At 45.1% G+C, this 71,105-nt stretch overlaps 2 protein-coding genes and 2 non-coding genes across 5 annotated transcripts; 3 read left to right on the forward strand and 1 right to left on the reverse strand.

Annotated features, from left to right (window-relative positions):
- Nucleotides 1-17,382: 17,382 nt before the first annotated feature.
- On the reverse strand, nucleotides 17,383-20,548 carry FIG4 (FIG4 phosphoinositide 5-phosphatase). Its single transcript, XM_078675332.1, has one exon. It carries the CDS (start codon nucleotides 20,429-20,431, stop codon nucleotides 17,711-17,713), a length of 2,721 nt encoding a protein of 906 aa, XP_078531458.1. The 5' UTR covers nucleotides 20,432-20,548; the 3' UTR covers nucleotides 17,383-17,710.
- A 606-nt stretch (nucleotides 20,549-21,154) lies between these two features.
- Nucleotides 21,155-33,650, forward strand: COX7C (cytochrome c oxidase subunit 7C). Of its 2 annotated transcripts, none has more exons than XM_078677338.1 (3): nucleotides 21,155-21,341; nucleotides 32,191-32,315; nucleotides 33,551-33,650. In XM_078677338.1, exons 1-2 carry the CDS (start codon nucleotides 21,267-21,269, stop codon nucleotides 32,305-32,307), a joined length of 192 nt encoding a protein of 63 aa, XP_078533464.1. In that variant the 5' UTR covers nucleotides 21,155-21,266; the 3' UTR covers nucleotides 32,308-32,315; nucleotides 33,551-33,650. The 2 variants fall into 2 exon arrangements, with proteins under 2 accessions (XP_078533464.1, XP_078533463.1); XM_078677337.1 differs by having other exon boundaries at nucleotides 21,162-21,341; nucleotides 32,191-32,311.
- LOC144820589 (small nucleolar RNA Z39) lies at nucleotides 21,596-21,661 on the forward strand. The gene has a single exon (XR_013607871.1). It is a non-coding gene; the product is annotated as a small nucleolar RNA Z39 (small nucleolar RNA).
- On the forward strand, nucleotides 33,075-33,136 carry LOC144820588 (small nucleolar RNA Z39). The gene has a single exon (XR_013607870.1). It is a non-coding gene; the product is annotated as a small nucleolar RNA Z39 (small nucleolar RNA).
- Nucleotides 33,651-71,105: the final 37,455 nt, after the last annotated feature.

Consider the following 71,105-nt stretch of genomic DNA (forward strand, 5'->3'; position numbering starts at 1 on the left):
GACTAAGCTCTGGAAACTAATTATGAGTTGAGCCAGGGATATATGAGAATTCTTGAAGTATCTATTGGAGTGTAACTTTGATGTTAGGGAATGCAAATCTAAACTCTGGGTGCATGTTTACCCCTAGAGTGGTACCTTGCTGTACTTTGTATGCTTGAGTAGTGCAAAACTGTACTTCAGTGCAGATTTCTCTTTTAATATGTAATATAGTGTAATCAAAAAGACCATCAGTAAGCACTACAGACCGATACAATGTATGCCCACTCACATTATAAGGCTTACCACAGGTCAGTATAAATCACTAAAGAGTCCCTTCTGCAAAAGGCTATTTGTGTGCAGATACCAGATGCTAAATACACACGAGCGCATCTGAAACATGCATGTCCTCAGGTTTAACCAGTCCAGAAATGTTTACCCTAGCTGTGTAGGAGCAGCCTTACCTTAAAAGGCTAACACTGGTAGTTAGCACTCTTAGTCAAATTACCATGAATTTACTGTGAGTAAGACTCAGGTAGTGGGAGACAATCATAAAACAAAGTCCAAAAAACAGGTAGGCACATGTGAAAAATCCTGGAAGACTAAATGGGCAGGACCCATTTGCTACAGCTGGCATTTGCACTCGGCCCACTGTGCCTTAACCTGATAGTCCATACATATGTTTGAAACTATGAAGTGTTAAGAAAAGAGACTTTTCCATTAGCCAATACTGTTGTTACCCTTACTGTTGTAGTGTGTGTTGTTGCTCATGTTGTATCATTGTCACTCATGGTGTACTATTATTGTATTATTGAAATGAAGTTCTCTTCAACAGCAGTAGTCGAGCTATTGAATATAGTTGCATGATAGCATTATCTGTAACCATGCAATGTGACAACTTTAATGGAAATGGAATTATGCTGTTGTTTATTGAAAAGTTGGCATATGCTTAGGATACAAGCGGAAACACTTGCCCGGTATTCAGGTTATGTCTAGTTGGCCTGACTAGAACTGCTTATCAAAGCAGCCACCACTGCAGTCTTGCAGGAGTAGTGGCACTTTTACATTGACTGGTTTTGAAGGGCTAATGGGGAAGGGCAATGTGGGTGGGAGGAGCGTTTAGTTCAGGTGTAATCTTTCATAATGGCAAGTGACATGGTGATGCAGGGGCAAGCTTTCTTAGACTGCCTGGAATATACACCATCACGCACACACTGACCTCAGAAGACTCACCCTGAAGGTGAGAGACTTGAATGATGCCAGTCAAACTGAACCCAATTGTGGCATATCTGCAAAGACAAGCCCAACTCTGCATATTTAGAAGAAACCCATCTGACTTCATATAACAAGAAGATTAAGATGGCGATTGGGTGTGCGCTGCTTCTTTGCTTAATTTAGCAATCACATTGGAACAGTATTTCCCAAACTGGGTCACAAGACAATTTTTGGTGGGTCATGAAAGACCAAGCAGTACATAGACTTTAAATTCTATATTTATTGGCCACATTTGTTGTGTTTTAAAGACAGAGCTCAAATATGAGTCAGTGGGGCATATGTACAAGCCCCTATTGCCACCACAACATCACTTATAGTGAGGTTGTGGTGGCGATAGGGGCTGCGCCTTATGTACAAGGCAGTGTTAAGCTACTTAACGCTGCCTTGTACATAAGGTCCCCATTCACGCTATGGTTAGCATGAAAGGGGTGGCCAGTGGGTGTTGCAGTGGGCGTTCCACCACAACACCCGTTCATTTTGACACTGCCCCCTACGTACAAGGATGGCGTACATAGGAGGCAGCGCCAAAATTAAAACCAGGTAAAAACTAGTCTTAAGATGGCGAAACGAGGAGAAATGCATTATTTCTCCTCATTTGTGCTTTTTCCATGTGTGCAGCCTTGTATAGTACACATGGAAAAAGCTAAATTCCATGGTATGTTTATGTACAGAAAGGTGTTCCTTCCTGTACATAAACAAACTTTTAAAGAAAATGCCATTTTGTCACTTTCATGTGTTCTTCATGAAGCAGCACACATCAAAGCAGCAGAATGGCATTTTTTAGGATTGTTTATGTTTCGGAAGGGACACCTTCCTACACATAAACAATTCTCCCCTGCACACAGACACCCTTGCACTCTGGTGCCATAGCAGGAGGAAATTCAAGGCTGCACCACATTCTTGTAAATATGGTGCAGCCTTGCGTTTCAGAAGTGGAGGAGAAAGGCCTTAAGTCAGGAAGGCAAATGCCTCTCTCCTCCACTTCCTTGTACATTTGACCCTATGTTTTCTGACAAATTGCTGCTTTTTAATGTAGAGATTGGTCTTTTCAAACTCCTCTCACTTTGCTGTAAGAGAAAGAAAAGAGAAAGAAAGGTAATGTGAATTATGGGTCAGTCTTGAGGAAGTACAGAAAGGGTGAAAGGAAAGGGTGTAGAATGTCATGTTGTAATAAACAACATAATTCAGCAGTTAGGACAGTAAAAATAAATAACTTTCTTGTAATTCTGTATTCTGGTCGAAGCAGATTTTAATAGGATCAAAATAAAGACACTTACTTGATAATACACAAATGATACATATTCACCGAAACCCGATTTCCACACATCATCATGTGTATGTAATATAGTTTTATCAGTAAAACAGTACCTCTGTGCTAATTTAGTGGCCATTTCAAAGGAAAATGTATTGTGTGCAAATGACAGTATGCTGCCACAAGACACTTTAGTTACATTAAGAAATAGCCTGCCTAATGCCCATTAAAGCTCAGTGGGTCGCATAAGTTCGTCTTTTTAACCCCTTGGCCGTGGCGGTAACTCCGCTGCAGCGCTGGGGGGAGGGAGGGCCGCGCGGCGCCGCCATGCTCGTGACGGAACCACTCCGTCACGAGCCACGGGCGCGCTGTGCTTGTGATGGAGTGGTTCCGCCACAGCCCCGCCCGCTCAATAAAATCGCCACTCAGACGCGGAATCACGGCAGCTTGGGCGGGCGCGCAGTGATGGAACCACTCCTTCACCAGCATAGTGCGTCTGTGGCTGGTGACGGAGTGGTTCCGTCACCAGCACAGAAAGGGTTAAAAAGTGAGTTGTGGTTCTAAAAGGTTTGGGAAGCACTGCTCTACAGGAATGAACATACTGGTGAGGGTGGAGCCACATTACAGGGAAGGTAGCTATCAGTACAGGGAACAATAAATTAAATACATATTACACGTGTAAACATGTATGGCCCAAGTATTAAGTGCCCTCAGTTTTACACAGACCTCCATCTAGTATGCAGTAAGTTGGCTTGATTCATGATATGAAAGGGAGATTTCAATACAACTCTTAATGTGGACCTAGATAGGTCCAGTAATAAATCACCAGGAGCTTGTGAGCTTCGCCCAAGGCCATTTCACAAATTTGGGAGAAGAACGGGCTCATCGATGTATGGGGAAACAGAAACTATTAATAACCAAGTGAACAGTTAACTTCTCTATGTACGGGGTGTATTCATGCATACACCATTGGATTGCCTCATGAGATGTGTGTCCTTGGGGGAACGGCTGTAGGCGTCTACTGCTCAGCTCTATGATCATCCTCTGAATATGGTACAACAGGAAATACAGACATTCGGGGTCATGTATATCAAAACAGTGAGAAATCCTCAAATCGATCAGAAGTAGGCTCAGTAGAATGGAGAGGGAACCGCTCATGAGTCAACCACAGATATCACTGCTCTTTCAATGGTACAAGCCAAGGAAAGAGGTGAAGAGGACAGAAATTAAATACATTGTAGCTATGAACTATGGAGAGGGAGAACAGCCTTGAAGGGCATTGGCCAGTAGGCTGCCCCCGGCATAGGGCACGGAGGACATGACTGTAATTAAAACCACAGATAATCACTAGTTATGTGACTCTCCTGGCATATTAGCCCAATTCAGAAAATATTACAAATAACTGTAAACGTCCCAACTGACCTACTATGAAACAGGAGGGAGGTATGCTCTATGTATGCTCACCTTGGCATGGCTTGAGAATTGTAATAGAGAGATAGCACTGACACCTATTATCATGGAAAAGGTGGCAAAGGTGATCAGGGACATGACAATGGAAAGGTACCATGGGCAAAAGATCTCACAGCATCCTTTTTTAAGACCTAGTTTGAAATCCTGCACTTCACACACTGTCAGTGTTAGCGGATGCACACACGCTCAGAGACAGCTTTCAAGGACCTTGTATGAAACAGTAACAGTTGCAATCTGAAAACAAGCAAAAAAGGAATCCCAATGCACCTCATATTGGACGTTGTCACTGCTCAACACTGACAGTAAAATTCTGGTCAAAATCATTACCAATCAACTCCTTCCATATATTCTGGGTTTGATTTTAAGTGACGAAGCAGGATTTCCCCCAGGCTGATCAACTCTGCCAAATGTGTTTAAGTTTTTTGTGCAGGTTCATGCATTTTACCTTTAGGTACCTACTGCTGCTACTACTGCTGCAGTCGTTTTCGAGGGGGAAACCCTGTTCCCATCATGCACTGGGACAGGAACAGACTAATTTGCATATAGCCAAGTTCTGAGCTGGGATGGTGCAGTGAGCTAAAAAAACGGTGATGGATCAAGCCCTGATCTTTGGACTGGGTAAGAGTGGTCTGCTTAATTCAGGCACTCTGTTCATCACCACCCCCTTTTCTGAATCATTTTGTCCACCATAAGCGTGGAAGGGTATACTCAGATGTGAGTCCCTTGCTCATTGCACCATCAGGATTCAAGCAAGCCGGGCCGACGACGCCTGAAATGGCAGAAACCGGTCCCCGGAAGCTTGTTTCCTTCCCAGTATAAGAATTGGCTTGGTAGTTTGGTTTGCCCTGTTCCCATCATGCACTGGGACAGGAACAGACTAATTTGCATATAGCCAAGTTCTGAGCTGGGATGGTGCAGTGAGCTAAAAAACGGTGATGGATCAAGCCCTGATCTTTGGACTGGGTAAGAGTGGTCTGCTTAATTCAGGCACTCTGTTCATCACCACCCCCTTTTCTGAATCAATTTGTCCACCATAAGCGTGGAAGGGTATACTCAGATGTGAGTCCCTTGCTCATTGCACCATCAGGATTCAAGCAAGCCGGGCAGACGACGCCTGAAATTGCAGAAACCGGTCCCCGGAAGCTTGTTTCCTTCCCAGTATAAGAATTGGCTTGGTAGTTTAGTTTGCCCTGTTCCCATCATGCACTGGGACAGGAACAGACTAATTTGCATATAGCCAAGTTCTGAGCTGGGATGGTGCAGTGAGCTAAAAAACGGTGATGGATCAAGCCCTGATCTTTGGACTGGGTAAGAGTGGTCTGCTTAATTCAGGCACTCTGTTCATCACCACCCCCTTTTCTGAATCATTTTGTCCACCATAAGCGTGGAAGGGTATACTCAGATGTGAGTCCCTTGCTCATTGCACCATCAGGATTCAAGCAAGCCGGGCCGACGACGCCTGAAATGGCAGAAACCGGTCCCCGGAAGCTTGTTTCCTTCCCAGTATAAGAATTGGCTTGGTAGTTTGGTTTGCCCTGTTCCCATCATGCACTGGGACAGGAACAGACTAATTTGCATATAGCCAAGTTCTGAGCTGGGATGGTGCAGTGAGCTAAAAAACGGTGATGGATCAAGCCCTGATCTTTGGACTGGGTAAGAGTGGTCTGCTTAATTCAGGCACTCTGTTCATCACCACCCCCTTTTCTGAATCATTTTGTCCACCATAAGCGTGGAAGGGTATACTCAGATGTGAGTCCCTTGCTCATTGCACCATCAGGATTCAAGCAAGCCGGGCCGACGACGCCTGAAATGGCAGAAACCGGTTTCCTTCCCAGTATAAGAATTGGCTTGGTAGTTTGGTTTGCCCTGTTCCCATCATGCACTGGGACAGGAACAGACTAATTTGCATATAGCCAAGTTCTGAGCTGGGATGGTGCAGTGAGCTAAAAAACGGTGATGGATCAAGCCCTGATCTTTGGACTGGGTAAGAGTGGTCTGCTTAATTCAGGCACTCTATTCATCACCACCCCCTTTTCTGAATCGAATCCCCGGATAAGGCACTGCGTCCGCCGCCCATTGAAGGGGAAAGATGGTCTGCAAGTGTGTTTTGGTAGGGGGTCTCAGGGATAGGTCAAGGGCCATCGATTTGTCAGCATTAATTTTGAATCCGGCCACCGCTGCAAAGGTATCGATTTCCGCCATGAGAGAGATCTCTGTCTTCTAGGTACACCAGTAGGCCTACTTGAACGGGGATGAAGGAAGGCCCACTACGGCCATCTCCATCTCCAGGTAGTCCTGTGTCTCCCAGGTTGGGTTCATCAACTACTTCCTGGACTGCACCCTCTTCATCCTCAGAGTCCTGGTGGGATGCCCCACTAGGATCTTCCTCAGATGAGGGGTGGTCCCCTCCCTACTACCTAGGGTATCTGTAGCTGGATCTAATGCTTTTGCTAAGTCATTTGCCACCAGGATATCTATTAAGTGTTGGGTGGTTGGACTCTTTCCTTGCTTTAATTTTCTTATGGCACACAATCCTCTCAATTCTTGGAAAGTGAATGTGTCATATTTAGATGTCTGCTCCTTGCTGACATCTCTCTAGAAGTTGTAGTCAGGGTGTGCTAAACCCTTACCACCTACAACTGCAAAGTTCAGTAGAACTTACGTATTATAAGTCTTGATTCATATGTACCTACAGGTAGCTTGATATGATTTTTCATATGATATTTTCAAGATTATTTGGTAAAACAAGTGCAAGCTCGTATCCCATCCGCTGCACACCAATGTGAGAAGTTGGCCTGGTATATGATGTCCACTATTCTAGTGGGCACCTTGCATCAGTCCAATCGACCCTTATTGATGGTAGGTTATAAAGTCAACCTTATAGAAAGCTATCCTAGTGGTAGCTGTGGGGAGCAGCCTTCAGGCTAAGACTTGGAGACGAGTTAAGCAAGTTGTTTTACCATTTATAATCTGTTGAGTACCAAATGAAAGCACACCACACAAGGTATGTATCAGAAATATGTATGTATTTATTATAAACACAATCCCTCTGCACTCTTTATGAGGTCAGAGGTAAAAGTACAATACAAGGAACTTAATTAGCATACGATAAGTTGCACAGTATACGTTTTGCCCTAGGGGCCTCACAAACCATATACTAAAATAGTGGTATAAGAACCACATGAGAGTTAGAAAGGAGGTGTGGGGCCTGTGGAATCGCTGGGGCTTCTAGGAACAACCAAAAGTTAGGATGTAGGAGGCTCACGGGAGACGCGTGCAGTGTCTAAACACAGCCACGGGTTTACCATTGACTTTCTATGGGAAACAAACAAGTTACAATTTTAAAGATTAAGGGCCAGATGTAGGTAGCCTAATACCGGTCGGTAACTGCCGAAAATCGGTAATTTCAGCCGTTACCGACCGGTATTTGGACATTGAGATGTAGGTCGCCCAAAATTTACAGAATCGGTAAAAATTCCGAATCGGTAGATTACCGGCTCGGAAATATTTCCGAATCGGTAATAGTACCGAATCGGAAAAGTTACCGATTCGGAAAATATACCGAGTCGGTAAATGTTCCGAATCGGTAAAATTACAGAATCGGAAATTATTCCGAGTCGGTAAATGTACCGAATCGGTAAAATTACCGAATCGGAAATTAAGAAATGGAAAAAACAACACCATTGAGATGTAGGTGACCCATAAATTACCGTATTTCACGAAAATTCGGTATTTATGAATCGGTATTTAACATGGATTGAAAGCAGGTGGTAATCAGGTGCAGCCTATAAAAAAGGGCCCCAAAATGCAACACTGGAACCAGAATGGCGGCTTTCTACATCATAGCAAGACGGCTAAGGCTACAGGCAGCAGGTGAGAGGGAATGGAGAAGGGAGGAGCAGGTCTACAGGCAGAGGATTACACTCTTCCAATTGACAGAGCCAGAGATACTGCAAAGATACAGACTGCACCCCCAAACCATCATGGACCTGATCAGGGACCTGCAACCCTTTCAGATGACAGAGCGCTTTACAGGAATTGTACAAAATGTGGAATTTAGCAGAAGAATTTATAGATACAATATATAAAAATACACTATTTACAAATATAGATTAATATCTATAGGACAGAGATATAATTGCACATATGCTAAACAGAGAGAAAGGAGCATATAGTCTAGCATAAGTCCCAGCCCAAGCATATTCCGGCATGGTAAAAGGCAGCAAATGAATAGGCGGAGGAATCAATAACAGGGGAGCCGGAGTTAAGTCCTCAATGTAAGAGGAATTTATTGGATAGTACAACAGGGGAGAGGAGTTGGTCTAACGGCTAGGGTGGTCGACCTCGAATCTGGGGAACTGAGTTTGAGTCTCAGCAATGACGTTGAACATCCTGTGATTCTGGGCAAATCACTTAGGGCCATATGTATCAAGCCTTTTTCCCATTTGCAAACGGGTAGATTCTCAGAATCGTCCCGTTTGCGAATTGGAAAAAGACTTTTGGGATGTATTATCCCAAAAGGCCATCTCAAAATAGAGAATTGTAAAATTTGTGATTCTCTATTTTGCAAATGCAATTAAGGAATTGCAAATTGTGATTCCTTAAATGCAATTCTGGAAGCACCAGAAATTTGCTATTTGGCCTTAAGGAATTGCAAATTACCAACAACTTCAAGTTGGTGGTAATTTGCGACTTTCTTTAAAAAAAACACTTTTTAGATTTTTTTTTTAAGTGCCATATGCCATATGTCGAACATACATGCACTATGTGAGCAAAATGTGCACAAGCATATTTCAGGGGTGCCCTTTAGGCACCCTTGCAATCTTGAAATTGCTTTCTCCATTTGCAATTCTCTAATCGGTAATCGCAATTTGAGAATGTCTTCCTATTCATTCCTATGGGCCTTCTAGCCCATAGGAATGAATGGGAAGGTAATCCTTATTTGCGAATCTCAAATTGCGATTCACAAATAAGGAATATGAAAAACTCGCAAATTTTTTTGCAAATCCTACATCCATTGCATTTTGCGATTCTCTAATTCCGATTTGCTAAAAATCGCAATTTAAGAACCGCAAAACTCTTTTCTGATACATGTGGTCCAAAATATCGGCAGTGCCTAACAATTAGCACTATATAAAACTCTGTAAACAGAAAATAAAATAAATGTGTACATCCTTCCTGAAGATGAATGTGGATGGGTTGCATCTGATCTTAGTAGGGAGGGAGTTCCAATTTTTTGGGGCCATGCCGGAAAAAGGCTCGGTTGTATGTTTTTTCTTCAGGTTTTGTGGTTTAAGAAGTACGGGGCAGGTGCTTCCCAAAGATTTGTGTCCAACCGACAGGGTCAGTTTCGGGGGCAGGTAGGAAGGCATATTATGATGCAGCGCTTTGTGGATCGTACAAGCAATTTTGAGATGAATCCTTGACTCATGGGTTAGGCATATGAATAACTGAAGGTCGGTGATATGATCACTTATTTTTTTATCCAGTGATGAGCCTAGCTGCTGCATTCAGTATAGCCTTCAGTGGTACGTACAAGTGAGGGTTTTGGGAGGCCAGCCAGGATAGTACTAGATAGTACTAATAGTACTACTGTAGTCTAATTTTGATAACACAAGTGCATGAACTATAGTTAGTAGGTTTTCGCAGAGAGAAAACGCTTTAGTTTCCTGAGAATATGCAGCATTATACCAAGGGATTTAGCAGAGCCAAAAATGTGTGGGGCACAGTTCAGGGCGGTGAGAAGAGGGAGCCAGTCTTTGACGTTAGGGGTGCTGCGATCAGTAAGAATTCAGTCTTAAGGGCACGGAGTTTGAGGTCGTTGTAGGTCAGTCAATGTTGCGCTTTTGTCAAGGTGTTTTTGAGGATATAGAAGTCCTTGGGGGAGGTGATTTTCATGTAGAGTTGGGTGTAGTCAGCCTGCATGTGGTAGGAGATGTGGGAGAGTTTGAGAAGTTCAGTGAGGAGCACTATATAAAGTTAAAACAATGTTGGGTGGCAAATAGAGCCTTGGGGGACACTCAGCATAAATGGAGACTGATTGAAAAGAGTGTGATTGATTAGGGAGCACTAGTTGAATGAGGTTAAATCTTTGTGGGGTGCCCACAGAATCCCCTGGCTCAGGGAAGTCAAACATGTTTTGTATGCAATGGGCCTTCCTGAGCTGTGGCTAAATCCCGGGTGTTCCAGATTCCCCTCAAAACAAGACTTCAAAGATCTATTCTGGGCCTTGATAAAATCTACTGTGGTTATCCATTCTTCAGACATGAACCTAACGGGGCTTTTTTTAATACACAAATTGACACCCTCCCTTGAGCCCTATTGGGACCTGATATGCAAAACCCAGGATCGGAAACTGTATCATCAGTTTCGTGTAGGCACATTCCCCATTAATTCTTTTACTACAAAGTGGGCAAAGAATGTAAGTAACAAATGTCCCTGGTGTCCGGATCATGTAGAAAGTATTGGCCATTTGTTTTTCGCCTGCCCAGCTTATCGAGCCCCACGACTCAAATGGTTGAAACCTTTATGTAGAAGCTTGGATTGTGGGGGATATCTTGAAGCTCTGCTGAAGTTTCGTAATATTAGATCCGAACTTTTTGTGATCTGTGTGGCTAAATTCCTGGGTTGGGCGTGGTTGATCCGTATTAAGAAACTGAATTCCTATCAATCAACTGTACAACATGAAGCCTAATTAACTGTTATGACATGAAGCACATATTGTATGGTTACAACTTTTTATATATCATATGAGATGTCTGTAGTTTTTTTAACATATTTTTATGTATTGTATGCTGTCTTTTATGAATTTTACTTCGAAATAAAGACATAATGAACTGATTAGGGAGCACTGAGATCTGCTGTGTAGAAAAGAGGAGAACCCTTTAAGCACGGTGCTAGAGAGGACCATCCTGTGTTCAAGAAGGATTAGAAGGGCAGCATAGTTGATAGCGCTAAAGGCTGCTGACAGGTCTAGTAGGATTAGGTGCAAGATTTGTTCTGGTCGAGAGTGCATAGGGCATTGTCGACAATGTGAACTATGGCAGCTTTGGTGCTATGACCCAATCGGAAGCTAGATTGGCCAAGGTCGAGGAGTTGGAATTGCCCGATGCGATTGTGTAGCTGTAGGTGCACACATTTTTCTAAGAGTCTGGCTAAAGTAGGGATGTTTGAGATAGGGTGGTAGTTGTTTGAGTCAGATTGGTTGCAATTGGGCTTTTTTAGGGTAAGGGTAACCTGGCCACATTTGAGGCCTTTGGGCAAGGAGGCTGGGGTGAGTGAGGCATTAATTACATAGTAGGAGTAGGAGGTGAAGGGGGCTCATTTAGGAATTAGGAAGGTAGGGGATCGTTGAAGTGGATAGAGAATTTCAGGTAAGATAATAGATTTAGGGTGCCATTGTCATTGAGGGTTTTGAAGCTAGGACAGCAGGTGAAATTTTTGAGCGACATGGGGGAGTTATCTTGGGCATGCTTTATGATCAGGTGGGGGAAGGGAGCGGGGGGCTTCACATGGAAGAAGTTTGATAGCGTTCTCGATATCGTTGGTGATTTGCATGCTTTTCTCAACAAAAATGAGAAAGGTTTCACAGTTAGGTAATGTTGTGTTGGTAGAGGAAGTGGGATTGCTTTTGAAGGTCAATTGTTTTTGATAATTTTGATCCGTTTTTTAGGTTGATCAGTTGCAGTGCCCAGTTGATTTTGGATGAAGGTCGCTTTGGAGTTCCTGATAGGTCTATTGTAGGTGTTGCGTTTTTGGCCTAGGATTTTGAGGTTGGCCTAGGAGGGTGTATGTCTCCAAGCTTTTTATGCAAGTCTTCGGTGTTGGCGTTCTCAATTAAGGTTAGAGTTAAACCAGGGGGTTAGACCTTTTAGATGGAATTCATTTTAGTTGGTAGGGGGCAAAGGCGTTCATAATTTGACACAGAGTTGAAGTAGTTATCAGTGAGGTCACGGACATCGTTCATGGAGGAGGCTGGTAGCAGGATGTTACTACCACGATTCATAATTGTGTGCGCGAGTTAAGGCTGCAAGTGTCTGAGACCCAGTGTGTGGTTTTTGATGGTTGAACTTTAGAAGTGGTTGACTTTTGTTTGAGGAAGAATGTGATGCAATGGTCTGTCCAATCACAAGAGAGAATTGATTCAAGATGAATGGTGTTCTCTTTTGCAATGATTAGTTCTAGGGAGGCTCCTTTGGTGTAGGTCTGGCTGTCGCAGGCTTGGATAAAGTTAAGGTCCTGGAGGAAAGAATTTAAACTGTTCACAAGAGGGTCATTGGAATTATTGGAGTGAATATAGAAATCACCAAGGAAAATCTGGATATTATGCTCTTCATTGTTAGCAAAAGTAATTTTCATGCTCTATGTGCTGAACGTGTGGTTATCTCCAGGTGGGTGATAAAGCATGTGGAGGGCACAATTTGAGTTGTTAATGGTGATGTCGATCCTGAGGTATTCACAGGAGGGCAGGGACACCATGTGTGATTGTTTTTTAGAGAATGAGGACCTGTATATGCAGGCTAGGCCACCTCCTGAACGTTCTGAGCAGTCTAGTCTAATGATGTCATGCTTGAGGGGGAACTAGAGTGTCCAGAATAGGAATGGAGTATTCATCCAGCCAGGTTTCAGTAAGCATGAAGATGTCTAGGTCCTAGTTAAGTATAAGAGCACCTATGTCAGTCACGTGTTTCCTGGCTAAGCAGCAGTTTAGAAACGCATTTCAGGGTCGGTTTGTAGGTAGTCAAGAAAGTATGAGAGATGGAAATGTGTGTTAGGTTAATTATATTAATAAACCTTGTAATAGAGTGGGATGTCCTGATAGGGTGATAATAGTCTCGATGTTTGTAGCCGGTAAATTGTGAATGGCTGGAGCAAGGTTAAAGATGTCAAGGAGAGAGAGTATATCATCGCTTGATAGCTGTCTAACTCATTTGGTTGGAATCAGTGGTTGAAGTGGGTTGTGGATCTTCCATGAGGGTGTGATATCTCTGGGTAAGCAGGAATAGGGTCAAAGTGGTGGTTGGAGATTGGGGAGTTGTTAGACTGGGGTTAAGTGTGAGGACCACTTGTGCACAAGATTGGAGGTGATAAGAACTAGTTTGAGAATGTCAGCTTCAATTGCAGTTTAGATTGTATAGTGTTGAGCTTTGAATCAGCAAGAAGGTTTCTAAGAGGTTTGGCTAGGGATTGGTATGAGGAGGAATAGCGCGCAATTGGAAATGCTGGCACTGGTGAGGATCATCGTCAGAGCCTTGTAAGTGGTAGGTAGAGAGAGGGTGGTGGATGAGTGGGACCTATTGACAGGTGTGCAGGGGTAGAGTGCTCTAGAAGGATGGGCAGTGACGCTGTTGGATTGGTGTCGATGAGACGGAGCATTGGTGTTGTTGTAGGGGGAAGGGGTGTGTTGGACATCAGAAGTGCATGCCGAAGGGTGGGAGTTCACCTGGGGAGAGAGGTGTGGATTGAGAGAGGGGGGTGGGAGAATGGAGGCGATCATAAGGAGAGGAGTCGGAAGGGAGTAATGGGGGAGAACCTGGGGGAGTGGCCAAGCATAGTTTGTTCTTGAGGTAGGGGAAAGTTCGCTGAAGAGTTCAAGATTGTGATTTGAAGATGGAATGAGTATGGTGCCTTTCTTATAGATGGAAATGATGGGATTATTGTGGTATAGTGAGGAGGGTGCAGTAATACGTTTGTGGCTGTGTGGGATTTTCTTGGTGATGGCGCGGAGAGAGGATGAGAGTACTTTCCTCCATTTGGCACACTGATTGGTTGAGAAGACGGAGCCATTCAGTAGGGTACCCTTGTTATAGCAAAAATAAAGGTCGGTGATAAGAGTTTCTTTCTTAAGATTGAGGATTTTCTGTTTGAGATTTCTCATGGTGCTTTTGGATAGATTTGAGGGTAGTTTATTAAGAAGGAGTTGTTTCCAGTAGGGGATAAAATGGTGTTCAGTTTTCCGACCCCGTTAGGATCCATGCTGGGTGGTGGAAACAGGAGAGATATAGGGAGAGAAGATATGGGCCTCTAAGGGAGGTATGTCCTTAGGGAGCAAGAGTGTACGCAGTTGTTAAGATGGGAGGGGAGATATATACTGTGACTGATTCCTAGACTGATCAGAATAGTCTGAGATGCCCAGAGCGAGAATTAGAGACCAGTGGAATAGAAGGGACAAAGTCATGTTTTAGTGGCCAGTTACATGCGTGGATAAACTGTAAGTTAGGAAAATAAACAGTAAGAGTGGATCTTGCAGAACAGTGAAAAGTAGGTGAAATAATCCTCATCGGAGGGATACAAACAAATACTGGGGGTGGAAATACAGAGGATGGGGGTGTAAAGCGGGTCATGCATTAGCACAAATGTGGCATCATTTCATATTATAAGTTCCTAGAACACATCAGAGATTGTATTAAGTTAAATTCAAGGAGTAAATAGGGGCACCCTTTTAAGATGGCCGCCTCCTTAGGAGTTTCCAGACAAAGAATCTCAGGCAGAGGAGAGTCCTCTTTCTGGTTCTTGTAGGGAAAAGTCCCAAGTCTCTTTTTCTGGGCATCATCATATTGGGGAGTGGTGGACCACCTTCCAATGTAGGTAGGCCAGTAAATAAGTGTATTTTTTCAGTTTCTGCAGTCACAGCCCACAAACAAATGAGTGCCAAGCAGGGAAGACCTCCTTATTGTGGATGGTAGTGGGTAATGATCTGGACAAAATGGAGGGGGGAATTGAAAAACGCTGGCCAAGCAGCCACACCCCCCCCCCACTTCAGGAGCAGAACAGAAGTACAAAGTCAAAGTATAATATCCCCGGAACTCAATTGGATGAACACCACTCAGAGGTCCGAGTGTTCATGGCCCACCAGGCAAAACCGGAGATCCAACATCAGTGGGAGGGTGGATCATGTTTCCATCTAAGTAGGTGAGGCGGTTTGCGAGTAATTGTAAGGTCATGGGGCAGCCAGCCCACACTCCCTTCCACAGGGATAGCATGGGCCGCTGCTCTGAGCCGCAGAAAGGAAGTTCAAGGAGTCCCCATAGTCAGGTTTCGCTAGGTGAGGGCTAGCGTAAATCTTCAGGGAGGGGGAGAACAGAGAGCAGCTATAGCAGCCACAATTATCTCACACTGTGCAATGGTAGTGGAAGAAGCAGCGTGTGCCGGAATTAAAGCTGTAACGTACCACGCAGATGAGATTCGAAGGATACCATCGCCATGGGATCTACCTTGTTCTGATTATCAGCACTGAGGAATGTATGCGTCTCACCAGTCAGGTATTGCTCTGGGGATATTGGTTTTTCAGTTACTATAGTGACACTTGCACCTGTATCCCTCAGTGCTTCAACTCTAACCCCATTGATCTGTGGCTGTTGTCTGTACTTCTCCACATTACTTGGCCAGATAGCCAGGGCACCTATCTACTCCACCCTGTGAGACTAGAGTTGCCTTAGTGAGCGGACAGGGCTCACTAGTGATCCCATCTGGAGACTTACCACTGCATTTACTGCAGGTGTATTTTACGGGCCCTCTCAAATGCTGTAAATCATTTGTTGATATCATCACCCTCCAAGTATTTTGGGACAATCCCTTTGGGGATTTTAAGGTTGAAAGCTTCATCCTTCTCCCTATTTAATATTTTGCTACCACCAGAGATGGGTCATAGGCCCATCTCAGCTCTTTCCTTTTCTATAGCCAGGAGTTTACCCTCTAATGCTATTCTCTTGGCTGGTTTCTGAAGATCTGCATCTTCAGTATCTGTCTCTTCTGGGACACTACTACTTGGAGTGCTCCCAGTTTAGTTGCTTGCTGAAAGGGTAGTGGTGGACTCAGTATCAACCTCATCCACCCCAGGGTCCTTTTTGTCGTTCCCAGAGGGGGCACCTTTACTTGCCAAGGCCTTGTCATTTTCTGCTAGCAACTACTGAAGATGAGCTTTTGTGGGTCTAGGCTCCATGTCAAGTTTCCATGCTTCACAGAGCTCCTTAAGTTGGGGCAACGAAGATGCTGATAGGGTACCAGGTTGAGCTCCTAGGAAGGACATGGTTTTTAAAGTGGTTGAGAACTTTTTAAGAACTTACCAAAAAAGACCTAACTGGCTTTAATATTCTTTCAATGTTAAATTGTTTTACTGTGAGACTTAACACAAGGCCCGAACAGCTAGTTTAAAACAATTTTAAAAAACTCAAAATCGACCCAAAAATATTTTTTGACAATGACAAATTTGGATTCCTAAATGGAATTACTTATTAACCAAGTGGTACAGCAAATGCCAAGTCTTTTGTCCCACCGCTGCACCACCAATGTAGGGAGCTGGCACTTTATATATCAAATAGAGATATATTGTGTAAGGTGTCCAGAGGATTCCTTATGAGTCTTTTCTTATTTATCCTTTCTCTCACCAATTCTTTTTTCAAAGCAGATTCTCAGTCTGACTTTTCACGGTCCCCACAGTTACCCTCACTTTAAATTATGTCCCCTACTCGCCTCATTCACTTTCCTTCTGAATTATTTCCCTCTCACGATTGTGCACTCACTACTCATGCCCTTACTCTTTTTTGTCCTTCCGCTACCATCAACCTGCCCAATGAATTGTAGGGTAGATAGATCGATAGATAGATAGATGACTAACTTCACATTTAGTTATATTTTCCATGCAGTGTAGTGGTTAGATCGACATAGTGGAGGCAACTTTACTATCAAGACATATTATGCAGGCAGTATGTATAGGACATGACCACCATGTAACATGTTCCATTCTCTATACACTCTCATTCCTCACCCATTCACAAAATCATAACAAAAAATCGAAATTCATACTATAAACACTAAGTCATAGTCAAGGCACACTGGCTGTGCAATAATTCTTATAACTATATTAGGAGTGGGGGATCCGTACCCTCACTCTGAAAACCACAGTAATTGTAAGATTTTGGAATGAGTTTTGCACAAAGTACATTTGAATTAATATGTTGTGTCGGAGTAAAATATGGATGTCACTAAACCTGTAAAGAAAAGCAAGTTGATAGAGATTAAGTGTTCCTGCTCCAATACGGGTAGATTTTTTTAAACCATATTTAACATTTCTAAGACCCACTAGAAGTAGAACTTAATGTTGCAGAAACATCCACCATTAGTGTCTATGTAGTCCAATACAGACAGAAAGAGTGTTAGCCCAGAAGTAAACTTTCATTACTGATCCAAATTGGTTAAGACAGTGTCTAGTGCAAAGGCCTTATTGTTTACTTACTAAATAGATCAAGTGATGAATTACATCAACCTACTAAATGACCAACAAAACCGCAATACATTTAGTCGTGTTCATAATATTGTCTCAATGCTGGTGTGTATCACAAGACTACACACTGAATAAGTGACTTCATTTACCTTATTTCCTTGGTGACTTTTAATAAGGAAGTCATTAATAAAGTAAATAAGCAATTACAATTTTTAGTTTGGTGGGTTTCTGGAAAATAACAGTGAGGATTACACTTCAACATTTAGTTTAAGGCTTAACTTATTTAATTCATTGACACAATTACTGCAGCACGATAAGTGCTAATACTGCGCCTCATTCTTTCATAGTTAAAGACCATCTAGAGTTGAGATGCTGAAATAAAGAAGAATTAGTAACACAGAGAACCATTCATCTAACATTGTGCATCGTCACAAGCTGGACTGACTTTACAGTGACAAATACGTTTTCTCAATAATTGGTGTGCATTTTCAGGTGAAAGTTTTACAGGTAGTTTTTCACATATATCGGTTTCTAATATACTCGCGATACATTAGGACATCCTCTTTTGCCATTGGCTGCATATGTCCATTGCCAGCCTGGATATGTGCAGTGAAAATCTCAATTGACTTTTTATCAACTTTAGGAGGCTGGACCTCATATATGCTGTCCTGAGAGAATGACGAGATATGCATTACATTTATCACATTCTCCAAGTTCACTGATCGTAGTTGCTGAATATTCTTCTCTTGTTTCTGTTGACTATGTCCAAGCTGAACAAACCTTGTATACACTTGAAGGTCATCTTCTGAAGGAGGGTCTGAGAGGTTAATGCCATAGATGTCCTTAATCGGCTGGAAAGAGTTTTCATTAGTTTTTGTACCATCACCAGTCTCAGTCATTTTTACTGGCGTTGAACGCTGTGAAACTGCCCCTTCATCTTCTTTATCTGTTCCAGAGTCATCCTCAGAACTGCTGGAAACAGCTTCCTCACTTGGTGGTGGAGGGGCACTGGCAGCTGTTTTACGTTGTAGCACGGTTTCATCCTTGTTAGTTTTGTTCCCCGGCACAGATTTTTCAGTCTCATCTGGCTTACGCACAGTAAAAGGACTTGGATCAATGCCAACATTTTTTGGTGTGAAGTCTCTTGCAGAATTTGTCATTGCTAAGCAAAAAGTGTCATCCAAGCTGCTAAGTTCATAAGGCCGGAAGAACTCATAATGGATATCTGTCTCTTCATCATACTTGTTAAACTTCTTTATTGTTAGCTTTCTTCTGTTTTCAGCACAAGGTACTTCATCGTATGGCAATGGCAAATGATCTAGTACCTCTGGTGTCCACCAAAACGTATAGCTTCTCTTTGTTTGTAAAAGCTTCATAGTATTTGTGTGGTGCAAATAAAAATCAGTAGGAAGTTCCCAGAGGTGAGGCTTTCCTTCAGCAGGCTGAAACACCTTTAGGAACAAATTTATTGAGTCTTGCCTGTCAGCATCCGAGAAGGCATTGCTGTAGTATCTAGAAAGAGTCTGCATAATATCCTTGGAATGCTGGGTCCATGGTGCAATCTTCCGGTATGTTTTTACTCGATGGACCAACTGGGAACCACCATACTGGAGGGAAAGAGTGTCGCCATGGTCTTCATACAGCTCTTCAAACAGCCTAACAGCATCCGTGTCAAACTGAAGATTTGGCTTATCAATTAGCCCCAATGAATACAGCTGATAGGCCAGTGCACATTTCCCTACCATAAACTGGGCAGTGTTTGTACGATCCAGACAGTCAACACAATTGGTTCGAAGAACACCTGTCTGTAAGTGACCAGTTGATAGAACTACTCCACCAAGTTGATTCCATTTCTCATCTGGTCGCAGTGTGCTACAGTAGAAATCTGGTCGGTTGACAAAAAAACCTGTTTTCTTGACAACACTATCAGCAATCACATTAAGTCGATCAAGAACATTACATAGTTTGCTTTTTGTAAATTTAGCCATGTCCCATGCAATATACTCAATGCAGTGCTCTGGGGGCAGAAATTGATTAAGATAAGTCACAGCGGAAACAAGTTCTTCACTAAGAATTCTTTCATGCTTTCTTTTCTCTCTCTCCTTGACGAGATTCAAAATAATAATAGGTGAACCAAACCTCTGTAACATTTGATCGAAATGTAATGCAGCTACATGTGCAAATGGATCAGCTTGATCCAATGTTATTGGTGGCTTTGGAATCATAGTTGAAATATCCTGAGACCAGTATAATGGCACTGACCCTCGAACTTGCACATAGGACGAATAGCTTCCAGCAGTAAAAGACATGACTGAGGCATCATAGACAATCTGTTCAGTCTCAACTTCATTGGCAACATCACCCTCACAATTGGCTCCTCTCTTAAGGAAACGTGTTCCAGCAAATCTACTGGATCTTCTAGCCATCAGAGTCACGTATACTGGATGACCATAGATTAACAGCTTTGACTGTCCGCAGAAGCCGTGAATGATGTACAATAACCAGTCGTAATGCACTGCATTTTTCACAATCTCCAGCAGCTCACCATTCCATACGTATTTCATATATGGCTCACTACGGATTCCGAACACCCCACTGCCACCCTGGCTAAGCCCTTCATCTTCAAATATATCAAAACTTTCCTGCCGACTTTGTGGAGTAGTTTCTTTTTTCAGTAGATCAATGGGCATCCTTAAGATAGATAGGTTGTACTGTAGAGAGTGGGTCAAATCATAGCTATAGCTAAAATAAAAGTTACTTGAGAGATCCACATTTTGAAACATTCTAACGTACCTAGCTTCATCAGGATGAGTAACTCTAACAGAATCGTTTGGAATGTAAATCATGGTTGTATCTTCGATTTTGTATACTGCATGTCCACCAATATCGGCCATTTTCCTTCTTTTCGTTATTAGGACTATATAATAACCTTCTAAAAAGTGAACAAATCCCACGACTCCAAAAGCGGAGACAGCTCGTGACAATCCGGAGGTCCCCTTTTGGCCCATTTTTGTTCTGTTGCCTAGGTCCAAACGTCCAAGAAGCTCCTTAACTTCTTGCTGTGTGTATACATGCTTATCATCAATGACAACCAAATCCTTGGGCTCGGTGCGATCAATTTTCAAAACACGGTACTTGGTCTCTGCATGATTGCTTCCAACCAGGAAATACCGAGCTCTGGTCTCATAGAGAACAAGTTTCTGTACCGAGCTGATAATGGGGGCAGCGGTCGGCATGTTACTCCTGTTTCATGGAATGCGGTCCTCACCTGTTGGTCAGACACCGCACGTCTCCTATGCTGCAAAGCACAGACCAGCTGCTTCGCTGCTTTGCTTCAATGCCAGTCAGGTGCTTGACATGATGGACACGGAAAACGGACTAAGTGGTTGAGCCTTTATTCGCACGTCTTAATTTAGTAGCCATCTTTTGGAAGTAAAGTAACAGTTGTAGACAACTGTCGTCAGCATAATCAGTGAGAATTGTGTATTCAATTCATTAACGACCGCATAATTTCTTCATAAGTATGCAGCATAGGTATAATAAAAAAGTTACAATTATTTTATTTCGAGACAGTAACTTTATCAGAATTTTGAAATTATTACATAACAATACCATGATATTATCACGAACAAAGAAAATTAGAATTTTGTTTCATAAAGGTCATAAAAACTAAAATGAAAAATACCCGGAGGCTGTCGTCAGGAAGAAGCACAGCTCACTTCCGCCTTTTCGTGAAAGAATAGACGTGTCATAGCCCACGCTATTAAGACGTTGTCAGCGTGAGGTCGTAAAAAAATACAGTTTGCGTTGTAAGGCTTTGTCTTGTCTGGGCGCTGTAGTGCTTTCATGTTACGACACCCTCGCACTCGCCGTAGCCAGGTCATTGATGGACTATATTTCCCAACGTTCCTCGCGCTTCAACCATTAATGCACCGCCCCTTCTGTCCCATAATCCTCCTCTCCTTCACCTCTTCACGCTTCCGCCAGTTCATTCGGAAGGTCGAGCCCGAGAGAAAGAGATAGTTTAACACCGGGCCTCAAAGATTATCACCGTTTGTTCCCGGCGTTATCATGTTGGGACAGAGCGTCCGCAGGTTTGCCACCTCTGTCATTCGCAGGTCCCACTATGAAGAGGGGCCCGGGAAGGTAACTAAATAGCGCGCGGACGTGGAATGGGGGTGAGGGTAGAAAGGCCGGCTTTTTTTTTTCTTTTTCTCCGCGTCGCCTCTGAACTTCCACGCGCGCTTAAATGTTCCCAAGGATATTTTCTCTTGAGCTGTATTAGGCGTGCCTGTCGTTGTTCGACACATTTACTATCTTTATTTTGTCTGCTTTTTATTTGTTATAAATAAAACGCTACGCCGTCTTGTTGCTTAGGCCCAGCGACTGCTGCCGAGCACGTGCACTTGATGAGAGCATATATAAGTATGAGGTCCTCTATGATCCTGTAAACGCTTTCTGATGCACCAGCTTCGCAGCTTCCCTGCTGTTGGCCTTAGTTGGTTTGCGTAACTTTCCTCGTATTATGGATAGGAATGTAGAACATTGGGGCGGTGGTGTACGTCTTTCATCCCATTTGTAATTAGTTTAACGCAATAAATGTTTGCATTCTTGGAAGTCTGCAATTGATAACTGCAGCGGGTTTCTAGATTTGTGGAGCACTGCCTGGAGAGTTGGGGGCAGTATTTTGAGTTTGACTCCAACCCAGACTAGGCTCAGAGCGAAACATTACTTGCACACAATCTATCTCTTCTATTTTTTACTCCTATATCGTTCTATCCTTAGTCCCCCCTCGACGGTCAATACAGAGGGCTTCAGATGGTTGAGCTTAAAAGAGCAGTTTGTAACATCAATTAAGCTTTTGTGTAATTATTGGCTTTTTTCTGCAACGACTTGTAACGATCACCTGGAACTCTTAATTGCAAAACGATTGTACCTATTTTGTAAAAAAATAATAAATACCTCAAAATTTAAAAAAAAAGAAATTTGTCAGGCAAGTTTAAGTGAGTGGTCTACCTGTGGGCAGAAGTGTTTTGAATTCAGGCTCAGACTTAACAAACATTTGCGATGTCCTTGTGTCGGGAGAGGATAACACACAAAGATTGAGTAATCTACCAAGCCTTGAAAGGGGCAATTTTTGCCACATTGGGCTTCTAATGAAATGTTGCACAAGTGCTTGTGTTGCATTTCATTTCGAGCTGGGAGGTGTTTCATGGGTAGAGCATGTGCGTTCCAGTGCATCCACCCATGCATTTTAACACAATTCCAGCTTTACAAAAGTTGGTAAACCTGAGATTGCATCAGATCGGTATGCCTCCCAGATGGTTGCGTATTTTCTTTGTGTGTGGTGCATTCTGCATCATGCATAGAAAGACAAAATGCCTCATTAGATCCGTTTTTGTGCAGGATTGTAAGCCTTCCGGCACAAAAACAATCATGTTTATAACTCTGGCACCCTTAAGCAAAGGTGCCTGCGTTGGTACTAGGTTGGTACTAGGGCAGCACAGTGCAGCAATGTATGGAGATAGCAACATGCTTCATATTTTTGTAAATATTAAGTGCTTTTGCTTCCCCCCCCCCCTTCCACGCAACGCAGCAAGTTCTCTCGCTGTGCTACATATAGTGGAATAGTATATGTGCCCCACAATCTAAATCTGTTTTTGTACTTAAGTATTTTACCCACTTATGGCTGAGGGTGCTGTGATGTGTTCCCACTTGTGATACATGAAATCCTATGTTTGGGTGACACGATTTTGAAAAGTAAAAACCATGACCTGCCATACATAAATAGAGCTAAAGAAAGAAAATTGGAAGAATATATGTAGATATTTTTGTAGGAATGGGGGTCACTAGTTGGCCATGCGTGGGTCAATGTCGGGGGTTAAGGCCACTTCCCCTCCAGAGAAGGGCGAGGTGACACTGCACGTACGCAATTCCGAGCCTCTTGCTCAAGAGGTCTATGTATGCGGCTTGCAACATAAGCGACCTTATCGACCCGTGCCCAGTCAGATGACAGGGGATGGATGTTATCCTCTAGGTCCAAGATGTCCGATAAATCAGTGACTGAGGTGGACGGACGTGAGGAGCCATCGGGACCCGACGTTCCCGGAAACCACATCTGAATCTCCTGAACCTTTAGGGGTAGCAGGAAGGATGGCAGGGGGCAAACCCCCATTCCCTGGTGGTAAAGCGTGTTGAGTCGCCATAAAGGCTTGGCGTAACCCATCTATGGCATCCAAATCCACCCTTGCCTCATGGGTACGTTTCGTAGGGGTGCCTGCTGGGTCAGCAGACACAGGAGCAGGGGCAGGCGGTACTGTCCCCCGAGGTGGACCCCACTTTTCAAATGCCTGGGAAATTTGGCGGTAAAGTCTTTTCTTGAAAGGAGTCATAGCTTCCTCCACTGCTCTATAGATGGAGGTATCTACCGCGTCATAAGTAGTCATCTCTGGCAGGTCCGCCACTCCGAGGCTCATTATCATACTCCATTTTTAGGTTTTGCCTAGCGAAAGCTGCGCTCTGCGCAGCTTTTCGCGCAGGCGAAATCCTGTTGAGAACTGTAGGGTGCTTTGGGTCGGCCCTCGTCATTGATTGGCTGGCTCCGTAAACGGAGCCTTGCCATTGGACGAGGGGCCTGTCCGTCAATGCCGGACCAGACACGGGGGCGTTCCTGACATTCTTTGCCTTTTGCCAACGTCACGCGACGCCGGGAACGCCCCCGAGTCTGTTCCGGCATTGCCGGCACCTCCCTTGCTCTACTGTCATCACCACAACACTGCGCCCATTTTATCCCAAGCTAAACACTCGGAGAGGCGCAGTGACCGGGTCTTTGAAGGCCGCTCTCCCAATGAAAACAAGTTTTCTCTCCGAGTCAGCACGAGCAGGAAGACGAGCAGCGCGCCTCCCAGCTGGCCTCTCGCATCAGCATCCAGAGCTGCCCTGCGCGGTGTGTAGCTTCAGTGGAGCTTCAGAGTGCAGAGTGGAGCTTCAGAGTGGAGCTTCAGAGTGGAGCTTCAGAGTGGAGCTTCAGAGTGGAGCTTCAGAGTGGAGCTTCAGAGTGGAGCTTCAGAGTGGAGCTTCAGAGTGGAGCTTCAGAGTGGAGCTTCAGAGTGCAGAGTGGAGCTTCAGAGTGGAGCTTCAGAGTGCAGAGTGGAGCTTCAGAGTGGAGCTTCAGAGTGGAGCTTCAGAGTGGAGCTTCAGAGTGGAGCTTCAGAGTGGAGCTTCAGAGTGGAGCTTCAGAGTGGAGCTTCAGAGTGGAGCTTCAGAGTGGAGCTTCAGAGTGGAGCTTCAGAGTGGAGCTTCAGAGTGGAGCTTCAGAGTGGAGCTTCAGAGTGGAGCTTCAGAGTGGAGCTTCAGAGTGGAGCTTCAGAGTGGAGCTTCAGAGTGCAGCTTCAGAGTGGAGCTAGAGCGCAGCTTTTCGCGCAGGCGAAATCCTGTTGAGAACTGTAGGGTGCTTTGGGTCGGCCCTCGTCATTGATTGGCTGGCTCCGTAAACGGAGCCTTGCCATTGTACGAGCTTCAGAGTGGAGCTTCAGAGTGGAGCTTCAGAGTGGAGCTTCAGAGTGGAGCTTCAGAGTGGAGCTTCAGAGTGGAGCTTCAGAGTGGAGCTTCAGAGTGGAGCTTCAGAGTGGAGCTTCAGAGTGGAGCTTCAGAGTGGAGCTTCAGAGTGGAGCTTCAGAGTGGAGCTTCAGAGTGGAGCTTCAGAGTGGAGCTTCAGAGTGGAGCTTCAGAGTGGAGCTTCAGAGTGGAGCTTCAGAGTGGAGCTTCAGAGTGGAGCTTCAGAGTGGAGCTTCAGAGTGGAGCTTCAGAGTGGAGCTTCAGAGTGGAGCTTCAGAGTGGAGCTTCAGAGTGGAGCTTCAGAGTGGAGCTTCAGAGTGGAGCTTCAGAGTGGAGCTTCAGAGTGGAGCTTCAGAGTGGAGCTTCAGAGTGGAGCTTCAGAGTGGAGCTTCAGAGTGGAGCTTCAGAGTGGAGCTTCAGAGTGGAGCTTCAGAGTGGAGCTTCAGAGTGGAGCTTCAGAGTGGAGCTTCAGAGTGGAGCTTCAGAGTGGAGCTTCAGAGTGGAGCTTCAGAGTGGAGCTTCAGAGTGGAGCTTCAGAGTGCAGAGTGGAGCTTCAGAGTGGAGCTTCAGAGTGCAGAGTGGAGCTTCAGAGTGGAGCTTCAGAGTGCAGAGTGGAGCTTCAGAGTGGAGCTTCAGAGTGGAGCTTCAGAGTGGAGCTTCAGAGTGGAGCTTCAGAGTGGAGCTTCAGAGTGGAGCTTCAGAGTGGAGCTTCAGAGTGCAGAGTGGAGCTTCAGAGTGGAGCTTCAGAGTGGAGCTTCAGAGTGGAGCTTCAGAGTGGAGCTTCAGAGTGGAGCTTCAGAGTGGAGCTTCAGAGTGGAGCTTCAGAGTGGAGCTTCAGAGTGGAGCTTCAGAGTGGAGCTTCAGAGTGGAGCTTCAGAGTGGAGCTTCAGAGTGGAGCTTCAGAGTGGAGCTTCAGAGTGGAGCTTCAGAGTGGAGCTTCAGAGTGGAGCTTCAGAGTGGAGCTTCAGAGTGGAGCTTCAGAGTGGAGCTTCAGAGTGGAGCTTCAGAGTGCAGATTCAGAGTGGAGCTTCAGAGTGCAGAGTGGAGCTTCAGAGTGGAGCTTCAGAGTGCAGAGTGGAGCTTCAGAGTGGAGCTTCAGAGTGCAGAGTGGAGCTTCAGAGTGGAGCTTCAGAGTGGAGCTTCAGAGTGGAGCTTCAGAGTGGAGCTTCAGAGTGGAGCTTCAGAGTGCAGAGTGGAGCTTCAGAGTGGAGCTTCAGAGTGGAGCTTCAGAGTGGAGCTTCAGAGTGGAGCTTCAGAGTGGAGCTTCAGAGTGGAGCTTCAGAGTGGAGCTTCAGAGTGGAGCTTCAGAGTGGAGCTTCAGAGTGGAGCTTCAGAGTGGAGCTTCAGAGTGGAGCTTCAGAGTGGAGCTTCAGAGTGCAGAGTGGAGCTTCAGAGTGCAGATTCAGAGTGGAGCATCAGAGTGCAGATTCAGAGTGGAGCTTCAGAGTGCAGAGTGGAGCTTCAGAGTGCAGATTCAGAGTGGAGCTTCAGAGTGCAGAGTGGAGCTTCAGAGTGCAGATTCAGAGTGGAGCTTCAGAGTGCAGAGTGGAGCTTCAGAGTGCAGAGTGGAGCTTCAGAGTGGAGCTTCAGAGTGGAGCTTCAGAGTGGAGCTTCAGAGTGGAGCATCAGAGTGGAGCATCAGAGTGGAGCATCAGAGTGGAGCATCAGAGTGGAGCTTCAGAGTGGAGCTTCAGAGTGGAGCTTCAGAGTGGAGCTTCAGAGTGGAGCTTCAGAGTGGAGCTTCAGAGTGGAGCTTCAGAGTGGAGCTTCAGAGTGGAGCTTCAGAGTGGAGCTTCAGAGTGGAGCTTCAGAGTGGAGCATCAGAGTGGAGCATCAGAGTGCAGAGTGGAGCTTCAGAGTGGAGCATCAGAGTGCAGAGTGGAGCTTCAGAGTGGAGCTTCAGAGTGGAGCTTCAGAGTGGAGCTTCAGAGTGGAGCATCAGAGTGCAGAGTGGAGCTTCAGAGTGGAGCTTCAGAGTGCAGAGTGGAGCTTCAGAGTGGAGCTTCAGAGTGCAGAGTGGAGCTTCAGAGTGGAGCTTCAGAGTGGAGCTTCAGAGTGGAGCTTCAGAGTGGAGCTTCAGAGTGGAGCTTCAGAGTGGAGCTTCAGAGTGGAGCTTCAGAGTGGAGCTTCAGAGTGGAGCTTCAGAGTGGAGCTTCAGAGTGGAGCTTCAGAGTGGAGCTTCAGAGTGGAGCTTCAGAGTGGAGCTTCAGAGTGCAGAGTGGAGCTTCAGAGTGCAGAGTGGAGCTTCAGAGTGGAGCTTCAGAGTGGAGCTTCAGAGTGGAGCTTCAGAGTGGAGCTTCAGAGTGGAGCTTCAGAGTGGAGCTTCAGAGTGGAGCTTCAGAGTGCAGAGTGGAGCTTCAGAGTGCAGATTCAGAGTGGAGCTTCAGAGTGCAGAGTGGAGCTTCAGAGTGGAGCTTCAGAGTGCAGAGTGGAGCTTCAGAGTGGAGCTTCAGAGTGGAGCTTCAGAGTGGAGCTTCAGAGTGGAGCTTCAGAGTGGAGCTTCAGAGTGGAGCTTCAGAGTGGAGCTTCAGAGTGGAGCTTCAGAGTGGAGCTTCAGAGTGGAGCTTCAGAGTGGAGCTTCAGAGTGGAGCTTCAGAGTGGAGCTTCAGAGTGGAGCTTCAGAGTGGAGCTTCAGAGTGGAGCTTCAGAGTGGAGCTTCAGAGTGGAGCTTCAGAGTGGAGCTTCAGAGTGGAGCTTCAGAGTGGAGCTTCAGAGTGGCCTGAGTATACTATTCAGAGTGGAGCTTCAGAGTGCAGAGTGGAGCTTCAGAGTGCAGATTCAGAGTGGAGCTTCAGAGTGCAGAGTGGAGCTTCAGAGTGGAGCTTCAGAGTGCAGAGTGGAGCTTCAGAGTGGAGCTTCAGAGTGCAGAGTGGAGCTTCAGAGTGGAGCTTCAGAGTGCAGAGTGCTTCAGAGTGCAGAGTGGAGCTTCAGAGTGGAGCTTCAGAGTGCAGAGTGGAGCTTCAGAGTGGAGCTTCAGAGTGGAGCTTCAGAGTGCAGAGTGGAGCTTCAGAGTGGAGCTTCAGAGTGGAGCTTCAGAGTGGAGCTTCAGAGTGGAGCTTCAGAGTGGAGCTTCAGAGTGGAGCTTCAGAGTGGAGCTTCAGAGTGGAGCTTCAGAGTGGAGCTTCAGAGTGGAGCTTCAGAGTGGAGCTTCAGAGTGGAGCTTCAGAGTGGAGCTTCAGAGTGGAGCTTCAGAGTGCAGAGTGGAGCTTCAGAGTGGAGCTTCAGAGTGGAGCTTCAGAGTGGAGCTTCAGAGTGGAGCTTCAGAGTGGAGCTTCAGAGTGGAGCTTCAGAGTGGAGCTTCAGAGTGGAGCTTCAGAGTGGAGCTTCAGAGTGGAGCTTCAGAGTGGAGCTTCAGAGTGGAGCTTCAGAGTGGAGCTTCAGAGTGGAGCTTCAGAGTGGAGCTTCAGAGTGGAGCTTCAGAGTGGAGCTTCAGAGTGGAGCTTCAGAGTGGAGCTTCAGAGTGGAGCTTCAGAGTGGAGCTTCAGAGTGGAGCTTCAGAGTGGAGCTTCAGAGTGGAGCTTCAGAGTGGAGCTTCAGAGTGGAGCTTCAGAGTGGAGCTTCAGAGTGGAGCTTCAGAGTGGAGCTTCAGAGTGGAGCTTCAGAGTGGAGCTTCAGAGTGGAGCTTCAGAGTGGAGCTTCAGAGTGGAGCTTCAGAGTGGAGCTTCAGAGTGGAGCTTCAGAGTGGAGCTTCAGAGTGGAGCTTCAGAGTGGAGCTTCAGAGTGGAGCTTCAGAGTGGAGCTTCAGAGTGGAGCTTCAGAGTGGAGCTTCAGAGTGGAGCTTCAGAGTGGAGCTTCAGAGTGGAGCTTCAGAGTGGAGCTTCAGAGTGGAGCTTCAGAGTGGAGCTTCAGAGTGGAGCTTCAGAGTGCAGAGTGGAGCTTCAGAGTGCAGAGTGGAGCTTCAGAGTGCAGAGTGGAGCTTCAGAGTGCAGAGTGGAGCTTCAGAGTGCAGAGTGGAGCTTCAGAGTGGAGCTTCAGAGTGGAGCTTCAGAGTGGAGCTTCAGAGTGGAGCTTCAGAGTGGAGCTTCAGAGTGGAGCTTCAGAGTGGAGCTTCAGAGTGGAGCTTCAGAGTGGAGCTTCAGAGTGGAGCTGCAGATTCAGAGTGGAGCTGCAGAGTGCAGATTCAGAGTGCAGAGTGCAGATTCAGAGTGCAGAGTGGAGCTTCAGAGTGCAGATTCAGAGTGGAGCATCAGAGTGCAGATTCAGAGTGGAGCATCAGAGTGCAGATTCAGAGTGGAGCTTCAGAGTGCAGATTCAGAGTGGAGCTTCAGAGTGCAGAGTGGAGCTTCAGAGTGGAGCTTCAGAGTGGAGCTTCAGAGTGCAGAGTGGAGCTTCAGAGTGCAGAGTGGAGCTTCAGAGTGGAGCTTCAGAGTGGAGCTTCAGAGTGGAGCTTCAGAGTGGAGCATCAGAGTGGAGCTTCAGAGTGCAGAGTGGAGCTTCAGAGTGCAGAGTGGAGCTTCAGAGTGCAGCTTCAGAGTGCAGAGTGCAGCTTCAGAGTGCAGAGTGGAGCTTCAGAGTGCAGAGTGGAGCTTCAGAGTGCAGAGTGGAGCTTCAGAGTGCAGAGTGGAGCTTCAGAGTGCAGAGTGGAGCTTCAGAGTGCAGCTTCAGAGTGGAGCTTCAGAGTGGAGCTTCAGAGTGGAGCTTCAGAGTGCAGCTTCAGAGTGGAGCTTCAGAGTGCAGCTTCAGAGTGCAGAGTGGAGCTTCAGAGTGCAGAGTGGAGCTTCAGAGTGCAGAGTGGAGCTTCAGAGTGCAGAGTGGAGCTTCAGAGTGCAGAGTGGAGCTTCAGAGTGCAGAGTGGAGCTTCAGAGTGCAGAGTGGAGCTTCAGAGTGGAGCTTCAGAGTGTCAAGAGCAATGCCAATAGCTCTAACTTTAACAAAGGCAAAACCATTGCATTGTAAATGCTTGTAAAAATAAGTAACCGCAAATTAGGTAAACCCAAAGGACAGGGAATCCAGTTTGTAAAAGTCTGGGTGTCAGACTACAAGCCCCTCTACAAAGTGGCCCTTTATGGGGGACTGGGTGTCAGTCCAAATCGGTTTCTTTGCGAGCACCTCGCTGTTTTAATAATGGGTCTCAATCCTGGAACACCACCTGGAGCAGCACAGATTAAATCGCAGTTATCAGAAAGCTGGGGGGAAATAACGAGTCCCAGACAAAGTGCCAACAATAGCCTGTACCTGATCTCAAAGAGGCATCAGAATGTCCGATACAGACAATTGCAAACACCGTGAATAACTTGACTCGTGTTAGCTAAGAGTAGCAGCTAAGCGAAATCACTGGCAGATAGGCAGCGGAAAGCGCACGAACGAAGAAATTCCTCCTGAGAGGAATTCAAAGTGAGCACCTCTCACCCTCTAGGGACTGGAGGCCAACTGCGCTCCAGGACCGGGACACGTAAGAGCGAGTGAACCGCTCTCGTGTCCTGAACCGCCGCTGTGTTTCACTGCCAATATTACGGACAATAAGCAAGTACACAGCAAAACCGTGACGCGATCTGAAAACACAAGTACAAAGCAACTTTACCACACAAAGGTCAAATCTTAACAATTGAAACTCAAAGAATCAAGAGTCGCGTCGCGCTCAATAAGGGGTGACTACTCTAATAACAAACAATTTAAATATATATAACCTCAACTTAGTCAAATGGAAGAGAAAAACACAGGGATGCTTATCTTGGCTGCGCAGCAGCGAAGAAAGAGGACAAGGAGAAAGGACTATATGGGACTATCTAGATGCTGATTGGTTAACAATGATCTCATTGGTTGTTTGAACTACGTTTTTCCCCAGTTGTACTATGGTAAAAGTAGCTTTTGTTGATATTTTACATGGTTGCTGTTGAAAATAAAGTGAAGAAAGAAGGCATCATCTTCGCCTCCAGTCCTGACATAGAATTTCTTGCAGCATGTGATAATTCAATTTTAACACAGCAAATTTTACCTGGCTTGTTTCGTAGCTCCTTGGTCTCTGCTCCGAACCAATTTGAGCAGCGGCCGGTCTTTGTTCGGGGGTTCCAGAAACAGTTGATTTGAAGTGGTGTATTGTGTTGGGAGTTCGCTATCCCACCAGGAGCTCATTTCTATAAGAGGTGGGGAAATCAGTCAAGTGAAGGTGTGATATATAGATATAAATAGAGCTATGTATAGATATATCCTATATCAGCTGCTCCAATTTAGATCAGCTGCCTATCTTCCGGTTTCTTCTGTTGTCTCAGCGCCAGGATGCCCGCAGGGTTACAGTGTAAAAATAAAATAAATATCGATATATCTATAGCCAATTAATTTTCTTCCTTTAGTCCTTTTTCTGTATGGCTTGTCCTAGTTTTTGCTTTTCAAAATCGCATCACGCAAACATAAGATTTCCTGTAACACTGGTGGGAATAAATCTAGGCACCATATGAATATATAATATTACACAGTGTGCAGCACTGACCTTCAAACACAACTAGTTGAGTAGAACATCATTTATAGAGGCAAAATCTGATACTTTTTCAGATGTACATGAATGGAAAGATTTCAGCTCTTTTCAGCTAGAGATGAAGCTTGCTGATATGTATGATTGTGAATTTGTTTATTCCGTATAAGGGTGTCTAGCACCATTAATACTCTAGTCTAAAAAATTAGTAGCGGATGAATGTCGAGACTTCTTTTCTGTCCCCAAGACACCTTCTCCTATAAATAGGAAGCTTGAACTGAGGCACAAACTGATCTCCACCCGTGGAAGCAAAAGCATCTTAAACATTTTAGTGCTGCTATGCACGAACCCTAACCTTATTCCCATAGTCATAGACTTACATCCCTGTGCGAAATGTTGAAGTTGATGAATGTCTTCTAGATAACCCACCCACACCAGAAATAATGCATTTTGTCTTTGCATTCATCTTCTGCATGCTGTATGTACTTAATGAGCTTGCAACCTGCATATCGGTAAACCCCACATTTGCACACAACACCTTAACATGGTAACTATGTTATTTTCAACAACGGGACTTATCATGCATGCATTCTCCATAAAATACGTGTTCATTTCTTATAGGCTGCGATTTGGTTAGCTTGTAAAGGGTTTCCAATTTCAAAGCAGTACTGGCATTGGTTTAAATTCAGATTTTTTTTAGCTTATCAGAAGAAATATGGTTAAACTGCCTAGAATAAATGTAATACTAAAGCTTTGCCCAATGTGGTGGGTACAGTGGTTAGGATTACTTTGGAAAATTGACCATAGATCTTTTATATTTGCGTATCTCCCAAGAATTTGTACTTAGCTGTATAATCTTGGAAATGGGCGGGGCTTAGCTGTATAATCTTGGAAATGGGCGGGGGCAAAGTCATTTTGATGGTTTAAAATTGTTCTACGTTCATTCCCCCCTCCCCTAAAAGACAAAACATGTTGATGCCTTTAATAGCATTTCCTAATAATGTAATACAATTTTTGTTTTATTTACAGAACATTCCATTTTCTGTGGAAAACAAATGGAGACTTCTAGCAATGATGACCGTTTTCTTTGGAAGTGGCTTTGTCTTTCCTTTTGTAATTGTCCGGCACCAATTGCTGAAGAAGTGAAGAGGCAAGTAAGATCCTCTTTAATGCCCTGCAGACTTGTATATTTCTTGAATCATGTCTTGAAAGTAAAGCATGAACGCTTTTTTGTTCAGTCTACACTATTGTAATAAACCTTTAAGAAATTCAGCATTTATTTCAGATTACAAGAGGAGTGTAAACTGTTAAGTGACTGGCTTTTTTCATGTAAGCCACTACTAAGAGGCTACATGTACAGTGTAGGGTGGGTGGAGGTCAGTAATATCCCCATTTCATTACGTTCTGTGCGGAACATATGGATGGGTATTTGACTAAAGGCTCTTGCAGGAAACGTTCTATATAATTTCCTTGATTCAATTACAAAGGTGATTAAAGCGTCCGACTTACTCCGAAGAGGCAATACTAGTGGAGGACGTTTAGGTGAACTGTATTAGCCATAAAGGGGGGTAGGGGGATATTTATGACATGGTGGTGGGTTCTCCTTTGGAGTTTGTGTATTAGAATTTGTTTCTCTGTTGGAGATCTACCCAGTTTGTGGGTAACTTTTTGATGCTTGTCTGGTGTACGACTTTATTATACCAATTATTTGTTCAGTTTCTGTGGTAGAATTTGAAGACCAATTTGCTTGCTGTTTTGAGAAACATTTTTTTACACATTGTTCGAGATAATTGGTTAGTCAGCGGTTATACCGGAACCCACCCACTGTTGAGAAAGCAGTTTATCGCAAAATCATATGCTTGCTTTTCTTCTTTATCTTGAGTGTGGAGTTATGTTCTGATAATGAAGGGCTGGTGCAGATGATGTGAACATAACAGTATGAAAAACCATGATACTGTAAACGCTTTCTGATGTACCATGTCCCGATACAGTGTCAATACATTCAATTTTGTTCCCAAATCCTTTCCATCTCACATTTAACTTCCACGAGGAGGCCGGTCGAAGGAAAAACCAGTCGGCTTGTTATATTTTTCCTGTAACATTTAACTTTCTCAGGTTAGGTTCTTTTAAGCTCATGCATGTTGGCCAAAGTGGCTTGATATCTTTCTACTTAAAGCCTCTTTGTTATGAATATGTAATGCCCACAGATATCCTGCTTTGCAGCCGCAGTTCCCCTTTCCAGCAAAGATTTAAAATATTTCCGTTCCTTCGCCGCCCCGCCCCCCCCTCGCCATGCAAACGTAAAGTCTTTGTACATTTCTTTGCATTGCCCATTTGTAGTTAAACCTAAATGATACTTTTTTTAATAACTTATTTTGTTTTCCTTCAGATTTCTGGCGTGGAGTATTGCAGAGAAGTATCGTGTAAGGCGGAATGGATCTCACTGAAACTATTCCCACTATTATTGTAAATAAACCTAATATATAACACTTGTCTGGCGTTTTACTTTGTTTTAAAGTACTCATAAGCATTTCAACAATACCGGTCTGCAGAATGTGTTCAGTAGTACACTATGCTGCTTTTGCTTGTAGGCGTGTTGATATGCTCACAAAAATTTTAAGGGATTAAAAAGTAGGGCATGCAGATTGACCCGACAAGTTTAGCTGTTGCCCTAGAAGTTAGGCGGAACGTTTCTGAGGACACTAATTCACATAAATGCACCCAAGTCTGAATTTCTGTTCTTAATCAGATATTAGGGTGCTTTGGAGCACAATTTGTGTAGCCTGATGAACACTGCATTTTGAGGCCTTATATCAAGCATACTATGGCAAGTACATCTTGCTACTCTGAACCAGAATAGGCACATGGTGATTCTGGGTGTTCCCTTTCATGGTAACAACCTAGCCTTTCTTGCTATTTTGATATTGCAGTAAAGGCCATGGCAAGTAAGTACTTTCATCTCAAGTGGCAGATGAGCCCGATATAAGACTTCATTTCAGGATGAGGCCTATTCAAGTCTTTTAATCCGCATAATGTAGTCCTATGAGGTTCTCTATTTGACTTCTAACAAAGTTGGTAACACTTAATCCGCAAAATCAGAATAAAGATGGTATCATCGTTGTTAATGTAGTAATCCGGAATCACAAAGACTTTTGATAATTTTTATTTACAACAGAAAATTACATCATGGATTCTCCAGCACATTTGAGGTGTATCTAATTTATCATTGATATATATAGCTATTATGAGGCACAGTTTAAGTACATCAGAGTTCGTATCGGGGCACTCGTTACAATATACACATTGTGTTGGTCAACCAGATACTTTGCAGTGGTGTCCCTGGCTCTTGATATTGGCAGGTATTGAATTGAAATCGGATTTCTAGAGCGCGTAGCTACCTTAGGGCGTCCCAGCGCTGACATGCAACCTATTGTTCCAGAGGGGGGAGGGGAAGGTGTAGACATTTATGGAAAGAGCCAAGTTTTTAATTGCCTGCGGAAAGCGAGTAAATTGTGTTCTCGAATGGACAGTGGAAGAGGTCCACAATTTAGGGGCATTGTAGGAAAACAATCTCCCCCCGATCGGGCTCTGTTTATTCTTGGAATACAGGCAAGGGAGAGTCTGTCTGACCTGAGTTGTCTGTTCGGGTGGTAGGGTTTGATGAGGGATTTCAAGATTGGCGGGCCTCTGCCGTGCATTAACTTGTGTGATACATAGGGTCTTAAACGTGACCCTTTCCTTGATCGGGAGCCAGTGGAGACTTTTAAGGGCCGGTTTGGCCGAGCATCTGGACTTGGTTCCTGTAAGGAGTCTGGCGGCTCCGTTTTGGGCGTATTGTAGTTTTATTACTGAAGCAGGGGCTCCCAGGTATAGGGTATTTCCATAGTCTAGTCTGGAGTTCACCAGACCCTGAATAAGCAGTTTCCTAGATTGGAAGGGGAGTAGGTGAAGGATCTTTTGCGCTTTTTGGATGAGGCCGAAACAGATGCCAGAGGTTTTCCTAGCCTGGGCTTTAAAATTGAGCTCCTGGTCCAGCCAGATACCCAGGCTCTTGAAGCCCATGCATGGTGGCCAAGAGAGGGACGGGGGGGGAGTTTGCGTGGGTTACCTATCGGAAGGATTTTGGATTTCTCTCCGTTTAATTTTAGGCGAGATTCACACATCCAGTGGTAGATGTTATGGTAGGTATGAGCTTACTATAATCAGATAGTATTGCAAATAGATCAAGTCTGTAAGCTAATCAGCCAGTGTCTTTCTTCCAAGCCCATCACTAATCATCTTTTTGCCATTGGCAGTGCCAGGTATTTGCACTCCAGAACCAGTATGTCTTTTGCATAACCCAGAGGGCTATGTAATTGAGCTCTATGTATGTAAATCATCCTGTTCAATTTTTGATGAAAATGAAGCCTGTAGTCACGTACAACAGGGCATGTCCACACGAAATGGAGGAATGCTTGTTCTTCCTCACTACAACAGGTATCCTCAAGCTAGCCATACTCATGAAGGCACTAGGGGTGTAGTAGAACACTATGAATTTGCACTGGATTATTCCGTCTATCATGTAGGGAAATACTTCTAATGAACAGCAATACCTCAATGTTTCGTCTTTAATGCCCTATGGTAGTTCAACCTACCTCTGTAGCTGTGCCTTTAAAGGAGTTATGTGCGAGTTCCTCCAGGACAGCATGTTGTGGGCTAGTTCTGCAAGTCGAAGTAAAGAGAACGGGGTGTGAGTTCGGTGGTAAGTCTAGATGTTTTGCTTTCATAGCACCACAGATTTTTTAATATGTTCAGTCTTGTGCGGTCCCTGATCAAGTCCGAAGAATTAATTGTTATAAAACATCTCTTAACATGACTGCGTTTTGTTTGGTTTATGTGCACTCCCATCTCGTCACAGACAGGTAACCATGGATATCACTCCTGTGGAGTAAAGCACATTGTCTCTGCTTTTTATGCAACTACTGCCAGGTGTATATGTGGGAAGGTGAGATGAAATCATTGCAAGGAGCCAAACGTAGTGAAGACACAGCAGCCGACCAAATTCAAATCGGAATCGCAGTCCTCCACTGATCGAATCCAAGGGGACAGCACAATCAATTGAACAGGGTGGGAGGGAGGAGCAGGGGAAGAAACACTTGGGAGATACCACACATCTGCCCCGTCAAAAAAGTGATGAGGGCATGTAAAGGTGTCGCAAGTAAAAGGCTGCACGTTTGATATCATGGGGTGATCATGCAAACATTCAGACCTGTATAAGACTTAGTGGATAATAATTGTATTTACCATGCTGAGTAAAATTAGGACAAATGTGTAACAAGTGACAGGAAAGGAAAGAAGACAGTTCATGGACCTTTATTTTATCTAGAATCTCCCATGTAACGGTGACTAGATGCGGGCCTCAGGGTAGGAGAGGGTTTTAGGCCCTGACCGTCTTCCAAGTACTAGTGTGTGGTCTAATTGGTAGTGCCTGAACTGTATACAGGATTTTGCTTGTGGGATGTTTGTAAGTGCCTCTACTCATGTGGGTCTCCTCTAGCATACTTTTATGATTACACAACACAACATCCCCCCCCCCCCCCCCTTGAGGCTGACTTGAATTATCCTTGACCGCAGAGGAATTAAGCTTTCTTACCCAGCCCAGATTCCATATTCTGCAATCCTGTTTTTAATGGCGGTGCTAAACAATTGTATTACCCGCGCCTTTCGAGAATTTTGATCCTCTGACATCCCTTTAAACATTTTTTTTCACCCAATCTACATGAACGTAACACTGGTGTAATGGTGCTGGTCGTATTTTTCCTTTCTTCCTTGAGTTCCTTCTCCGGTTGCCTCCAAGGTTCCATGGTATGGATGTTTGCCCAACCTTTTTGCCACTTCGTCCACGCTGAATCCAGTTGCGAGTGTGGCTTTCTGCCTTTCAACTGTTCGAATGGATTATTTAGCATAGCTTGCTGTGCTTCAGTCTGCTTATTTTTGATTTTCAACACAAGTTCACCATCGCTAATTGCATTTCTTCTTTTATGGGTTTATTAAAATGTTTTGATTCGCTGCAGGGTGGTATAATGCCGAACATAGATGGTTGATTCCGTTTTCTTCCATTAACTTATCCATTTCCTTTGAGCAGAATTGTACTTCATCATAATTTTTGATGGTAGGCCTTAGCTTGCAAACATTTTATTCAATAAAAATGGTGACTCTTTTTCTGGTGGTGTAAGGTACAATATTGATTTCAGGCCATCTTGAGTAGAGATCCAATAAAACTATTCTATATGGTGTTGAAATTTCTCCCGGCAAAGGACCAATTATGTCCATGTTTAGATCGTTCCATGGTTTATCACGGAGCTCGCGCGTGTTCATGGGAGGTTTTCTTGTGACTAAAACTTTGTATTTCATTACACAACCCACGCACTCTTGAGGACCTTTCTATTTGGATGTCCATACCTGGCCACCAGAACTCCTTCCATAGCAGTTCTTTTATCTTCGATACTCCAAAGTGGCCTTCATTCAGTGGCATCACTAGGGGGGGTGCGGACCGCACTGGGTGACACCCTCACATGGGGTAACACCATCTGGTTGCGCCCCCCCACAGCAGGCCTCTGTACATGGCACCCCCTGCACCGCACCCGAAGGCCTCGGAGAGACTCGATCCGCTTTAAAAACAAAAGCGAACAGATATTTTCTCACCTATTCGAATTAAAATTTTCTCATTAGTTAAAGTTTGAAAAGTGTAGTAATGAGGGGCCCCCGCCATTTATATGGAAAAAGACACGGTGCTAAAGAGGGGGGGTATTAACCGCTTGGAAATTAGCTTTTACTTTAGCTGTTTCATATCGTAAAAAAATTCTCACGTCTACAAACTCGCTGGTGCCTTGTACCCAGATTTCTTTTTGCATCTTGAAAAGCTTTAAAAGAGAAACCACATGAAAGCGGCAGAGTGCAAACGGGGGGGGGGGGGGTCCTGCCCCCCACCCCCCGGGTTTAATGTGCGAGAGAGAGGGAGTAAGAAGACAGAGCGAGAGTTAGAGTGAGAAAGAGAGAGAGGGAGCTAGAGTGAGAAAGAGAGAGGGAGTAAGACAGAGAGAGGGAGACAGGTATCTAGAGGGAGTAAGACCGAGAGAGCTAGAGGGAGCAAGACGGAGAGAGAGGGAGAGGGAGCAAGACAGAGGGAGCCAGAGGGAATAAGAGAGAGGGAGCAAGACAGAGAGAGGGAGTAAGACAGAGAGGGAGCTAGAGGGAGTAAGACAGAGGGAGCTAGACAGAGAGGGAGCTAGAGGGAGTAAGACCGAGAGGGAGCTAGAGGGAGTAAGACAGAGAGGGAGCTAGACAGAGAGGGAGTAAGATAGAGAGAGGGAGCTAGAGCGAGCAAGAGAGGGAGCTAGAGGGAGTGGGAGCTACAGGGAGCAAGCCGGAGAGAGAGGGAGGTAGACAGAGAGGGAGCTAGGCGGAGCAAGACAGAGGGAGCAAGACGGAGAGGGAGTAAGGGAGAGGGAGCTAGAGGGAGTAAGACAGCGAGGGAGCTAGAAAGATAGAGGGAGCAAGATAGAGAGAGGGAGCTAGAGGGACCAAGCCGGAGAAAGGGAGCTAGAGGGAGTAAGACAGAGAGAGGGGGCAAGACGGAGATGGAGCTAGAGGGAGTAAGACAGAGAGAGGAGCTATAGGGAGTAAGACAGAGAGATAGGGAGCTAGATGGAGTAAGACAGAGAGGGAGACAGAGGGAGTAAGACGGAGAGAGGGAGCTAGACAGAGGGAGAGGGAGTAAGAGAGAGGGAGCTAGACAGAGATGGAGCTAGAGGGAGTAAGACAGAGAGGGAGCTAGAGGGAGTAAGACAGAGAGGGAGCTAGACAGAGAGAGGGAGTAAGACAGAGAGTGAACTAGAGGGCTCTTGACATAGAGGGAGTAAGACAGAGAGAGCTAGAGGGAGCAAGACGGGGAGAGAGAGGGAGCTAGAGGGAGTAAGAGAGAGAGAGGGAGTAAGAGAGAGGGGGCTAGAGGGAGTAGACCGAGAGAGAGGAAGCTAGAGGGAGTAAGACAGAGAGGGAGCAAGACAGAGAGAGGGAGTGAGGGAGTAAGAGAGCGGGAGCTAGAGGGAGTAAGAGAGTGGGAGCTAGAGAGAGTAAGACAGGGAGTAAGACAGAGGGAGTAAGAGAGGGAGCTAGGGAGAGGGAGAGGGAGTAAGAGAGATAGAGGGAGCTAGACAGAGATGGAGCTAGAGGGAGTAAGACAGAGAGGGAGCTAGAGGGAGTAAGACAGAGAGGGAGTAAGACAGAGAGGGAGCTAGACAGAGAGAGGGAGTAAGACAGAGAGTGAACTAGAGGGCTCTTGACATAGAGGGAGTAAGACAGAGAGCTAGAGGGAGCAAGACGGGGAGAGGGGGAGCTAGAGGGAGTAAGAGAGAGAGAGGGAGTAAGAGAGAGGGGGCTAGAGGGAGTAGACCGAGAGAGAGAGGAAGCTAGAGGGAGTAAGACAGAGAGAGGGAGCAAGACAGAGAGAGGGAGTGAGGGAGTAAGAGAGCGGGAGCAAGAGGGAGTAAGAGAGTGGGAGCTAGAGAGAGTAAGACAGAGGGAGTAAGACAGAGAGGGAGCTAGAAGGTTGGAGAGAGGGAGCAAGACAGAGAGGGAGCTAGAGGGAGTAAGACAGAGAGAGGGAGTGAGGCAGAGAGGGAGCTAGAGGGAGTAAGACAGAGAGAGAGGGAGACAGAGGGAGCTAGAGGGAGAAGGACAGAGAGAGGGAGCTAGCCAGAGAGAGAGCTAGAGGGAGTAAGACAGTACCTAGCACCGTACATTTCCGACAGGTGGTCCATGCGGTAAGTCGTGAGGGGCTGACACCATGAGTTACCCGCACCGGGTGACACCAACCCCAGTGACACCACTGCCTTCATTTGCCATGTTTATGAATTTGTTACGTTCACCTTCTAGGGGAATTAGTTTGGTTACCCTAAATAAAGAGCCATCCATTTCTAGCAGTTCGTCTTTTACACATGTTCTTGTAGAGCCAAACTTCATTGGCCTACTGTCTCACTGTCCTAAGAATCTCTTCCTCTTCTAATCTATCTTTCCATTCGCCCTCAGTAATCACTTCATCAGATATTCCAGTATCCCTCATCTTTTGCGCCCTCCGCATTGGTAATTGACCTAGAAAAACAGATCGGCTGCTTTGTTTATTATTCCAGGGATGTATTGCGCAGCAAACATAAACTCCTGTAGATTGTTGATCAATCTTATATGGCTGGAGACTGAGACCAAACCCTTTGTCCCAATGATCTTTCAACAGTTTATGGTCGGACCTGACTTTGTATTCACTTCCCCAGGCAAAATTTGTGTATTGCCCAGAATACCGCTAGAGCTTCTTTCTCTAATCAGACACTTCAGGATTTCGCGATTTGCAAAAATCCGGCAGTTTTGTAAAAATGCCGCAATTTTTACAAAACTACCCGCGAAATTTCGAAAATGTGATCCTGGGAGGTGTGCTCAGTACTGTGCCGGTAGTGAATGTGTGCACGTGCCCATTATTTGGATTCTGTTGAGCCTAAAACGTTGAATAAGTTAATTGAACTTCCTGCCTGGTGGGTGCTCAGCGCACTTTGGCTCAGTATGCAACTTTCTAAAATAGCGTTTTGTAATAGGCATGCCTGGTTTGTTTCATTTTCAGTATGTTTCCAACAGTAGATAACTACGTTAATGAAAGACAACTACCTGGTCGAGGAGGGCGCGCAGAGTGTGCCGTTCTCTTGCTTTCAGCTCTCTAATAAAAGCACCTACTCTGAGTTGTGCAGGTCACAAATTGCCTGTAAGCTGATGTAAACAGAGAGCAACTCTTCCGGGTGTTCTCAGTCTGGACGCAGCATCAGATCACATTTACATGGCAGCAACACACAAGAATGATAAAGAACAGCTTCAGTGACTCATTGCACCTGCATCCGACCAGAATTACATCCTGACCAGGCAGTCAGTGAACTGACTAGTGGCGCGGTGGCATGCTTACTGGAAATCCAACAATTCTAGCGCCTTGAAGAGAGCATTGTTCCACTTGGACTGTAATTGGAGATTACTTAGCAGAATACATTTTACTTACCCCTATAGGTTGTCGTGGGCAGCCTAACGTACATAGGTAATTTATTTTAGAACCACATGTGCGTGTAGGACAGACTTGCATGTGCTCATATGTATTTTGAAAGAATACTAGTTTTCCTCTCATAAATGTATATACTCTAAGGTGTTCCCTTTTCATAGTGGGGGAGAGGACGTGGCATTAGGGCGAAAGCTGCCGATTTTGGAAATGGGAACCAAGTTCAAGTCTTGGCGTCGGCACAACGTTGTTTGATTCCGGACAAATGTATATAATCACCTTCTGTAATGTGACTGATACCCATGTAGAGCACTCAAAAGCCTTCAGGTAGCGCTCACCCTATATAAAAGTGTAAAAAAATAAATGGAATAGGGAAGAGAATTATTTGGGTGCTATAAAACGTTATAAATAAATTGAAGGGAGACCAGTTTTCCATGACAAAATAATATTTTCCATCTGAAAAAATGAAGTTAGCAAGTGCATTTTCACTGCTTCTGCAGGTTCTCATGAGAAACGTATGTACATTTTTACATGAGAAAATAGAATGGATAAATGTTTTCCGGGGTAATGCTTGCAAAGCTAAGTCTGGTGTCCCACTGTAGGTAGAAATGAGTTTTTTGTGAATTCCGAAGAGGAGTAAATTTACACCCGTACGATCTTCAGAATGCTCATTTCTTTGACATGTGGAAACTGCATATTGTAGACTGTAAAACATAAACTTAAAACATCACTGTTAAGTATCTTCTATAAATTAATGTCTGCATGCAAAGTGTCCATTAAGCAGCTAAACCCACTATCAAGCACCAGCTGGGCCTGTGGTTTGAAAAGTCCTAAAATAGATAGGATGTGAGTTATTAATATTTTAGCAGGAGATGTTTTAAGGCTCTGTTTTGCAGGTCAGTCTATTCAGTTTATGGGTTCACGTGATTTATCTGTCAGGCCGAGATGAACCCTTCTGAGCTTTCAGTAGGTCACCCTGACTGTGCCTATCAACAGAGTGAGGGAGCGGGAGGGCTCTGGGACATATAAAAGAATGAAGTAAAGATAGCGCTTCTGTTTCCTGTACTATGTGCAGGCACCTAGGGGGTGGGTGTAACTCGCATATTAATCTTGTAAAATGGCTGAAATTGTGTAACTGCATCACACACTCAAAAAATTACCCAAACGTTCCGAGTAAAAATTCAACCTGAAAATGTAATTTTAAGTTGATTTAGTTCAAAACACTATCACATACGGATTTGCAGTTTTGCACTCAATTAGTACCCAAATGATCCTCACTGGTAACAAATCTTTCAGAAATTTTGACTCCCCACATTAAAGAAACTGCAGCTCAGGTTCAAAACTGCCATGCATGCTCAGATTTGAGGTTTTGCACAAACACGCACACTGTCATATGTCAATACTGCGCAACTCAAACACGCACTCCATCATATAACAATATTGATTAGCTCAGCCATTCACACCATCATATGACAATACTGCGTAACTAAACCTGCAAACACCAACATAAAACAATACTGCATTGTGGTTCATGCTTGTATTTACCCATGGGAATGTTTCTTCTGTTTATTGTTTAGTTTTCTATATAGGGATTATTAACTATGAAGCTTTAGGGCGCTTTACATAGAAGCAAGAATTACAATCAGATGAACACTGGGACGGAGTCACGGGAAGGAATGTGAGCCATGGATCAGAAGATTCCTGTTTGTGTTTGGAGAATCCTCTGAGGCTAGGTGAGGGTCCTAAATTGCTTTGGATGAACTCATGGAAGCTAGACCCCACTCAGAGAGGTCTACTTAAAAAATTACATTTAGAAACACAGCTCCCTCCGACGAGGTTAGGACTGGAGCTGTGCTTCCGTAGAGCTGCAGATACTTTAAACATGCCTATTTCAAAGTGGAATACTCAGCTATAACAGTTCCAATTGATTTCAGGCTGAAAATGTATTATAAGTAAAATGAAGTGCCGCAAAAATGCCGCTAAATTCTCATATTTGTGCTGCTAAATTTCCTATTCCATGCCGCAATTTCCCTGGGGGGGGGGGGGTCTGTCTAATACAGAGTAGTTTGTTTCCGCCCCATGTAGTGACCTTGAAGCGAAGACCATGGTTCCTTCACCATCATCTGTTTGAGTTAGGACTGCTCCCAGTCCCTTTTGCTTTCATCCAAGGTTATTACCTTTCTGCCTGTGGAAGGAACTCCATCTGGGAGCATATTTTAGGCAACATTTTACATCTTGAAACTCCTTTTCACACTTGTCATCCCAATCAAAGTCTGCTCTGGTATTAGTTTTCTCATTCGGAATGTTCTGCTAGCGAAATAATAATTTGTTGTAGACATCCACCATCCCAAGGGATAACTTGAGTTCCTCTTTGACTGTAAGAGGTGCTAGGTTTGAAATTTTGAAAGAAGTTCTTTCAGAAATGATTGTTAGTCTAGAACATGAATCAAACATTGTCTCCACCTTTACTTCTATTTTCCCTATATCTTTAGGATTGCACTTATCTGCGTCATCCATCTGCAATACGGTTTCATCATAAATTTCTGATGCCGTGAATCTTATTTTTTTTGTTCATACTTTTTTGTTCAATTTTACAGCATGACATATAGTGTCCCCCCCTTGCCACATCCATTACACGCAGCCCTCCAAGCTAGCCATTCTCCAATTAGCCACATGGCCTGGAATTCGACATCTAACATTGCCCTTTAAATATCTTGTCATTTGCTTTAAACAATTCTCATTTTCTCTTTCACATCTGCCTTTTCTTCATGTGTGTTACGTTTAGTTAAAACTTTCAGTTCTTTTACACACTATAACGTGTTCTACCTGCCTGAAAACAATGAGAACTTCATGTAAGGGGTGGATCATTTTTGAGCCATAATTTTTGTTGCCACTAGTTTTCTCCGATTATATACAAACTCCCCTATACTTTTATCCTCCTTCAGTTGACTTTTACCAAAAATATCTGTCCAGGATGTCGCGTATTCTGGGTAAAAAACCCAGATATCTAGTTTCCTTAAACATATTTCAAAACCATAAAAATCCCTTGCATCATCCTCAGCTAGCTCTGGTAGTGTTCTAAGGTTTCTTGTCCTCTCAGCAACCAAGCATGGTTACAATAATGTCACTTTTCTTTCAATATTCGCATTAGGACCACAAACCATGAGATAGTTATTGAAAACTTAATTCCATTTACTCATTTGTGGTTCTCCCTGAGTACTCTTAAAGAAAGGTGGCGTTATGCTTTGCATGGTGTGAGTTCTCTTTCGATAACTTGCTAAATTTACCCCAAACACAATACGATTCAAAATTTCACAAAGATCCGTAACATGAATTGAATACCACAAGGTGTCCGGTGATATATCCCTCAGGCGTATTTGTGGATCACTGGTTTATCTTGATGCTATTAATATTCAGTCATTCATTTTTTTGAGCTATAGAAAACAGTGAAGGCCTGATTCTCAAAGAGCATCCACACTCGTGGCAAAGGCCCTGTAGTCATAGCGGGTGCCTGCACTTCCGTTGGACCTCCGAACTGCAGTTTCTTAGTGCAGACGTCCTGCCACAAGTGAGAACCCCTGCCATGACTGCAGGGCTTTCACCACGAGTGCGGAGGATCTTTGTGAATCGGGCCCATTGTCGCAGAAAATATTGAACGTCTGGTTATGGTGCATCACTGATGATTCTATGCCACTAATGAAAATGAATCACTGAAGATTTTGAATCATTGATGATATGAAACACTGATAATGCTGGGCTCTCAATGATGCTAAGCATCTGGTAATACGAAGACACTGGTAAAACAGTGCATTGATAATACTTCCAAATTAGACAAATTCTAGTTAAATGCCTTCCAGGTTTGCTGTATGCCACTGATTTCATTTTGATTTTCCAGTTTCCAAAAGGCTAAAGCACATTGTGCTTGAAGATTAACATGAAGAAGTCAGAGCCAATGGTCTTCAAGAAACATTTGAAGTTATCAAAGAGTTTCTGTTTGGGGGTTTGTTCTCATATTTGTGTATAACATTATAAAGTAAGTTGTCCTGGATGGATCATCTCAACAAAACACTTCAAAATCTGAAGCCTTGTTTAATGACATAGTACATTTCCCACAGACATGTAAACCGGTTTTCTCTGCAAATTTACAAAGTAGTTCAGAATAAAGCCGCTAACCAGTTAGTTTAATGGGGCTGAACTTGGGGCCTTAACAAAAGTTCCAACTATTGCTCTGGAGCTTGCTGTCAGCTATAGCTTCATTCACGACTGATATAGATTGATTCTTTTAAGATATTCAGTCAAACATTCATCATGATTCACATATCAATTGGTCAATAAGGTGTGGAAGGAACAGTCAGGAATGTTCATCCATGTCAAAATACTTCCATGCTTGAAAATTGGTAGCAGGAAGTTCCAACTTTCAGGGTCAGGCAGGAGCAGCACCTCTAACATCATGTCCAAGTTTCCAGGACCTGGGTAAACCCTTTTTGGGGGGGGGGGCATGCAGGACTCTGCAGTAGAAGCCAGGCGAAGAGTGCCAGGTCTCTTGAGCTTGTTATGACCCTGCTCACACAGGAGACCAGCCAACTAGCTCTGGGAGTCACTCTGATAGTCCTGGCTTCAAGGAGATGGTCCTCACTTCAACCTGCAAGGGAGGCCTTAAGAAGCTGGGCAGTCCTCTGAAGAACAAGGCATACCTAAAGCAGTAGAGCAGTCCTAATGTAGTAGCAGAGCAGTCCTCTCCAGAACAATGCTGGTCTCAAGTAGCAGTGCTGTCCTGGGGAGTACAAGGCAGTCCTTTGGATGTCTCCCTCAGGTCTAGGAGTGAACTGATGAGGTGGTTCAGGAGGTGCAATATGTATACCTGGTGCCAGCCTTTAGGGTGGGGGTGACATCCTGGCTACCCTCACATCTGGTTCTGGAAAGTTCTTCTCTTCCCCTGCCAAGGCTTCAATTAGCTTTGGGTGACAAAAGACTGGGGTCAGGTTCTTTTGTGTGTGTGTGCTGGAGGCTGCCCTTTGAAATGTAACTGGGTCAGGGAACGGTTTCACCCCAATCATCGAAGCAAGATGGCCCATCCTGCCAAAACATAGTCCCTCTTTGTCTCACACAAAGCCCAACTGTCAAGCTATTCACAGCCAGCAGCACCCGCCGCAATGTTAAATTGCTGGATGCGATTGCCACAGTGGCGGTTGCATCGTAATTAGGGGTATGGGACCGCCGCCTTACAGGCGGGTGGTCCCGATCCCGCTACGAGGGCAGGCGGACTCAAGTTTGCCCGCCATCTTAATCGGCCCCTAAATCAGGCCCTAAGTCCTTTCTATGATTGCTGGCTATGTTTTTAAACATTTTGCTTTCCTTTTTGTCCTTAGTTTTTCCGGTTGATTCATTTTACAAAAGTAAAAGTGACAAAAGTTTCTCATTAAAATAAAATTTGAAGTTCTGAGAAACTATTAATACTGAACCATTGTTGGAATTGAGCTTCTGAGATAAGAGTCATTGTAGACCTGTCAGCCTTAGGGTGGTTTCTCCCAAACGTTTTTCCTTCCTCCTCCATTTATGCTGATCTTGATTTTGCTGGCCGCAGGACTCTGCACTCTTTACCACTGCTAACCAGTCCTAAAGTGCATATGTGCACACTTTAACACATGGAAACAGTGGCTTATCCCTAATTGGCATATTTAGTTTACTTATAAGTCCCTAGTAAAGTGGTACTACGTGTATCCAGGGCCTGTAGATGAAATGCTACCAGTCTCCCTGCTTTTTGAAAACAACAAGGGAACCCAAAGAAGTCTGCAAGGGACCTTGGGAGTCAATATTATTAAGGCAACAGTGGTCCCTTACAAATAATAATGCTTAATCAATAAATATAGACGAAGTCGTTGCTATATTTGAAAATGACATGCCCAGCCGGGCAGAGGTCTAGGTATTTACTTTTCAGTCAATGTAAAACATGAATAACACATAATTTACAAGACAGGGCACAAGCCTGTACCCAGTCAGTCACACAAGAAATATCAGGACAGGGAACAATTAAAGGGAACAAACAAAAGGGCTTAGGCAAAAGCTTAACGTTCTGTAAACTTGTTAATCGCACAGTTTTGATTGTAAAACAGAACAATATTGACACCTTCACACTTTTAAAGGACAAATAAATCATTCCATGTGTGTAAGGTGCTCATAGTTGTCGACAGCGTTTCGATCCGTTTAACACATTCTGCGGATCTCATCAGGACATTTAATGTATGCCTAATAGTAAAGCAGCTTCATTTGCCTAATGGGAGGAAGGGAAGGAAAATACCAAGAGACATCGCTAAGGACAAATCGGAAAGGACGCATGTATACATAGCGCGAATTTTGTGGGCATGCACTCTGTGGGAGGAAGGTCCGAGTGCGACAGGCTGATATCAAGTACTGAACAAAAGATACCTAAACACATGCAAGAAAACGAATTTGAGGTCGGTGCATGTGCATGACGTGAAAATTACATGTGGCACAAGGTGTGAAATAATTACATTCCGCGCAAGTGCTGAGGCAGGTTAAAGGGGGGGAAAACGGGTGACGACGCGTTCATCCAGGCTAGTGAAGATGACATTGGAGAGTGTCAATATCTATAGGAGAAAGCTCACCAAGAGGGAAGCCAAGGGGTTCAAGGCTTATTGTGTACCCGATCACAGGAATTACCTGCAAAAAAAAACGAGTAGGCTACAGTACGTTGCGGGCAAGGTGTCAGATAAGGTGGTGGGTGGGACGGGTAAAAGGAGGCTTACCGGGCGGGCTGTTGCTGTGACTTGTCTGGGTCAGCTTGGGTTCGATTCCGCTTAGCAATGTGCTTGTGTAAGACTGAAGAAGGGCCTGAAAGAACGAATAGGAGTGTCAAGGTGAAACCAGCAGTGAACTAGGATCAGGGGCGACACAGGAGAATTGTCGCAAGGGCGCTTACCAAGATTTGGCCAGTCAAAGAACGTCAGGCGGACCACAATCAGGAATATAGGGACTGTTGGACTTGGCCCTTCTGGCAGGTTCACCCCTAATCTTTTTGCTTTTAGTATGTGATCTGTGTTAGTGATTTTTGGTCTCTGCGCACTTTTTATCTGTGTCACAGAGTAAAGTGCGTGCGTGTAGTGAGGCTGGCCTGCCCTCCCATAGGAATGCATGGTGAATGTGTGTGTCCATGTTAATTCCTGATGTGTGGGGAGTGCAGGCTTGAGTTTGGTATGTACGAACTCGTGAGATTGAATGCTGCGCAATGATGTATGCGGCATGTATGTGTCTAGTGGGGAAGTGCCACTTCTAGACATTGGTGTGTGTGTGCAGTGAGTGTGCTCGCGTCTGATTGGCTGGAGCTGGCTGGGGAGCCTGGCTCCAGGAGTCTGGAGTCTGGATGGGTCTGCCCAGTGGTGAGTGGAGAGATTAGCATGAGTGATGTGAGGGAGGGGTGCACCTGGGTCCTGAAGAGGGCTGGGCTGTCCCCACACAGTGCTGGCTCCGCCCCCTGTGGTGCGACTGATGTCCCTAGCCTGCCTGGTGAATGGAAAGGGTGGCTGGGAAAAACAAAGTACTCCAAAACCAGCTGTGACTGGTTTCTCCCACACCCTGCACCCTAAGACAAAGGATTTTACAGTATTAGAAGGGGCCGTGTCCCCTTACAATTTGCTCTCTTCCAGGATCCTATCTGAGGGGGGCTGCTGCTGGGCGCCAGGAGGACCGCCACTTGGACTGCCTCCCTGCCTGGAGGCCCAGTGAGCTGGCTCTGGGCCCAGCCTTGCCCCCCTGCCTCCTCCAGAGCTTTGCTGGAGCTTTATTTTGCTTATAGCGCTTGAGAGCGCTTTATCCTCCCCTTCAGCGCTTGGGAGCGCTGTGATCCTGTCCTCTAGCGATAGGAGCGCTTTATTCTTTCCCTAGCGCCTGGGAGCACTTTATTTTGTCACCAGCGCTTCCCTTGTTTTCAGCCGGTGCCCACCTGGCATTTGACCCGTCTATTTGCCGAGATTTTCAGTCCTCTGGCAGGTGCCCACCCTGCCAGGAACCTAGCCACTAGTTTTATTATTTAATTCGAGGGAGCCCACTCCTCGCTTATCCAGAAGCAATCCCCGCCGCCGGCCCGTGGATTTTCCGTGAGGCGGGGTCCCGCCTCCCCACCCCAGCTGCTATTGGCTGCAGCCGCGACCCCGGGCCGCGCTGTGATTGGAGTGGGAGCCCCAGAGGCAGAAGGCTCGTCGGAAGGGCTGCGTAGGATTGGCAGCTCCACCCGCCGCACCAGAGAGAGGAGAGCGAGCCCCGGGGAGAAGGAGGAGTCCGGCCGCAGCCCAGGAGGAGAGCCGCCCGAGCACCAGGACACCACAGGAGCCCCGAGGAGAGGGAGCTCCTGTAAAGCATCCCTGAAAAGCCGGTGAGTGTTGCTCCAGTCTCGCAGCTCCAGGGGCGGTCTCCTTTCGCTTTGAGCGGCCCCAGTTGGCAAAGGGCCGCTCCAACGAGCATTGATACATTTCTTGAGAGCCCACGAGAGGCTCAGGGGCATTCTTGTGTAGAGCCCTGAGAGGGCTCCGGGGGCATTTCCATTCTCGAGTCCCCCGAGGAGAGACTCCAACGACGCCCGCATTTTGTCTTAGAGCCTCAGAGGCTCCCCATCTCCCCAGTTGTTCTCGAGTCCCCCGAGAGGGACTCCAAAGTAATTGGGGGCATTGTGCATGTTCCTTGCGTGGTCAGCCGTCAGCGGGCAGCTCCCACTCACCCCCCACAGTTGTTTTAGAGCCCCAGAGAGGCTCTTGAGTGCCATTGCTTTGTAGAGCCCAGTGAGGCTCAGGGGACAGTCAGTTTGTTTAGAGCCCCGAGGCTCCCACGTTGTGTTTGGCCCCATTGTTGTTCTTGAGCCCACGAGGCTCCAACGTTGGCCCCATTATTATATTATTATTATTATAATTGCATTTATTGAGCGCACAGCTACCCGGAGGTTTCCCGGCGCTAAAGGCAAACAGAAGATGAGCTAAGTAGAGAGGGAATGAGCACGCATTTTAAGAATTAAAAAGCCAGGTTTTAATTCCTTTACGGAATTTCAGGTAGCAGATTTCAGATCGCAGGGATTGAGGCATGGAGTTCCATAGGGAGAGTGCAAGTAGCGCAAACGAGCGACCGCCCATTTTGGCTTTATTGAAACGAGGGGTCTGAAACTTGTTTTGCGTAGAGGATCTCAGAGTGCGCGAAGGAACATAGTGCTGTACTAAAGAGGACACGTATTTCGGGGCTCTACCAGTGTTGATATGGTGCATTATGCAGAGAGCTTTAAATTTCACTCGGCTCTCAATGCGCAGCCAATGCAGCTTACGCAGATGGACGGCGGCCGAGGACCTGGCAGGCAAGTTACAAATAAGGCGAACTGCCATATTCTGAACCACCTGCAATTTCTTTATAACCTCCTTACAGGCCCCCAGAAGCAGAATGTTCCCGTAGTCCATCCGTGAGGTGACAAGGGCCTGGACTACGGTCCTCAAGGTATCAGCTGGAAGCATCCACGTAATTTTTCTCAGCCACCTTACGATGGTGATGCAGGTGTTTGAGACTTTTACAACATGTTGCTTCATTGACAGCTGGTTGTCAAGAAGGACCCCGAGGTTGCGAGCTGTGGCTGAAGGGGTAGGGATGGGGCCAATCTGATGAGGCCAATGTTGAGGACCCCAGAGCGATGAATTTGGGCCAAATAAAAGCAGCTCCGTTTTATCACCATTAAGTTTTAATATATGTCTATGCATCCAATTGGAAATTTGTTCCAGACCAGACTGCAGGGAAGACGTGGGGAGATGTTTATTTGTGGATAAGGAGTAGACGATTTGCGTATCGTCCGCGTAAGAATAGATCGTGAGACCTGCTTGCTCCGCCAAAAGAGCTAGAGGACTCACATAAAGATTAAAGAAAAGGGGACTAAGAATAGAACCCTGGGGAACACCATGAGGGGAAGTGAAACGGGAAGAGACAGAGGTAGAGGAAAAGACTTGAAAGGTGCGATTAGAGAGAAAACTAGCAATCCAGGCCAGGGCCGGGCCGTCTATACCCACAGATTTCAAAGTGGACAACAGGATGGAATGGGAGACGGTGTCAAATGCGGCACTCAAGTCTAACAGAATGAGTGCCACTGTCTCCCCGTTGTCCACTTGTCTTCTGATGGTCTCGGTCACACCAAGAAGCGTGGTCTCAGTGGAGAAGCCAGCCCTGAATCCGGATTGAGAGCAGTGAAGAAAACTAAAAGATTCAACATAAGAAGTGAGAAGAGAATTAACGTGCTTTTCAAGAATTTTAGAGTAGCATGAGAGCAAAGAGATGGGACGGAAGTTGGGGGGGTTATTTGGGTCCGCGTTGGCCTTTTTTATCAATGGAACCACCATCGCATGTTTCCATTCTTTGGGAACCGTGGCTTCAACTAATGAAGCATTCAGGAGATCAAGAATGACCTGAAGTATAGATGGATCAAGGGTGCACAGTATTTGTGGAGGCATGGGATCAAGGGGAGAACCAGTTTTTATTTCGTGTAGATATTTTTGAAAAAGCACAGGCGAGATCAGCTCCCAGAAGTGGAGTTGGGGAGCGGTAGACGTTGGACTAGATGGAGCAAGGGCTAGGCAATTGAGAATCAAGAATGGGGGAATAAGTTGAAGAAGCGCTAAAATTAGCATTGATTTTATCTATTTTCTCCAGGAAAAAGTTTGCCAGGGTGTTACATTGTTCTGTGTCCAAGCAGGGGTCTTTAGGTACCGAGGACATGCCTGCAAGATCTTTTACCACTTTGAACAGGGCCTTAGGTCGCTTTTGGGCATTAAGTATGGTAATATTAGCATAATTAGCTCTGGCGATATCACAGGCAGAATGGTATACAAGAAGAGCGGCCTTATACCTTTTTTTCTTATCCGTGCAGTAATTGGAGCACCAAATGCGTTCCAATTTCTTGCAACGAGATTTTTCCTGGCGAATTGAATCATTAAACCAGGGAGCCGGTGGATGATGAATATGGGGCTTATTTCTCTGGGTAGCAAGGCAGGAATCTAAGGCTGATATCAGCCAAGAGCTGACAGCAGACACCTCCTTAGTAGTAACAGTGGGAAACATAGGTTTGGAATTCTCATGGCAGATATTTAGTTTGCCATTATCTAATCGTTTCCAATTCCTGCTAGCTTTATGAGGATGTAAGCTAGTAGAGGAGTTGTGGTGATCAGAAATATTGATGGAAAAATCAATAACAAAATGATCGGACCAGGTAACAGGTGAGGAGGCGTGGGAAGTGATGCAATTAAGATTAGAGATAATGGGATCCAGTAGATTACCAGCTATATGGGTAGGGCCAGAGTTATGTAAGTGAAGATCTAGGGCAGCTAAATCCTGTAGTAGGCGCGTGCTAATGGGACAAGATGCATGATTAAAATGAATATTTAAGTCTCCCACTATTAGGAAATTAGTGGATTGTAACATCAGAGGAGCAATAAGCTCTGGGAAAGAGGAGGCCCAAGTGCAGGCCGAGCCAGGGGGACGATAAATAAGGGTTCCAGTCAAAGTAAAATTGGGAGAGAGTAGGAGTTTAAAGAGACCAGCTTCACAACTGGGAAAATCAAGATCTTCCCATTTGCAAGAGAATTCTCTTTTAAAAATTACCGCGATACCTCCTCCATCCTTGAGTACACGGTTTCTCCCCACAAAGGTGTAGTTGTTGGGGAGAGCCATGGCAATGTCCGGACCGGAGCTCTCGTTTAACCATGTTTCCGTTACGAACATGGCTGCTGGTCTCGATGACTCAAGGAGGTCAAAGATGTCTCTCTTATGTTTAGAGAGAGATCGGCAATTTATGCTAATAAAGCCCAGATCAGGACATGCTTTGAGCGGAATCGAGGGAGAATGATGAGTGACAAATGGGGTATCCCAAACAGTAGGTGAGGTGATACATATAACCGGGGTGACAGAGTCTAGCGTGAGAGCGCATTTAGGACATTTCAGCGGAGCATCATGACAGCTAAAGGTAGGGGCAAAAGTACAGGGAGGCGGTTGAAGACTCAATAGAGCAGAGCGGGAATATATTATGCGACCGGGGGCAGAGGGAATGGCCCCTGGTCCCGTACAGGCGCGGACGGGCGCAGACGGGCAGGACTTTGGCACGACTTCGGCGCGAAGTCGGCGCTTCCGCCATTGCTTCATTAAATATCTAAAGGAGAGAAACTCACTAGCCCGCTAACCTGCCAATTGACCAGCAGGGTGGAAGTGAGGATGTGTGGCCGGATGGAGTAAGTAGCGCTTGTGTGGCCCCGCCGCTGCAAACGGCACAAGCCGTGGCGGATCGGTGCCTGGAGCGAAGGATAATATCAGGCCAAGAAAAAAGAGCGTTGCGCCGAGGGGCGGCGTTCAGATAAAAGTATATTTGTTGTTAAGATCAACAATTATACAAATTACACATTGCGCTAAGAAGCTGCAGACAGGGTATAAAAAACACAAAGCGGTAGTTTTAAAATTGTACAAAGTGAATGCGCAGAGCCTCAGCGGCCTGTCTCACCAGCTATCAGCCCCAACTGAAGGCTACGCTGGACTTTAAGTAGCCACACCTATTCTACTCACTAGCCCGCTAACCTGCCAATTGACCAGCAGGGCGGAAGTGAAGATGTGTGGCCAGATGGAGTAAGTAGCGCTCGTGTGGCCCCACCGCTGCAAACGGCACAAGCCGTGGCGGATCGGTGCCTGGAGCGAAGGATAATATCAGGCCAAGAAAAAAGAGCGTTGCGCCGAGGGGCGGCGTTCAGATAAAAGTATATTTGTTCTTAAGATCAACAATTATACAAATTACACATTGCGCTAAGAAGCTGCAGACAGAGTATAAAAAACACAAAGCGGTAGTTTTAAAATTGTACAAAGTGAATGCGCAGAGCCTCAGCGGCCTGTCTCACCAGCTATCAGCCCCAACTGAAGGCTACGCTGGACTTTAAGTAGCCACACCTATTCTACTCACTAGCCCGCTAATCTGCCAATTGACCAGCAGGGCGGAAGTGAGGATGTGTGGCCGGATGGAGTAAGTAGCGCTCGTGTGGCCCCGCCGCTGCAAACGGCACAAGCCGTGGCGGATCGGTGCCTGGAGCGAAGGATAATATCAGGCCAAGAAAAAAGAGCGTTGCGCCGAGGGGCGGCGTTCAGATAAAAGTATATTTGTTCTTAAGATCAACAATTATACAAATTACACATTGCGCTAAGAAGCTGCAGACAGAGTATAAAAAACACAAAGCGGTAGTTTTAAAATTGTACAAAGTGAATGCGCAGAGCCTCAGCGGCCTGTCTCACCAGCTATCAGCCCCAACTGAAGGCTACGCTGGACTTTAAGTAGCCACACCTATTCTACTCACTAGCCCGCTAACCTGCCAATTGACCAGCAGGGCGGAAGTGAGGATGTGTGGCCGGATGGAGTAAGTAGCACTCGTGTGGCCCCGCCGCTGCAAACGGCACAAGCCATGGCGGATCGGTGCCTGGAGCGAAGGATAATATCAGGCCAAGAAAAAAGAGCGTTGCGCCGAGGGGCGGCGTTCAGATAAAAGTATATTTGTTCTTAAGATCAACAATTATACAAATTACACATTGCGCTAAGAAGCTGCAGACAGAGTATAAAAAACACAAAGCGGTAGTTTTAAAATTGTACAAAGTGAATGCGCAGAGCCTCAGCGGCCTGTCTCACCAGCTATCAGCCCCATCAGTGTCTTTCCAGCTGCCCAGCACTTAGTGGGCAGTTGCCACTTTAGGTTTGTTCTTGGCTGCCTGCGCAGCCTGCCCTGACATTTTGGGACTAAGAGCATTTCAGCCCTTGCGAGGCCAGTTGGCCTGAGGGACAGTTCTAGTGTTGTGCCTATGTGCACCTTGCGCAATTTGTGATTTACTTGCCAATGTGATTTCTGCGCAATTTTTATTACCTGCACCTCCGAAGGTGTTTTTAGGCATCATGTGTTTTGCTTCTTTCCCTTTGCTATGTGTTTGATGCTTAGGTGATTGTTTTTCACATTAGGTCCTGCTAATAAGGTTCTTAGCTCCCTGCGTGATTTTCCTAAGGTGGTTAGGGTTGCGTAGGAGGTATTTACCCTTTACCAGTAATTACTGGTTGTGTGCTACATGTACTATTTTGGTGCTACAGTCATTATATGTTCTATGTGCTATACCTACAAGAATTATTATTCCTACAAAGTGCTAATTACAACAAGTGCTAGTTCTAAAAGTGCATACCCCTGACAGTGGTCCATGTGGCCCTGTCCTGTACATAATCCCCTGTAAATTCTGCCCGTGCCTGTTGGCACATTGTAAAGTGTGTGTTTTATCTAATGTGTTTTACTATAATACAAAGGCTATTTTTTATATAACCTTGTGTGGAGTTTCCTTTGTGGTGGGCCTGGGGTGTTGTTGCTGGGTGCGCGCGCAAACGCTTTACACATCGCCTCCGAGATTAGCCTTGCTGCTCGCGTCACGTTACCTAGAGGGTGAGCAGGGGTTATCTTAGTGTGTAACTCCCTTGCTCTGACTTGGGAATGGTGATCTCTGACTGACTTTGTGCAGAACTGTGCGGCCCGCCTACTGCTCGAACTCCCCTGCTCAATCGCCGGTGCCGGTAGGAGTGCCGAGTCATGCATGGAGTTTATATGTGGGAGGAGAGTGCATTTGATTGGGCACACGCTCCCATGTGATTATTAGCTATAGAGGAGGTGACAAGAGGTAGTGTCGACTGCGTCGGCCATTTTGATTGGGCAGATGCTACCATGTGATTTTTTGACATAGAAGAGGTGGCAAGAGGTAGTGTCGACTGTGTCGGCCATTTTGAAGGGGTGAATATAGATAGGAGAGAAGGAGGGCCAGTCTGCCTGCAGCACTTATTATGCCACCCCTTTAGTATCCCTTTAAACATTTTTCATGTGTGCCATTGCAGCCCGTGTGGGCAGTTTTAAACTGCAATGTCAACCAGACAAAATAAACCTTTTTCCAGGCCCAAACCGTCCTTTTAAATATATACAATGCCCTGGACAGCCAAGAGGGCAGGGTGAAGTGTATTCAAAAAGTTGCATCAAAAAAACAATTTCTCCTGGATAACTTCACTCATATACCATATCTCACACTCAATCACTTATATGACTTTAAAATGTCCTCAATAAACTATTGAGGCAGGACCCATCAACCAATTATTAAGAATTTGTGTATATATCACAACACATGTATTAAAAAACAATTATGATCATATAAAGAACAATTCATATACACAATAATTTTCTAAAGTAAAAGCAATCCTAAAATTCATCAACTGTACATGATTCCCTGTCTCTTAGTACAGTGGGGTCACTCTCTTTCTTTTTTAAATATTTAAAAGGTTGGACATGTACATTAAGTTTTATGTGTCCTGGTAGTGGAAAAACTCTTAAATTCATTTTTCACTACTGTAAGGCCTACCTCTCACATAGGATAACATTGGAATTCCCTTATGTTATGTTATGTTAGCCATTACAACAAATTAGTGAAGGAGGGTCCGAGGGAAAGTTTAACGACCTAACAGGTAAATACCCCCAGTGTAACAACCTAAAGAACAAAAGTACCTGTCAGTCGGGTAACGCCGAGGTGCTCAGAAATCGCGCTGGAAACCACAGAAAAATACACACAACAACCAGATAGATCAAAGGACACATTGACTATCAACAATTGCTGGTTTAAGTCCTATCAGACCACCCAACTGGCAGAGCCTCATCATGTAGGACACTCAGGCCATGGTTAGTCTGCAGACGCCCAGGTGTATATTGGCAATGCATGACTGAGTCATGGTCTGGATACCGCAAATGCTAATGCAAGGTGGTACTAACAGGTGCAGTGCAAAAAAATATATACAAATAGTGCAGTGGCTAAAATGGCTGTCAAGGCAAACAAAGACCTTTATTAGTGCTTGCCTGGACGTCAGATTAAAAATAGTGTAATGACAGTGTAAAATAATCACTGTCCAGCTTGCTTGGTAGAAAACAAAAATAATAATAAGGCCAACATGTTTCTGCCGTACTGTGTAAATTCACTGGCATTCATCAGGGCCAAGCTTTCAAAATGCTACTGCAAATTACACTACCAAATGTGTAGAAATGACAAAGTAAAAAATTAGATCGAAAAAACCATATTGTAGGTAAACTAAGAGTGGTCGAACACGACCATCCTACCGCATCTTCTCGAGTTGCTCAGTGGATGCGATTGGTCTTCCCCATCAATATGTGGGAAGTAAGCCTCACCTCACCCGGCAACTGCTCGGAAAAATAAGGCCCGCTCTGTCCGTCGGTACCTCACGGCGGGTTCACGAGCCGAAGGGGAGGCTGTTTTGTTAGCCTCCATTTATAGCGCGTACTGCTACTCGTAAGTGTCCCGGCGCTGAGGCTCTCAATGTTTCGTAGTTCCAAAGGCAGGGCATTCCAAGCCATAACCGCTTCAACAGAAAGGGAGCTACCGCCTAATCTAGTCAGGCGGTACCTAGGAACAACAGCAAGACTTTGGCCTGTAGAACGCAGATGTCAAGACGGCACATGAAAAGAGAAACGTCTCCTAAGATATGGATGGCCCTGCCTTATAGAGGGCACCATGAGCTAGTGTAAGAACCTTGAACAGTACCCACTGCTCAACCGGAAGCCAATGCAAATGTTGAAGGTTCTGGCTGGCACGGGATCTACCTGGCGTACCCAGCAGAGCTCTAGCCGTTGCGTTCTGAACGATCTGCAGCTTTTTTAGCTGGTATGCCGGGAGACCAATGCACAAGGCGTTAGCGTAATCTAGCCTTGACAGGATGAGGGCACGGGTCACCATTTCCTTAGCCATTTTGGGCAAAAGGGACAGGAACTTCTTTAAGCTTTTCAGTGGGCCAAAGCACACACCCGCTAGCTTATTAATCTGGGGCATACATTTCAAATCCTCACCAAACCAAACCCCCAGATTTTTGGCCGGACATCCCGAAGAGCTGGGAATGAGGTAGTCCACCGGCCAAATGTCCTCTCTGAAGTGCGGGGGGAAGGAACCATAGAGGAGCACCTCTGATTTCTCCTTGTTGCATTTCAGTTGGGCCTTTGCTAGCCATTTAAAGACCTCAGCACGACAATTTTTAGCCATGGTGGCAGAGGAGTCAGTTTTATTCCACATGAAGAGGAGCTGGGTATCATCTGCATAAGCAATAATCTTAGCGCCCAGCTCCTCTGCCAAGTAATCAAGGGGTGTCCTATAGACATTAAACAAAAGAGGGCTCAATGTAGAGCCCTGAGGGACTCCCCTAGTCAGACTTCTCGGAGGAGAAGAGAAAGGGGGCAGCCATACTTGCTGTGATCTGTTGGCTAAAAAGGATTCGATCCACTTCCATACCTGTCCCGAGATGCCGAAATGAGACAACTGTGCCAAAGGTTGTTGATGAGGCACGGTGTCAAACGCGGCAGAGAGATCTAAAAGCACTAACGCTGCTCTGCCGCCAGCATCCAGACACTCTCTAATAGCCTCCGCCATCTCAACCAAGGCAGTCTCGGTGCTCTGGGAGGCCCTGAAGCGCGACTGGGCGGGGTGGAGGGTGCCAGAGAGCTCAACAAACTCAGAGAGCTGCTTATGAGCGGCCTTCTCACACACCGTAACCACAGCCGGGAGAAGTGAGATAGGGCGTTAGCTAGCTGGGGTGGTAGAATTGAGTGAAGGTTTTTTTAGCAAGGGGAGAAGTTTTGCCTGTTTCCACTCAGGTGGAATCATAGCGGTCAGAAGGGACATATTGACAATTTTGTTGACTTCCAGATTAACTACATCCGCCACTCCCGCCAAAACCTTGCTTGGCAGGGATCAGTAGGAGAGCCTGATTTAAGCGATTTAAGAATAGTCAGGGTGTCAGACAGTGGAATGAGGGAGAATTTAGCTAAAGAGGGGCGCACTGAACCAGATGCTGCGACTTTGTGATGGAGATAAATCTCCTGAAGCTGATTGACAGACCCAAAACTGTCCTGTACGGCTTTAATTCTATCAATAAAAAACCCAGAGAGCTTCTCACACCAATCATTATAGCAAGGGGAAGCCCTCTGTGCAGCACAGGGATCCAAGAAGCTTTGAACAATTGAAAATGTTTCTTCCGAATTATTTTTCGATTGGGAAATACGCTCTGCAAAATAGTGGCCTTTGACCACCTTCACCATAGAGTAGTAATTATTCTGAGCTTTCCTAAGAGCTATTTTGGCTAGAGGGCAGTAGGCCTGTCTCCAGTGCCACTCTAGCTTCTTACATGAAGATTTCTGTTCTTTTAACTCCGTGGAGAACCAGGGCTGGGATGGGGATTTTCTCACTCTTTTATGACCCGGTTAACCAGAAAAATGCTCCAATGCATCGGCCTGCCAAATCTTGAATCTACTGACTGCTCCCAATAGATCCCCTGATGTGCCTGGATGCGTGTCGGCCAAGACTCTACCAAAAGCAGCAGTCTCTATGCGAGGTGGAGGTCTGGCCGCCAGAGTATTCACAGAAGAGGCGGATGATTTAATAGTCCAGGAAAATTGAATTAGAAAGTGATCCGATCACGTGACCGGAAGAGGGTCAGATACGGTTAACAGGAAGTTGGAACAAATCCCATCAATAGCATGAACTCCACTATGGGTGGGGGAGTTGACCCACTGTGTCAGTTGGGCGAGGTCCAGGGACTCATTAAGGGTGTGAGTATCAGGAGCCTCTCTACAATCAAAATGAATATTAAAAACGCTGAGCAGTAAATAGTTAGAATACTTTCAAACTCTAGGCACAATGGCTTCATCCAGCACTTTGAGGAAAGAATTTGGGGCCTGGGGGTACTATATAAAAGCGTGGCTCCCAATAGAAAATGCGGAGAAATAGTGAGGGAGAAATCTAATGCTTCTCCCTCCGTAAAATCATAGGAATCCCCCTGTGTAAAAATCCAATTTTCCCTAGAAACTACTCTAACCCCTCCCCCTCTTTTCTGGTCAACCCTGGTGATTTAAAACCCTATGGGGATGGCCAAGGTAACCAGGGACGAACAATCATTTAACCAGGTCTCTGTTATAAATAAAAGATCAAGCTGGTTATCAACCAGCAGCTCAAAAATATCAGACACATGTTTTACCATAGACCACACATTAATCAAGGCTGCTGTAATGCTTTGACCGGCAATGGGATAGGAGGAATATGGCTAGTAACTGGGGTAGAGACCCCCATGTGAAGAAATCTAAAATTACAGCGCAGGCAAATGCTATTCATATTTTGGAGCACGGTCCAGACGTGAACGCACATGCTCAGGGACTCACCAATTAACCCCAATTTCTCCCTGCTCTAGGACTTACGTACACAGTGATACAGTAAAGGGGGTGGTGATGGACAGAGTATCTGAATTAAGCAGAACACTCCTACCCAGTCAACAGATCAGGGCTTGATCCATCACCGTTTTTTAGCTCACTGCACCATCCCAGTTCAGAACCTGGCTATATGCAAATTAGTCTGTCCCTGGCCCAGTGCATCATGGGAACAGGGCAGACCAAACTACCAAGCCAATTCTTTACCAGAAAGGAAACAAGCTTCCGGGGACCGGTTTCTGGCATCACAGCCGTCTTCGGCCCGGCTTGCTTGAATCCTGATGGTGCAGTGAGCAAGGGACTCACGTCTGAGCATACCCTTCCACGCTTATGGTGGACAAAACGATACAGTAAAGGGGGTGGTGATGGACAGAGTATCTGAATTAAGCAGAACACTCCTACCCAGTCAACAGATCAGGGCTTGATCCATCACTGTTTTTAGCTCACTGCACCATCCCAGTTCAGAACCTGGCTATATGCAAATTAGTCTGTCCCTGGCCCAGTGCATCATGGGAACAGGGCAGACCAAACTACCAAGCCAATTCTTTACCAGAAAGGAAACAAGCTTCCAGGGACCGGTTTCTGGCATCACAGCCGTCTTCGGCCCGGCTTGCTTGAATCCTGATGGTGCAGTGAGCAAGGGACTGATTACGTACACAGTGAGCATTAGAGGAAAAACGGGCAGCATAGCTGGCGCTGGCCGCTTCCGGGACGCTGATGGGTGCAGACAGGCTTGCCTTAGGCGCACCTTCGGCGCACCAGGGCAGCGCGCATGCTTTATAGTAAATTCCCCCAGCTGCTAGAGCGCGCCCTTCCCAAGATGGCGGCCAAGCAAGCAGCGTGCCTCCAACAATCCGGTGTGTGCGTGGAGCAGAGTGCAAGTAAGCGGTCCGTTTTTTTAAAATTTAGTGTAAAACAATCAATTTCCCAAAGCAATGTTAAATTGTAAAAAGACTAGCAGCAGCAGATTTATGTTAAAAACGAAGGACAGAACAAAGCTAAAACTCAAGTTTAATTCCGAACAAGAGCGAGTGGCAAGAAATTCTCAATTGCTCATAACAAACATTAGAGCCCAGGGAGACAGCAACTGACTTCCCTTCTCACCTACATTTAATAAGCTGTAACTTCAGATGGGAACAGGCACGCAGTTCATGTTTCGTGTCTTTGGAACAGAGATAAAAAATGTTCTCTGATAGTAAAGTTGTATTTTTAATGACAATTTAGAAAATGCCACTTTTAGAAAGTTGAACAACTGAGGGGGATGCCAAAACTGATAATATAATTCATACACCAATTTGTCAACCAAATAAAGACTACTGTTCAAAACTGGGAGGTGCTATTCAATAGCTGTTTTATTCTACAAAATATATTGGAAGGTGCAATGACTTTGACCTTAGTGTATAATGTCAATAAACTATTTTTGTTGACAAAGATGAAAAAGGACACAGTGCAGGGTAAAAAATCAACCATACAGTCATAGATCAAACATATCACAGTCATACCACAAGCATTCATGCATTCATACTAAGATACTTCACACAGACTGGGGAGTAGATACACCAGTGGGGGAAGTAGTACGTCTGCTGGACAATATAGAAAGATTCAAATGATACAATACACTCCTTAGTGTTAAATTAAATCAACTTTTTCAGAATTTTTTTTACAAGAGTGAATGTACAAATGTCACAACTAGTATAGCACAGATCAACACTAGGACAACCAAAAAGCAGACCAAGGGAAAAGAGGCCTACGCGTTTCGAATCCCTAGTAGTCGGAGGGATTCTCCTCAGGGCCAAACTATTCTGAAAAAGAAAAAGAAGAGCCTATGTATGCAGGTTTCAGAAAAAAGAACACTAGAGAGCACTACGACACCTACAAGTACTCAGCTTACCAATAGGAGTATATCCAGAGAAATGAATTCAAAGTGGAAGCAGCCTGTAGATATAAATCAAAAAAAGAAGAAAAATATACAAAAATTTGTGTATGAGAATGATGTGATCTGGGGGGACACAGGGTCTAATCAACAGGTATAACAAATAAAAGTACCTTTGTCCTGGATGGTAACGTGTCCTGAAGTGCAGGTAAATAAATGACAACTGCTAATGGACCTGTAGGACAAGACGTATCGTGAGTGCCAAGTCGCTACTGAATATAGGGTCAAACATTACCAACTGGGCAAGCATCTTTCCAAGAGGTTCCGGGACTGCGCGTTCCGAAGGGGACTTAATTTGCTACGTTGGAAATCAATTTGCAGGGCAGGGTGATCATCAAATCGCCTTGCTAAAAAGGAATTGAATGACTTTGTGAGCCAGGGATTAAACAGGCTATTTGGCGTTTGTAGAAAAATGTTTATCATTGGGCTTACCGGAATGGAAGGGTCAGTTTAGCCGCATCAAAGTCCTTCGGCGTTCGGGTCAGCGCTAATTACTCGTGCATGCGCGATGCGTATATGTTGAGGGGAGAATGTTCCTTTTGTTAGAGGGAAGCTAATCTCTTGCGCATGCGCAATGCAGGTAGATTAAAAAATCTTGGTCCTCAAGTGTAAAAAAAGATGAAGTAAAGTGGCAGTCCTTCGAGGTGCCATGGGCCACCGTGCAAAGTATAAAGCCACACGATAATGTATATAACGTGTATTTAAAAGGTAGGGTGACATAAATGAAAATAAATGGGGGTAAAGGCAGGGGTTCTCCAGGTACAGGGGAGCTACGGGTAGATTTCAGTCTTAAGTGGAATTCTACAGTTTGTAGATTTCGGACAATTCGTTGAGTCCTGTCACAGCTGTATCAAACTTGACAATGAGGTGTGCCTCTCGTCTGGATCATTTTAGATCCCAATCGCCACCGCGTGGGTCCTTCTCAACTCGAGATATAAGGGTCCATTTTAAGTCATTTATATGGTGTTTGCATCGATTCCAATGGTTTACCAGTGGCGCAGTTTCAACTTTATTTTTTATTTGTGATTTGTGTTGTGAAATTCTGTGGCGGATTTCCTGGTTGGTCTTTCCGATGTATAGGAGTCCACATGGGCATAAAACTCCATAGAATACAAATTTAGACTTACAATTACTGAAAGTCTCATGTTTCCACGAATTGCCATGGTGTTGAAACAGGGCTCCCTCTATAGTCAAATCACAACATAAGCAAGTGCCACATTTGTGGTGGCCAATAATGGGAGTCAGTCCCATCATTTGTCTTAAAGAAGGTTGTCCCTCTTTTTTGATCGCTGCTCTTACCACATAGTTAGCTATGCTATTCTCCTTTTTAAAAGTGAACAGCGGTGGTGCATGTAAGCTTTCATCCAAGTTTTTTATCAAGTGCCAGTTTTGTCCAATAATGTTTTTGAGTCTATTGGCATTAGGGCAATAGGTGGTGACGCACACTTGGCGTTTTAGCTTAGATTTACTTTTGCCCTCAAGTAGACTTTTCTTTCAAGCTCCTCGGGTGGTTACTTGAGAAGAGTAGAGCCTTATTACAATCATTTGTTATACCTGTTGATTAGACCCTGTGTCCCCCCTAGATCACATCATTCTCATACACAAATTTTTGTATATTTTTCTTCTTTTTTTATTTATATCTACAGGCTGCTTCCACTTTGAATTTGTTTCTCTGGATATACTCCTATTGATAAGCTGAGTACTTTTAGGTGTTGTAGTGCTCTCTAGTGTTCTTTTTTCTGAAACCTGCATACATAGGCTCTTCTTTTTCTTTTTCAGAATAGTTTGGCCCTGAGGAGAATCCCCCCGACTACTAGGGATTCGAAACGCGTAGGCCTCTTTTCCCTTGGTCTGCTTTTTGGTTGTCCTAGTGTTGATCTGTGCTATACTAGTTGTGACATTTGTACATTCACTCTTGTAAAAAAATTCTGAAAAAGTTGATTTCATTTAACACTAAGGAGTGTATTGTATCATTTGAATCTTTCTATATTGTCCAGCAGACGTACTACTTCCCCCACTGGTGTATCTACTCCCCAGTCTGTGTGAAGTATTTTAGTATGAATGCATGAATGCTTGTGGTATGACTGTGATATGTTTGGTCTATGACTGTATGGTTGATTTTTTACCCTGCACTGTGTCCTTTTTCATCTTTGTCAAAAAAAATTGTTTATTGACATTATACACTAAGGTCAAAGTCATTGCACCTTTCAATATATTTTGTAGAATAAAACAGCTATTGAATAGCACCTCCCAGTTTTGAACAGTAGTCTTTATTTGGTTGACAAATTGGTGTATGAATTAGATTATCAGTTTTGGCATCCCCCCTCTGTTGTTCTGTTTATCAGGCTCAGCCTTACTGATTAGAGCCAGCCCCAGTTGTTTCTAACTTTTAGAAAGTTGGCATTTTCCTGCATTAGCCATTTGGTGCCTGCAATTGGTCTCTGAGTCACATGACTGGGTAGTTGACAGTTGGGCTTTGTGTATTCCTCCTAGACAGCCACATACAAAAAAGAGCGCATGTGCACCTGGATGGGAGGGAGAAGCTGGGTGCAATGCTACTTACACTTGCATAGGCTATGTCCTGCCTCCACACAAAGGACTGCATACCCCCTGCAGTGAGTCTGAAGCCAGGGTCAAGAGGGCAGGGCACCTGTGCATTTCAAAGGGGATCTGGAAACTTCTCCCACTTCAAAGATAGAACAAGGTATGAATATTGGACCTTTCTGGATCTGTGTATACTCTACCAGGAAGAAGGGCTGGTGTGCTGCTGAAATTTCTGCCACTCTGGTGGACTGCTGCTTTGTAGGACTGCTGCTGTTGCTTGTTGCCCTCCTGCCAGATTGAAAAGGACTGGGCCTGCACCAGGGTGACGTGAAGAAGTGTGGCTCAATGGTTAGAGCAGGCAGACCTTGATGCAGAGCTCTGGCCAGGGACCAGGGTTCGATTCCCGCCTCGGCGGGTCTCCGGCTCATTAATTCCCCTGACTGGATATTCTCGCCTCAGTGCCTGTTCTGATCATGGGTCCCACGCTGCAACTCTGGGCAATAGCTTGCTTACTCTCCACAACGGCCCCAAAAGCGCTGGGATGCCTGGCTGCACCTGGGGGGTGCCCAGGAGTGGACATTTCCCAGGAAAGCCAGGAAGGGTTCCTAAGCGGTATACGGACAGCGCCGGGACACCTCCGGTGGAGGTAGCTGTGCGCTTTACAAATTCCGACATTTACATTTACATTTACGTCAAGGGCTAGTTGGCTGACCTCCTGACTTGAGCCTCAGAGACAGAAGGCTCCAACAACCTTATCCCCAGCTGTTGAACTCTTGCATCTGTGAATCTACCCTGCCAAGGGGTGCCACACCAGTCCTACGCCCTTGGAAGTAGTCCTAAGGTGCATTACTGACCTCTGTGGAACCACGGGAGTCAACACATCTTCCTTGCTGCACGGTGCAACCCTGGGTTGAACCAATGCATCATCTCTGCTGTATGAATCTTCTCCGTCGCAAAGTCCTGCAGCTCCTCAAAACCCGTCTACCTCGTCTGAACCACCACTGCACAGCGCACCCCCCTTCAGGCCCTTGCATCTCTCATCAATAGCAACCTCAACGATGACGACGGACTCCGCAGCTCAGCTTTGCAGCTCCTCAGAACTGATGCATTGATCCAACTTGACACCTCCTCGACACTGGACTTCATTTCATAAGCCTAACCTATGTGATCCTTGGCAACGATGCAGGACCTCGCCACACAGCCTCGCTGCACCTCGAAACCAATGCATCACAGTGGCTGCATGACTCATCTTCGACTCAGACCCTTGCAACGATCTGCAAACCAGGGTTTAAGGTACATTGTTCAGCAGGCCTAACCAGGTCCCTGCAGCTGGCCCATGCTCTATCAGCGACCAGATATCCACAGTTGATGCTTTGTGCTTTTGGAGTTCTTTTTCCTGACATGTTAAAAATTGAATTTCTCTGGTTCTAATGATTGGATATTTGTTGTTTGGGTCATACTTTATTTATTAAAAATTACTAATTTTTTCTAAGTTGGTGCAGGATTCTTTTTGTGCTGCGTTTTCACTGTTACTGTTTGAAGTGTTACACAAATGCTTTACACATTGTTTCTAAGTTAAACCTGACTGGTCTGTGCCAAGCTACCAGAGGGTTGAGCACAGGTTAATTCGGGGTTGGCTTGTGACTTCAACCTGACAAGAATTGTGGTTGCTACTTGAGAAATGTTTTACTGCCTCAACCAATTTCTTACAGCTAATATCGTTTCTGAATCACATATTCCATTGAGTCATCAGTCATAATACTGACCTATTGATAAATATTAGCCCACTCATGATATTGAACCCCTGGTGATATTGAGCTAACAATGATACTCAGACAACGATAGTTAGCCAGAAGCCACAGGTAGAAATGAGTCGGTGAGACTGCTAAGCCATTGATGCTTCTATGTCACTGATAATACTAAGATGATAAAAGATGAATATGCTTTGAGTCACCATCCGATTCCTTCAAATAGCAATTTAGAACACGATGTTCAATCTTTAGAAGACTGGCTTTATTGCCAGGCATCAGAACTGGCCCCGCCCCCTCTTTTAGGACTGCTAAGGCCACTCATGGTTTTGCCTCAGGGTACACGGAAGCCCTAAAGGTCAGTAAGAGGTTTGTAAACATCTGGAAAGAAAGTGGCGCAGGAACTATAGCGCCTTAGATAAATTACTTTATAAAAGTGCCCTGAAACAACATTATAAAAAAGTGCGTGAGGAAAATAAACTTTTTTTAGTTGCAAAAATTGACTCTGCAACCAACAAAAGTAAATCCCTTTTTAACATCGTAAAAAATGTCACTTCACCCACGACTACTTGTCACCCATTCTCTCCTACAAGCGACTGGACTGAGTGCATGGCATATTGGTTTTATGAAAAAATTAAAATCATTCAGGATACCATCTCTGTTCCGCTGCCTAATCAGGAGGATGTAGGAGAATCTTGCTTAGAAGTGCATCTCTTGCCTCTCATCTCACTTACCGAGTTTCCTGGGATTTATCAGGAACAATCTTTGATGTTTTTGAAATCCTTCAAATCGGGCTCCCCCACCGACCCCTGCCCAGCTAAAGTCTTGTCTACTTTAGCGGAAGTGATCAATTCCATAGTGAACCCCATTTTCAATACTGCCTTGCGGTAGGGGTCCATGCCACAAGCGTGGAAACATGCTAACATCCTCCCACTGCTAAAGAAACCTACAGCTGACCCTGAGGTAACTAGTAATTTCCGGCCCGTCTCATTCCTGCCGTTCTTTTCTAAGGCAGTGGAGAAATATGTTAATGGAGTCCTAACTAACTTCTTGGAAGCTAATCATCTGTTGCACCCTAGCCAGTCTGGTTTCAGAGCTAATTTTAGCACTGAAACAGCTCTGCTTCAGGTGGCTGAAACTATCAAAGCTACCCTGGACAGAGGTGGTAATGCAGTTTTGGTTTTATTAGATCTTTATGCAGCTTTTGATACCGAGCCACACAATAGACTACTGCAAAGACTTAGGGAGAGCGGTATTGGTGGCACTGTATTGAGATGGTTTACTTCTTTTTTGGCTAATCGCTCTCAAACTATTTGGGAACCCCCTTTTGTTGCTGAGTTCCCTTCCCTAAACGTGGGTGTCCCTCAGGGCTCTATATTGAGCCTCACACTATTTAATTTGTATATGGCCCCACTTGCCCCTCATGCTGAGTTAGCTGGGGCTAAAATAGTGTCCTACGCTGATGACACCCAGCTGCTGTTTACTTGCGAGAAGGGCACAGACTTCAATGGTACTCTCATCAACTCCTGTCTTTCAAAAGTTTTCTCCTGGTTTAGTTATAATCATTTATAATGCAACTCCGAGAAATCTGAGATCATTTTTTTGGGGCAACGGCCTTGCGAACCTTGGCTCTCTTGGTGGCCACAGGACATGTCCCCCCTGTGTCTTCTGTCTCCACCGTGAAAAACGGAGGAGTCACGTTGTATGCTTCCCTTTCTGTGAAAGCTCAAGTTCATGCTTCGGACTATTGAGAATGCTGCAGAATTTCCTTCCCTTGCCTGTCATCCCTTATAGGAAAACTGTGGTCCAGGCCTTGGTTGTTTTCCAGGCTGGATTATGTGAACTCCTTGTATCTCGGCCTTCCGGATTATCTCCTGAGCCGACTACAAGTGATCCAGAATGCTGCGGCAAGGGCCATTTTCTTGATTGGGCCCAGAACCCATACTTCGCAGATTTTATCCTCACTGCACTGGCTTCCGGTGAGCAAAAGAATACATTCAATGCCTTGGTCCTGGTTTTTAAGGCTTTTCACAAATTCGGAGTTCCCTATCTTGGGGACAGATTTCAACCTTATCTTCCCCAACACACTCTGAGAGCTTCTTCTCAACTGCTGATTACTGTCCCTAAGGCTCAATTCTCCCGGCTATGCGGGCAGATCTTTTTATGTTGTGGCATCTAGGTTCTGGAATAGCGTACTATTTGCTATCAGACAGAACCCTGATCTCCTTATTTTCAGGAAGAATCCGAAAACGTGGCTTTTCCAGCAGTGAAATTTGGTGTTACGGCTGTGTAGGATTTGATGTTATGTGGTTTTGCGTTTTGTCCTAGCGCCGGGACACTCCGGGGAGTAGCAGCGTGCTATACAAATATAGAATAACATAACATAAGAACATTGTGCTATTGATAATGATTCATGATTTACAATGTGTCATTGTAATACTGCATCAGTCATAATCCTAAACCAGTGGTAGTATTGAGTCACTGATAATATTGCTAAGGAAATAAAACTGAATGCCAATATTGATCCTCTCGTAACACAGAACCATTCATAATACTGAGAAAGTGAGCATAATCTCCTATTATTTATACTGTGTCATTGATGCTGATATGCCACTGATACTGCTGGGATCTAGTAGTGATGAAAAAGAACATTCCAGCAGCTGGAGAAAAGTGGGATTCAATTTAGATAAGTAAAATACAATGATAAGCCACTGATAAAAGTGAACCGCTGATTATACGAAGCCACTGATTATACCAAACAGATGATAATATCGAGCATTTTGTATAACTGATCAACTGATAATATTAAACCACTGATAATGTTGCACATTTGATAGTATTAGTCTACTAATAATAAGCCAGTTTTAATAATGTGTGACAAAGGCACTAATCAAACTGACCTATGAAAATATTGAGTTACTGGTAATTCTTAGCCCTGTTTCATGCTGAAAAAAACGATATCTCCGAACCACTGATTGTAAAAAGCTATCGGTAATTTTGAACTAGTTGTAATGAAGCCATTTTTTAAACTGAACACTTTATAATACACAAAACATTAGGGGCCAGATGTAGGTAGGGTTTTACCGGTCGGTAACGGCCGAATTCGGCCGTTACCGACCGGTAAAAGGAATTTGAGATGTAGGGGGCAGAATCGGTAAATTTACCGTTCGGTAAATTTACCGATCGGTAATTTTACCGAATCTGTAAATATACCGGTCGGTAAATTTACCGACCGGTATATTTACAGAATCTGTAAAATCGATATGTAGGTGGGACTCTTATGAGTCCCACAAGGCCTAAGAAATCGGTATTTTACCATCAAATTCAATTTGATGGTGAAATACCGATTCAGGTGTGCATGCACATGTGTGCATGCACACCTGTGCCATATGACAGGCAGACCTGCCCTTAGGGCAGGTATGCCTGCCATATGGCCCCCGAACCTTTTTTGGGGGTGCTAGAGGGTGTCAAAGTGACACCCCCTGCACCCTTGCCAAAAATCGGTATTTAACGATTCGGTAAATACCGACCGGTAATGCCCCATTCATTCCTATGGGCTTCAAAGCCCATAGGAATGAATGGGGCATTACCGGTCGGTATTTACCGAATCGGTAAATACCGATTCTTAACGATTCGGTAAATGGAACATCTGGATGTTCCTACATACCCCCACTTCTTATTTACCGATTCTTAATTACCGAATCGGTATAATTCGGTAATTAAGAATCGGTAAATAAGTTTTACCTACATCTGGGCCTTGGTCTTCAATAATACTGCGATATTGTTGTTCCTATGCACGTAAAAATAAAGTGCTAGATAATGTTGAGAAATTGGAATTAGAGACTCATCGAGTAGAGTGAACGTTTGATTGTCTTCATTCATTGGCGATGCTGAACTACTGATAATAGTGAGTTAGGACAAGACCGAAATATTATGCTTTTCACCAGACCTTTTTTCTGACATGATGTTCCCAACTTAGGTGCTGTGGACACTTTGCCACTGCTAAACAGTGTCAAAGTGCCAGTGCTCCCTGTATAAAGTGTAATGGTAATTGGTTGTCAATGATTGGTATGATTACCTTACTGGTAAAGTCCCTAGTAAAGTGCACTATGTGGGCCAGGGTAATGCAAATGCTACTAGTGGGCCTGTAGCACTATTTGTGCCATCCACATAAGTAGCCATAAAAAGGGAACTCAGGCCTGCCATTGCAGGGCCTGCGCGCAGAGTGTTAAACTGCCATGTTGTTCTGTCAAGTGCACTCCCTTGCCAGACCTTACCCATACCTTTCTATGCACACCAGGCACCCCTATGGTAGGTCCAGAGTA

Source organism: Lissotriton helveticus, chromosome 2_1, assembly GCF_964261635.1.
Source record: "Lissotriton helveticus chromosome 2_1, aLisHel1.1, whole genome shotgun sequence".
NCBI classification, from domain to species: Eukaryota; Metazoa; Chordata; class Amphibia; order Caudata; family Salamandridae; genus Lissotriton; species Lissotriton helveticus.

What these genes read in the sequence shown, in the direction of transcription:
- FIG4 (XM_078675332.1), bottom strand. Translation starts at nt 20,431, where the DNA reads ATGCCGACCGCTGCCCCCATTATCAGCTCGGTACAGAAACTTGTTCTC.
- COX7C (XM_078677338.1), top strand. Translation starts at nt 21,267, where the DNA reads ATGTTGGGACAGAGCGTCCGCAGGTTTGCCACCTCTGTCATTCGCAGG. An exon ending in ATGAAGAGGGGCCCGGGAAG is followed by an intron (nt 21,342 to 32,190) that starts GTAACTAAATAG and finishes TTTTATTTACAG; the next exon opens with AACATTCCATTTTCTGTGGA.